The 72,089-nt window shown below is 39.4% G+C and overlaps 1 protein-coding gene and 1 long non-coding RNA gene across 3 annotated transcripts; both read left to right on the top strand.

Annotated features, from left to right (window-relative positions):
• Positions 1-22,435: 22,435 nt before the first annotated feature.
• On the top strand, positions 22,436-42,551 carry LOC104884103 (protein phosphatase 2C 70). 2 transcript variants are annotated; one of them, XM_010668695.3, is made up of 13 exons: positions 22,446-22,747; positions 27,788-27,977; positions 28,724-28,915; positions 29,022-29,197; positions 29,308-29,466; positions 31,383-31,526; positions 31,600-31,661; positions 34,465-34,600; positions 39,923-40,017; positions 40,577-40,692; positions 40,896-41,025; positions 41,394-41,448; positions 41,557-42,551. In XM_010668695.3, exons 1-13 carry the CDS (start codon positions 22,511-22,513, stop codon positions 41,713-41,715), a joined length of 1,851 nt encoding a protein of 616 aa, XP_010666997.2. In that variant the 5' UTR covers positions 22,446-22,510; the 3' UTR covers positions 41,716-42,551. The 2 variants fall into 2 exon arrangements, with proteins under 2 accessions (XP_048493489.1, XP_010666997.2); XM_048637532.2 differs by lacking the exon at positions 40,896-41,025 and having other exon boundaries at positions 22,436-22,747.
• Positions 42,552-63,556: 21,005 nt separating this feature from the next.
• LOC125494045 (uncharacterized) lies at positions 63,557-66,074 on the top strand. Its single transcript, XR_008968561.1, has 2 exons — positions 63,557-63,597; positions 65,342-66,074. It is a non-coding gene; the product is annotated as an uncharacterized LOC125494045 (long non-coding RNA).
• The last annotated feature ends 6,015 nt before the right edge of the window (positions 66,075-72,089 follow it).

A 72,089-nucleotide genomic window follows, 5' to 3' on the forward strand; every position in this document is an offset into this window, starting at 1 on the left:
AGGAAGAAGTCAAGAGAGGATTTCAAAGGCTAAGTAAAGAAGTTTCTATAAGTTGATACTGGAGCAAGCATTGGATCAAGAAGAATAAAAGCAAGGCGTTTTATTTTCTAGTTCCATTGTAAAGGAACAAAGTAAGGATGGTAAGGAACATTGGCAGTTTTATTTGAGAATGAGAGTTTGTTCCTTTCGAAGGAACAAACTAAGTGGCACTAAACGAATCTGTTAAAGGAACTTGGTTTATAAAAGGAACTAGACTTAGGCGTGCAGTAGTATAATGGTACAATTACGAAGTTGAGTAAGTCATGCCTAAATAATAGAAAATCAGTTTTTATCTAAATGAAAATCAGTTTTAATAGAAAATCATTTTAAGGAAAATATCTTATTTTTCGGAAAAAGATAAGAAAATAATTATCCGGTTTTATAAAGAGTTTGTTTAAAAGATAATATTTTCTTAAAGATTAAAAATTTAGTTTTAATAATAAATCTGTTTTTATGTTTAACTGATTTTCGGATAAAACTCAAGAAACTCCTAATCTTTAGGAGTTGTGGCTAAAACATATCCACGTTCAAAATGAGATCATGGGATCATGGGACATGATGAGAAACGTGTTCCTTAGGGGAAGGAACATCATGGGTTAATGGACTTAACATGAACTCGATTTTAACTCCCACGGTCTTTGTGATTGTCACTATAAATATTGAAGTCTAAATAAGTTCCAGAGTGTGTCTGACTAAGTACTTAAGTGAGTTTAACTAACTAAGTGTCAGTGCCTTCATTCTCTCATAATAGCCATTTGTTCTTTGCTTTCTTACTCTAATTCCACTAAGCTTATTTCAATCAATTGTATTTTGGTTTTTGGGTAAGGGAACTTTGAGTGAAGTTCTGTAAGAGAGAAGATGTGAGTAAAGCTTGTAAGAGTGAGAAAACTTCGAGTGAAGTTGAGAGGAACTACTATTAAGGGAACAGTGGCTCAGGAACTTGAGTTTAGGAACTCAAGGTGTGGCTCGAGTTAGAATTAGGTTGTAACAAAGTTGTTTGACCTAATTAGTGAAAGAGTTGAGTTTAAAATCCCTAGTGGTCGAGGTTGTTTCTTCTTGTTGGGCCCAAGAAGTTTTTCCTCGTAAAAATCCTTTGTGTTCCTCTAGCTTGTTTATTCGTTTAAGTTTAAATTTCCGCAAAAAGTTACGTTTATTTCTACACCTACAATTCACCCCCCCTCTTGTAGTGTTCCTAGGGAAATAACAATATGAAGTATGTGATTGCTATGTTTTAAACTAGTTATACTTACATGTTTATTGAATTGTTTGGTAGATATGCAGCTATTCTATAAGTGTTAGTTGAGATTTATCCTCAAACACCCTTATATCTAGTAGAATGGCAGAAAGAAGGAGGAGTCTAAGTTATGTGGTTAGTAGGCTAGTAAAGAGAACTGAAAATATCACTCAAGTGATAGCTAATCAAGAAACCAAGCAGAGTGAGACTGATAGTTTCGGTGAGGTCTTTAAGAGGGTAGCAGTTGTCAAACCTCCAACTTACCATGAGAAAGAGGACCCAGCTAGCTTAGAAAACTGGATCCGAGAATTTGATAAGCTTTTTGATGCCATAATGTGCCCTAAAAACCTTTGAGTTAATAATGTTGTTTATTACTTGAGAGACGAGGCAAAGCTATGGTGGAAACATAGAAATGATGATTTGTTAGAGGATCCGGACTTTGGCTGGAACGAGTCTAAAGATGCCTTAAGGACTAAGTTTTATCCTCCGTACTTAAGGAAGCAAAAGGCTATGAAGCTCACCAATCTGAGGATGGGGATTATATCTGTTAATGAGTATTATAGCAATTTTTTGGATTTAATGAGGTTCGCACCTGAGATAGTACCATTAGACATATTGAAGGCCCAAAGGTTTGTGCAAGGGTTAACTTTAACTCTCCAAAGTAAGTTGGGAGGTGTAACTTTTGATACTCTTGATGAAATTCATGGTAGAGCTGCTCACGTATATGGGACTAAAGGAAGAGAGCTTAAAGGGACCTCCTTTGGGGAAAAGAGGAAGTCTAACAACAATGGGAACCAACAAAGTGGAGATAAGAAGTCTAATCCCAATGGTAGATTTAACCAAACTGAGAAAGGCAATAGGTACCCTAGTCGGAAGCCTAATGGGAACCAAGGAAATGGGAAGAAAGCTGAGAGAACCTTTTTCTGCAAAAGATGTCATAAGAACCACCTGGGAAAGGATTGTGAGGGAAACTTGCTGACATGTCATTATTGTCAGAAATTGGGGCACCGGGAGTATGAGTGCTTTAGAAAAGCTGGTGGAGAACCTACAGTCAAACCTGACCCGAGTAGTAAGGCCCCTCAGAATAATCAACAGATTTTAGCTTCTTCCAATGCTGGTGTTAAACCAGTGATGGGGAATAAGTCTAAAGGCATAGTTTTCGTCATGAACCGTTGTGAGGCTCAGAATGGTTCTGAGAGTAGTTGGAACCTTTTTCATTAATTCCTTATCTGTCATAGTGTTATTTGATTTAGGAGCATCTCATTCATTTATTTCTAGCACCTTAGTAGAAAAGCTCCAGTTAAGTAGTCTAGTGTCTACTTCATTAGAAATTACATTGCCATCAGGGAAGGTGTTTAATTGTACTAAATTGCATAGTCAAGTACCTTAGTGATAGTTGGGGTGAACTTTTCATCTGACTTAGTTGAGTTTGACTTGTTAGACCTCGATGTAGTTTTGGGGATGGCTTAGTTGGGAAGATTCAAGGCTTAGATTGATTGTGAGGCCCAAAAGGTGTCCTTAGTCGGTCCTAAGAAAGGGTGACTTATAGGAAGCTTGGGAAGGAGAAGGGAATGAAGATAGTGTCTGCGCTGAAAATTCAATCTTATATGAAGAAGGGGTGTCCGTTATTCTTATGTGGAGTTTAGAGGATTGAAAAGAAAGACGAGAATAGGGAGATCCCGGTCGTATCTGAGGTTCCTGATGTGTTTCCTGAATAGATACTAGTGTGCCACCGGTTAGGGATCTTGAGTTCACCATAGACTTAATGCCAGGAAGCAGACCTATTTCAAAGGCTCCATATAGGATGGATCCAGCTCAGACGAAAGAGTTAAAAGTTTAGTTGGAGTTGTTGGAAAAAGGGTATATAAGACCTAGTTCATCTCCTTGGGGTGCACCTGTATTGTTCGTGAAAAATAAAGATGGTACTTTAAGGTTTTGCATTGATTACCGAAAGTTGAACAATGTGACGATCAAGAATAAGTATCTGCTTTTGAGAATAGATGATTTATTTGATTAGTTGAAAGGAGAGAGCATTTTCTCGAAGATAGATTTGAGGTCAGGTTATCACCAATTGAGGATTACTGAGGGTGATATTCCTAGGATTGCGTTTAGGATGCGTTATGGTCACTATGAGTTCATAGTGATGTCGTTTGGTCTGACCAATGCACCTGCAGTGTTCATGGATTTATTGCATAGGATTTTCAGGCTATACTTAGATAAATATGTTGTCGTGCTTATAGATGATATTTTGATATATTCGAAGGATATGAGGAGTCATGAGCTGCATTTGAGGGAAGTGTTGTCCACCCTAAGAGAGCCTAAGTTATACGCCAAACTCTCAAAGTGCGAGTTTTAGTTGGATAAGGTTGCATTTTTAGGACATGTTATCTCAAAGGAGGGAGTTTCAGTGAAACCTGCTAAGATTCAAGCAGTGCTTGAGTGGCCAACACTGAAGACGATGTCTGATACAAGGAGTTTTCTTGGGTTAGCTGGTTCCTATCGATTTTTGTGAAGGATTTTCTTGAAGATATCAAGACTAATGACTAGCATGATGAAGAAAGAATGTAAGTTTGTCTAAACTCCAGAGTGCGAGGAAGCTTTTTCAACGTTGAAGGAAAGGTTGACTACCTATTTTGGCTTTACCTGACGAGAACCAGCAGTATGATGTTTACAGTGATGCTTCGAAATTTGGGTTAGGGTGTGTATTGATGCATAATAGGAAGGTCGTTGCTTATGCTTCTAGGCAGTTAAAACCATATGAAGTGAATTATCCAACCCATGATCTTGAATTAGCTGCAATAGTGTTTTCTTTGAAGATATGGCGACAATACTTGTATGGGGTAACGTGTAAGTTGTACACGAATCATAAGAGCTTAAAGTATATTTTCACTCAGAAGGAGTTGAATGTGAGGCAGAAGAGGTGGTTGGAGTTGATAAAGGATTATGAATTGGAAATCCAATATCATGAAGGGAAAGGTAATGTTGTTACTGATGCATTGAGTCGAAAATCGAGTCATTCAACTAATGCAATGGTGTTATTGAGTCAGTTATGTGCAGATTTTGAGAAAGTTTCATTGGAGGTACTGGAAGAAGGAGGTGTTAAAGCATTGTTAGGTTTTTTTGTCAGTTCAACCCTTGATCTATGATGATATTAGGGAGGGTTAATAAAAGGATGAAAAGTTAGAAAATCTTCGAGAGAAGCTATAGGATGGTTAGGTGTTGGATTTCCCGATAGTTGATGATGGAAGTATCAGGTTCAAGGGGAGGTGGTGTATACTAACTAATAGAAGTAGTATTGAAGTGGAACTTAATGGAAGAAGCTCATAGCTCACCTTATTCTATACACCCAGGTGGTGATAAGTTGTATAAGGACATGAATCAAACGTTCTGGTGGCCAAACATGAAGCGAGAGGTGACAGAGTTCGTGGCTAAGTGTCTCACATGCCAAAATGTCAAGTTTAAGCATAAGACGCCGCAAAGGAAGGATCAACCTCTGGATATTCCGAGTTGGAAATGGGATTCTATATCAATGGATTTTTTTGTGTGCATTACCAAGGACTAAGGCTGGAAATGATACAATTTGGTAGTGGTAGATCGTTTAACTAAATCTGAACTTTCATACCTATGAAGAATCTTGGTCATAGATCAATTGGCTAAAGAATATGTGAAGTAGGTGGTGAAATATCATGGTATGCCTAAAGACATTGTTTCTGATAGTGATTCACGGTTCTTGTCCAAATTTTTGTAGAGTTTGCAGAAGGCTTTGGGAACTAATATGATATTGAGTAAAGTTTTTCATCCGGCTACAGATGGGCTAACAGAATGAACGATTCAGACTCTAGAAGATATGTTGCGATCTTGTGTTATGGAGTATCAGGGTTCGTGGGAGGATTTTATTGGATTTGATAGAATTTTCCTTCAACAACAGTCATCATATAAGTATTGATATGGCTCTGTTTGAGGCTTTATATGGTCGAAAGTGTAGAAGTCCAGTCTGCTCGAATGATATTAGTGAAATCGTGGTGCTTGGACCCGAGTTTCTCGAAGAGATGCTGAAGTAAGTGAAAGTGATTCAAGAAAAGATCAAGACAACTCAAAATCGGCAGAAGAGTTATGCTGATTTGAAGCGAAGGGATGAAGAGTTTCAGGTTGGAGAGAAGGTATTGTTGAAAATATCTCCAATGAAAGGGGTGATGCGATTTGGGAAGAAGGAAAGTTAAGCCCAAAGTATATCGGGCCATATAAGGTGTTAAAGATGACCGGGAAAGTGGCATATATGTTGGATTTGCCAAATGATTTAAGTCGAGTCCATGATGTTTTCCATATATCTCAGTTAAGGAAGTATATTCCGTATGTGTCTCATGTGCTGCAACCTGAGACCATTGAATTAAATGATAGTTTGACTTACGAAAAAAGACCTGTAAGAATCCTTGATAGTGAAGTTAGAAGTACTCAGACTAAGGATGTAAGATTAGTCAAAATATAATGGTCAAACCATCATAATGAGGAAGTAACATGGGAAACTGAAGCGGATATCCGCAAGAAATATTCGGCGTTGTTTTCCGAAGTTAGTTGTCGAGTTACAGGGTCGTAAGTTCTTTAGAGGGGGGTAGAATGCGATAGAGTTTCGCGCTTTTACTACAGTTATTGCATTTTAACATATTTTTTGAGTCATCATATGTATTTTAGACATGAGCATTTGAGTCAAAAACTACAATTTTGGATTTTAAATCGGTTTTTGAAAAGTGATTACGACTTTTTGTTTTAAGTTTCGAGATCGAAACTTCTTTTAAGGGGGTAGACTGTAATACCCCATATTTTTTAGTATTTATTCAAGTAAATAAAATATTTATTTTCTAAAATAAATATTTTAAGCAAAGGGTATTTTAGCAATTTCACTTATTTTCAATTATTTTGGCGGGAATATGGTGCCAAAATTGGATTTGTTAAGCTTTTGGCATTAAATCCTAGTTAAAAAATTTCAGAAAACCAAAAAAATTAATTTGGAGGGCCATATTTTACTATGGGATATTATGGTCCTTGGAGGGAGTTTTGTTTTCCTATAACTTCCAAATTTATGATGGAGGTTACAAATCTTGGTTTAATCTCCTAATTTATAGTGAAGGTTACAAAATATTTAATTTTGGAATCCCTATTCTACTCCTATAAATACCCCATACCTTAAGCCATTTTTTTCAAACAAAAACTTTGAAAAATCCGGACTCTCTTACTTCAAAGTTCTTCTTTCTCTTCCTATCTATTCTAGTTTTATATTTCTTATTCAAGTTCCAATTTTCTTTGGTTTAAGAAAAATATTTTACATTTCTTACTCAAAAATGTTATGCTCATGATAGGTCATTCATGTTTAAATTCATGATTAAGTTCATGTGATAAATTACTTATTGGTTGGTTATGACAAAGTTCAAGCATAAAAATTAAAGAGAAGACACTAGTATACTCTTTGTGCAAGATCAAGGTGTGTTATGTAGCTAGATATTTTGAAATGTGGTTTTATGTGATAAAGTTGTTTATTGATTTAATGGTTGGTTTGGTTTAAGAATTTGGTTTAAAATGGTTACAATATATTATTATTCACTCTTGGAAGTGAAAAGAAGGAATGATTTTATCAATCATTTTTATATATAGAACTTTTGTGATCCTTTTTGGAAAATTAAATTATTTTTATGAGGGTTGATTGGTTTTTATTAACTTTGAATATTCAAAAAGTTGTTTTTGAGAAAAGGAGGTGTATTCATGACATACAAGTCATATTATTATTATTTCCGCTTGATTAATATCAAGAGCTTCAAAGTCTACTTGTTGGCAATTATAGTTACCCCTTGATATAGCTCCGTGATGGGATGACTAGTTTAGGGGTTGTGCACGCTCAACAAAATAGAAGGGGAAATATGAAGAGAAATTGTTTTCAAGATTAATTTTAATCCAAGTTGTTTGGAAGGAGTTTGTTCTTAAAAGGTTATCTTGAATTATTATTCAAGTGTTTAGAAAGAGTTTGTTCTTAAAAGGTTATTCTTGAATTATAATTCAAGTGTTTGAAAAGAGTTTGTTCTTAAAAGGTTATTCTTGAATTATTATTAAAGTGTTTGAAAAAAATAGTTCTTAAAGAGTTATTCTTTATTTATTAGTGATGGAGTTTTCTAAATGAAAAATGTTGCGAACTATCAAATGTGTTACTTATCTAGTACATTTCGTACTTAGTTTTATACTGACGCGTGTTCCCTTTTTCCTATTTGCTTTTGCCCTGTTTACCTTTGGTTAGCAGTTTTGCAAGTGAATTTTTGGATGTGCATGAGAGCGTACTAAGAAAGAGATCTTTACCTTAGGGTGTTTTATTTATATGGAGTTTTGAGACAATATATACTTTTATTAATAAAGAAGTATTAATATTTTTGGTTAAAGTCTTCGCTGCAAGTTATTTTGTTAGTTAGTAGTTGGTTGCCGAAAGCGTGTTAGTTACATGGTGGTAATACTCCTAAATTACTCAAATATTATTGCTAAATTATTTATTTACAAGTGAGTAATTTGGGGGTGTTACACCAACTGATCTCCTCAGCTATGCCAGGAGTATTAAGTATCAAGTCAAAATATGACCAAGTAACCAAAATACCCACCTCAGGGTTGCAACCATGGAAGGCTCATCAGCTCCATAGAGGACTCATTACTTTGCCAAAAAACAGATAATTACCTCAACACATAACTCCGAATCCTCAAAGGAAGACTTATTAGCCCCCGAATTGGTGCATCATCCTTCTCGACCTTACCAGCGGGATCATTGGTTAGCCAAAAAATGGCTAAGTACCTCAACACCAACTCGGTGATCCTCATAGGAAGGCTCATTAGCCCTGAGTTGGTGCATCACCTTCCTCGGCCTTTCAGGGGGGCTAATTACTTAGCCAAAAAATGGCTAAGTACCCCAACACCCAGCTCGGGATCCTCATAGGAAAACTCATTAGCCCCCAAGTTGGTGCATCACCCTTCTCGGCCTTGCTAGAGGGCTCATTGCTTAACCAAAAAATGGCTCAGTATCTCAACACCCAACTCGGGATCCTTATAGGAAGGCTCATTTGCCCCCGAGTTGGTGCATCATCCTCCTCGGCCTTGCTAGGGGGGTCATTAGTTTGCCAAAAAATGGCTAAGTATCCTAACACCCAACTTGGAATCCTCATAGGAAGACTCATTATCCCCCAAGTTAGTGCATCACCCTTCTCGACCTTGCTAGGGGGCTCATTGCTTAGCCAAAAAATGGCTAAGTACCTTAGCGCGCAACTTGGGATCCTCATAGGAAAACTCACTAGCCTCCGAGTTTGTGCATCACCATCCTCGGTCTTGCCAGAAGGCTCATTACTTAGCCAAATAAGTACCCCAACACCCAACTCGGGATCGTCAAAAGAAGACTCATTAGCCTTTTAGTTTGGTGCATCACGCTTTTTGGCCTTGCCAGGGGACTCACTACTCGGCAAAAAAAAGGGCTAAGTACCTCGATACCCAACTCGGGATTCTCATAGAAGGGATGATTAACCCCCGAGTTGGTGCTTCATCCTTCTCGGCCTTGCCAGGGGCTCGTTACATTGCTAAAAATGGCTAACTACCTCAACACCCAACTCGGGATCCTCATAGGAAGGGCTCATTGGCCCCCGAGTTGACGAATCATCCTTCTCGGCCTTGCTAGGAGGTTAGTTACTTAGCCAAAAAATGGCTAAGTACCTTACCACCCATTTCGGGATCCTCATAGGAAGGGCTCATTGGCCCCCCGAGTTGATGCATCATCCTTCTAGGCCTTGCCATAGGCTCATTCTTTGAGCCAAACAATGGTTAAGTACTTCAACATCCAACTCGAGATCTTCATAGGAAGGGCTCATTAGCCCCCGAGGTGGTGCATCACCCTTCTAGGTGTAACACCCCCAAAATCCATACACGTCTACTACTACGTCGCATCGATTTTGGGAGTGTTACCGCCGTGATGAAACGCAAGGCATAATAAGAAAGAACGTTAACTCAAAACATTGTCTCGAAAACTGAAATGCAGCGGAAATAAAAATATAACTACAACTCGGGAATCATCAACGACCCCTTTTTTTCAAACCACAAACCACTTACGTAAATCTTTTAGAAATCTAATAGTACTTAATCAAAATGCTTTAAATTCAAATACTAAAGAGTATCCCCTGTATGCTCGATATCATGCAGCAGCACCAGCACACCTAGTATGCTCCCCATTGTAGCATCAATGGTTCATCACACGTCAACAAACACATAATAACACACAATCAGCTATGCTGAGTACAAAATGAACCATTGAATGCATACAAACATAAACAACACAATAATGAACAATCCTAAGCATGATACTACAATACGTTACATCCTTTACTCTTTAGTTAGTTGGCATCAAACGGGCACCGTCATCTTACTAGAATCATACGTGCTACTGAATCCTTGATAGACAACTTGGTCTATTAGATGAAATGCAAATACGGTTTCGTTCCGTCTCACACCCATCACCTTAGTATGCATACCCCTAAGATCGTACGGAACCTTCCGCCTACTTGAGTTATCAAAATTATAAGGACACTACTGTCGTCACAGTAGGCCTGCATAGGAGTGTAGGACAAGTCCCACACTCCCCCCATTGTTGATCACTTGTAGGGAGTCCAACTGCAAGTTATTGCCATAATTCACTTTTTTGATACTGTCCATTCCTTTCATAACAACATAGAATCATTTCACATGTTTTCTTAGTTACGGTATTCAAATATTTTCTCTTGTAACACTCTTGAACCCTGGTATTCTAAGGCACAAGCTCGCAACATGTCCTCTAAGGTCTGAATAGTTCTTTCGGTTTGACCGTCTGTAGCTGGGTAAAAGGTTGTACTCATCAATAGCTCACTACCAAATGCTTCTTGAACCTTTTTCCAGAAATTCGAAAGGAATCGTGAATCTCTATTTGATACTATACTCGTGGGTACTCCATGCAATCGAATGACATTTTTCACATAAGCCTTGGCTAAGGCTTCCATACTCCACGTATCTTCTAGGTATGAACCTTGCTTTTGGTTAGTCTGTCCACTATCACCCATATGGTATTATTGCCCCCCCGACTCCTAGGTAAGGCTACAACGAAGTCCATGGATATCGAATCCCATTTCCATGTCGGAATGTCTAAAGGTTGAATCTTTCCTTGAGGTCTCTTGTTTCACTTTTGACTTTCTGGCACGTTAGACATTTTGAAACAAACTCAGCTACTGCTCTCTTTCATCCCAGGCCACCAAAACATCTTCTTGAGGTCCTTATACAACTTATCTCCCCCTGGGTGGATGGAGTAAGTCGTGTTATGACCCTCACCCATTATCTTTTGTTTCAACTTTCACATTTTGTGGTACACACCACCTACCCTTATATCTTATGCTTCCATCCTCATGGATCGCAAACCCTTCTGCTTTTCCTCCTTAAGCTTTGCTTTGACTCGCTAAGTTCACATCCCCAGGTTGACTCTTTCTTATTTCGTCTAGAAAGTTGGGCTCGATGGTTAGGCACTCAGCAATCTTTCTACCTCCCCTTCATGAACAACTTCTACTGGAGTCTAGAAAATCCTCACAAAGTTTGTCGGCAACCTAAGTATTCAGGCTATGGCTAGACTTGCGACTTAATGCATCAGCAACGACGTTGGCTTTACCCTCATGGTACTGGATGTCTAAGTCATAGTCCTTATGAGCTTAACCATCTGCGTGTCTCATATAAGGTCTTTCTGGGTGAAGATGTATTTGAGCTTTTGTGATCAGTGAAGATTCGACAAGTCACCCGTAAAGGTAGTGTCTCCAGATTTTTAGGGCAAAACTATTGCGGCCAATTCTAGTCGTGTGTTGGGTAATTGACTTCATATGGTTTCAACTGCGGACGCATAAGCTATAGACCTTCCCATTTTGCATAAGAACACAACCCAACCCATTCTTGGAGCATCCTATACACATCATATCCCTCATTCCCTTAGGCAAGGTTAGGACAGGGGCTGATTAACCTCTTCTTGAGCGTTTGAAAGGCTTTCTCACTGTCCTCATTCCAGTTAAACCTACAATCCTTCTTCATCAAAGTGGTCAGGGCTTTGCTATTTTGGAGAAGTCTTTCACAAACTCCTATAGTAACCGGCTAAACCCAAGAAACTTCTTATATCGTTGACATTCTTTGGAGTAGGCCATTCACTACCGCTTTGATCTTTGCAGGATCTATGACACACCCTCCTTGGAGACAAATGACCCAAAATGACACTCTTTCCAACCAAAATTCACACTTCAAAACTTCGCATAAGTTGGTTTCCCTAAGTGTCTGAAAATGACTCTCAAATGACCCTCATGTCCTCCTTGCTCCTAGAATAATCAGTATATCGTCTATAACACAACGACAAATTTATCGAGGTAGGGTCGAAAATCCTATTCATAAGGTCCACGAAAACAGCAGGTGCATTAGTTAACCCCAAACCGTAAACTCATAGTAAACATATCTAGTCCTTAAGGCAGTCTTAGGTATATCGTGATCAACAATCCTCAACTGGTAACCTAACCTTAAGTCTATTTTGGAGAACATCCCGCACCCTGAAGTTGGTCAACAAGTCATCAATCCTAGGAATGGGTACTTGTTTTTCACAGTGACATTGTTCAACTCCGATAGTCTATACACAACCTCAAACTACCATCCTTCTTTTTCACAAATAAGACGGGTGCTCCCCATGGTGACATGCTAGGTTAATATACCCTTTGTCTAGTAGTTCCTCCAACTGGTTTTCAACTCGTTCATTTCTGCTGGAGCCATTCGTATGGGGTTTCGAAATTGGTCCAGTCCCAGGTACTAGGTCAACGTGAACTCTACATCTCTCTTGGCATACCAGGTATTTCTTCAGGAAAAATATCCTGGAACTCTCGGACTATTGGCACATCTTCAGGTCTCAACGGATCATCCTCAACTCTTCTCACCGAACACATAAATAAGGGACATACCTTATCTACGTAGTTCTTAAGTTGTAAGCATTGATCACCTTAATCCGGGTTCTCGAGGTATTCTCCTATATGACATCTTTTTTCCCGAAGGATCCTCAGTTCCACTTTCTGCGCATCGCAATCTATCTTAGCCATGTACTTCCAAGCCAATCCATCCCCAAAATACGTCTAGGTTCGATAAGTTAAACTCTATCAATCAGAAGGAAAGAAACCTCCTCCTATTTTCAGTGGCACTTTTAGAAATCTTTAGAGCAATTAACAGTCTCCAGACGGAATGACTATAGGCATAGAAATCGACTCAGACTCGACAATGTTAAAGTCTAACAGTTGAATGGGCAATAAATGACAATGATGCTCCAGAATCAAACAATACTTTAACAGGAGTGGAGTTGATAGAAAATGTACCCGAGACAACATCTTCGAGCCTCTTCTTCCTAGTCGCATCATATACAGCTTCCCCTTGCCCTTATCTTGGGAATTGGTTGCATTGTTCCCATTAGATGTCTGATTATGGTGTTGGTTAAGGCTTGGAGTATTAGAATTCCCATTGTAAGCACTTCCCCCATTTCCATTCCCGTTTCCATTTTTCCATTCTTTTTGGCCATTGGGGTTGCATTTTTCTTCGAGTACACTCATATGCCTATGTCCCAATTTCCCGCATTCTCGACATTCCACCTTGTTACCCTCACAGTCTCTACCAGGATTTGTTAGGGCACTTTCTACACCTATACACACGCTCAGTCTGCGGTTATTGGTGTTGTTATTGCGGTTATTGTTGTTGGGTTAGAGTTGTTGTTATTGGGTCCCTTACCGAAATTCCTTTGAGGGTTTTGATGGTTTTGGTTCCCATTATCTTCTTTCTCAAACTTCTGGACCTCGGGTTTGGATTATCTTTCGTTTCTCACCCTGCTTACCCCCTTCCTCTCCTTCTTGATGGCATAAAGATGAGCAGCTTTGCCAAACACATGATCTAAAGAGGTGAATGTATCTCCCCCAGTCTTCCTTGCAGGTCAAGGGTAAGTCCTAAGTTCGAAACGTGAGGCTTTAGTTCCTCAGTAGGTGCTATTTCCGGGGAAATCTCATCAGCTCAATGAATTTCCGTAGTACTCCTCAACAGCAGGTCCCTTGTTTAACATCATAAATTCCTGGGCTTTCTGCTTCTTAAGGTAGGAGGGTAATATTTGTCCCTTAAGGCCTTTTTGAAGGTTTTCCACCCAAAACCAGGCTGATTCAGGAGGTTGTCCTTAGCTTGGGTCCACCAGAAATTGGCATCTCCCTGTAGGTAGTAGCTAGCTAAGGGCACAGTTTTCTCATCAGGCAGGATAGGGTGAAGAAAAGTTTATCGAATTCCCCAACCCAATTCTCTAATTCCTCAGGTCCCCCTTTCCCATTCAGTATTGGTGGGTTCCTACGGGCAACCTTTTAGATAAATCCCCTTCAGTTGTGACCTTGGGCTAGGTTGTGTGATTTGCACCAAGTCACGTATCGATTGCTCGATATTCAGAGAGGTTTCAGGTGTGCCTCCCGACTAACCATTCTACGCTGAAAATAACATTATATCTATCTCAGTGACACACACCATCATTTACTTCTTAACCATTACACATTGCACATATACAAGTATTGTTGACGAACAAATATTAAGTCTTATTGACTTGCAACACAAACATCTTACATGAGACGTACAACCAATAAAAGAATAACATAAAGTATCATCAAATGTTTAAAACATAGATTATACATATAGGTATTTAAGACATAAAACGATCGTTTCAAGCAATTAAATAGTTTTGTCGTAAAATAAGGTTTTAGTTCAACACCATTTTTGAAACATCCTTGTGCATCCTCTTAATCTATTCATATTTGAAGATTTCAAGAATCTTCCACAACAATTAAACAAACAATCAACACATACGAGTTCAAGGCACGAAACGAAATCACAATTGAAATCATTCCTATGACTTAATGCACATAAAATAATCTATATGCTCCTATCCGAAACTACCCATTTTAAAATCCTTTAAAAACATCTTTGCAATTAGGAGCTTCTGGCTCTGAATCCAGTTTTGTAACACCCCCAAAATCCATACACGTCTACTACTATGTCATATCGGCTTTGGGAGTGTTACCGCCGCGATGAAACGCAAGGCATAATAAGAAAGAACGTTACACTAGTGGAAAAATGAAGAAGGGCTGCGCTGAAAAAGGCCTGTAGGGCTGCGCTTTTTGACAGCAGCCCTTTCAATAGCAGCCCTTCACTTTTTAATTAGGGATACACTAGACAAGCGTAGCCCTTCACAAGGAAGGGCTGCGCTTTTTAGGTAAAAGCGCAACCCTTAAAGCTTAGAAGGGCAGCGCTTTTTAGGTAAAAGCGCAGCCCTTCCTACCAAAAAAAAAAAAAAAATTTTCGACATTTTTTTACTATTAATCTCACATTTTCTGAATTTTAACATTTAACATTTGAAAAAGCGCAGCCCTTCACTAGTAGGGCTGCGCTTTTAGGAAAAACGCAGCCCTTTCTTTTTTTTCCATAGTGTTAACTTAAAACATTGTCTCGAAAACTGAAATGCAGCGGAAATAAAAATGTAACTACAACTCAGGAATCATCAACGACCCCTTTTTTTCAAACCACAAACCACTTACGTGAATCTTTTAGAAATCTAATAGTACTTAATCAAAATGCTTTAAATTCAAATACTAAAAACTATCCCCCGTATGCTCGATATCATGCAGCAGCACCAGCACACCTAGTCTGCTCCCCATTTTAGCATCAATAGTTCATCACAGGTCAACAAACACATAATAACACACAATCAGCTATGCTGAGTACATAATGAATCATTGAATGCATATAAACATAAACAACGCAATGATGAACAATCCTAAGCATGATACTACAATACGTTACATCCTTTACTCTTTAGTTAGTTGGCATCGAACGAGCACCGTTATCTTACTAGAATTATACGGGCTACTGAATCCTTAATAGACAACTTGATCTATTAGATGAAATGCAAATACGGTTTTGTTCCGTCTCACACCCATCACCTTAGTATGCATACCCCAAGATTGTACGGAGCCTTCCGCCTACTTGAGTTATCAAAATTATAAGGACACTACTGTCGTCACAGTAGGCGTGCATAGGAGTGTAGGACAAGTCCCACACTCCCCCCATTGTTCATCCCTTGTAAGGAGTCCAACTACAAGTTATTGCCATAATTCACTTTTTGATACTGTCCATTCCTTTCATAACAACATAGAATCATTTCACGTGTTTTCTTAGTTACAATATTCAAATCTTTTCTCATGTAACACTCTTGTTACACTATTGATCAGATTAATATAAATACAATGCTCATGTTCATAATACAATAGAATTCCGTATTCCAATGCAACATATCGACTTCCAATCATAAACATGTTATCAAACAATCTCAACAAGCAAAATGTTCTCTATCATGCTTCTAGGCTCCAATAGAATAAATCGCAACCTAATCATGATACTAGTACTTGCAACTAAACTGGTGTTGTTGCTGATTTTTACAGGATGACACAACGACACAGGGACTTTGACGTTAAGGCGCGACAAGAAGAATGTGAGGACCAAGACGTTAGTAGTTCGTAACTGACAACTAAAAAAGGAAGGAGTTTAGCGCGGCATTTATTCAGCCGAGATAACCGTTGATAGGGGTGAAGAAGGAATGAATATTGCGACATTGGAGTGTAATTAGGAAGATCTCCTATAATCAAGGGACCGTTATCTTTGTAATAAACTAGGAATTCATTAGTGCATTCAATTGGAAAAAGCCAAAAGAGAAAAATACGGCCAAGGACATACAAAAGAAAAACGAGTATCATTAGACTAGACTACTTGACATTCTTTGTACTACGAGCAAAAGAGAGCATAAGCTGTAACGATTGTCACAAACTTGTAGCGACAATCAACAATAGTAGATTGGTGGACCCATATCCACCCGCGGTTTTTACCCACCTTCATTGGGGTTTTCCGCGTCACCATCTTTGTGTGTTCATCCCCTTTGATCCCCATTGCATTCATTCCTTGCATTGTCATACTCATAATCTGGTTGAATCGTCCCAAACTTTAATTCTGTCGTAAGAGAAAATTTTTAGCATAAACAACTGGTACGCGTACGTACCTTGTAACGGAGAATTTTCGTTGTATTAACCAAATGTGCCTCTTATGAAATTGGGACCTAAATGATTAAGAAAATACTTTAGTGCTACGTCCTTGATAAAATTATCAACTAATACGTAACTAACTATAATGACTTAGTTATTCGAAATATAAATGATAGCTAAACTCATTGTTCATGAACTTCCTTTCTTTTCTATTCTAATGAGTTTAGCGTCTTTTAGGAGTCAATGTTAGTGAGAAAACTGGTTTTAGTTCGTGTAATAATCCACTACCTTTACCAAATCCAATCAAGTTATACGTACAACCTGGTCTTATGTCCAACCAAGTCTTATGTCCAATCAGGTCTTATGTCCAAAATCAGGTTCGCAATGTAAGATTATACTTCCAACTAATAACAACAACCTAATTTCTTTACTGCCCACCTTTACTTAATTACAAACCTAAACCAGATTCACAACTTAAAACAGCTTAATAAATTAAACTAATTATACAGCTTAAATAGTTACTAATTAACTCGAATTACAAACTAATGAATTACAACTTAACATAATCATATAAAACAGAATATATGATAATAAAACTGATATATAATATTATATATATTAGGTTTTAATACCGCTAAACTCATCGGCGAAATTTACACGCGACGTGATTCCGACGCACCACCCTCGTCGCAGCCCACGCCGCTCGTCACACAGCCTCGCACGACCCCCTCGCACAGGCGCGCACCACGCACAAACCCAACCACGTTGAACTCGACTTCCCTCGTCACAGTTCGTATGCTCGCACACGCCCCCGGATTCGTCGCACAACAAAACTCGCGACTTCGCACAGTCCGCAACCCAGCAGCGACGACTCGTCGCTCGTCGTACCACGTCGCACAACCCTGGAATCTGGATGCTCACACCACAGTCTCACACAACTTATCGCACAACTTATCGCACAAAACCCTCGAACTCGAACCCTTGCTTGCACCGACCTCGATACGACTCGCACACTCGTCACTCGCTCGTCTCGCACACGAGCCTCGCCCTCTCGCACAGCAGCACACATAAAACACCCTCGTCCCTCACCGTCGACGGTCAAAGGCTACAAGAGAAAAGAACAGAAGAGAGGGAGAACAGTGAGATAGAGGAGAGAGAAGAAAGAACGGCTGGGGAGAGGAGCAGAATAGTTAGGGTTTTTTTTCTGATTTTTTTCATTCTATTTCTTGTATTTATAGCATAGCATAACTAGGTCTAACTAAACTCGGTTTAGTCTTTTAAAATTCCGAAATTAACTAAATCGACCCATATTATTATTATTCTATTATTATTATTCTTTGTAAATAATACTAAAATATCTTTTAATTAACTCCAAAAATACGGAGTATTACACTAGGCCTTGTTAGGGGGCTCAACACTTAGCCTAAAAATGGATAAGTACCTCAATACATAACTCGAGGTTCCCGTAGAAAGGCTCATTAGCCCTCGAATTAGCGCGTAACCTTCCTCAGCCTTGCCAGGGGGATCAACACTTAAGCCAAAATTTGGCTAAGTAACCCCATACCCAACTCGGGGTTCCCATAGAAGGGCTCGTTTGCCCCCAAGTTCGGATACCCCTCTTGGGAAGACCATACCCTTCTCGAGATTGCTAGAGGTCGAGTCCCCGACCAACACATCAACTCGAGAAAGATCGGGACTCTCGAGATTACTGGGGGTCAAACCCTTGGGCCAACACATTAACTCGGGGAAGCAAGGTTCTTTCTTCTCAGAATCACCAAGAGCCTAGCCAGTGTACCAACTCGAGGCCCAACACCCTCCGGGTCAGGAGAGCTGGCCATAGGTATGCAGGGCCACGTAGGCGCTCCCGAGTGCATGCCTCGCACCATGGGAACGTCGAGCGCAGCATCGACTAAGTCAGGATTAACAACTTCTTGGCTCCGAGCTTACTTAATATGACGTATCATGTACGTCTAGTGCTCTCGGGGTCCGTCTAGTGTGCCCATCTGCTTTGAGCGCCGATAGTGCGTCCAACCCGTAGTAGTGCGACACGAGTATAACACGAGCATAAACAACATCCCCTAGACGCATCCTTGGTAGGGATTTCGAGGGCATCAACTCGGGTACTTCCCATTCAGCCTATTGAATCCCCTCAGTAAAAAAACAACGCTCCCTTCACCTGATTAATCCCAGCTATGCATAATTGTTTCGCCAATCAACCGCACTTGTGGATCTCACTCCAGTTACTTGGCGTACGACTAATTGTTTGGACCCTTGAGCTGGTCAAATAATATTATATGAAGCCCATCTAAAGGTCAGTATTACATGTTCCTAAAGGTCCCACCTAAAAAGTCAACATGACATGCTCTCAAGAATCCCATCAGCCTTTTTAGGCTAATAAGAACTTTACCATAAAAGAAAGACAACTTTCCTAAAAGCATGGATGTTCCTCAATAGGGTTACCTGTCTAAGAAATCTCCAACATTATAAAAGTAGTGAACCCACTCAGGGAACATGGAGTATTCAATTCTCACCTAACCAAACCAGAGCATCTCTTTCTACAATTACTCACTTTCTGTCTCTAACCCAGCACTGACTTGAGCGTTGGAGGGGCTTTTTCGGGAACACCTCCGGGCCAATTTTTCTTGTTTTGCAGGGCTTTGAGTGGATAGATCACACTCCAACTCGGGATTTTACTCTCACCAACCATGTGGTGATAAATGTAATACGACAGAACAATCATATAATATGTATAGAACAATCAGGCAAGCATAAAAAAATAAAGAAAATAAGGATTAGAATGTACAATAGGACGATCACTTATCAAAGATCTACATTGTAAAATAAATGGTTAGTAACTTCAATATAAAAATAGAGAATTTATTTAAGGACCCTCAAGATTATATTGTGGCTTGGGTCTGCGAGATTGACAACCTTCCGGACGAGCAATCGTGAAGCCTGAAAATCTGAATTTCTGAAAGATTTGAATGTATGAAAATATGTGTTTGAAGTTTTAAAAGTATGAGATTTTTGTAGGGAGGCTTTTGTAGAAAGGTTCATAAATATATTCTTCGTAGAGTTCGAAGTCTTTAAGTGTGAAAATTCCGTTCTAAAATCTATAATGAAATCAGGTATATTTACAGGAAAAACGGAACAGCGCTTCACGCGCCAGCTGCGCTAGGCGTAGGCTAACGTGTCACGCGCAAATCCACGTGTTAGGCGCATATTGACGCACCTGACGTGGCTTATGCCTAGTAGAAAGGTACACGTGTTACACACTTTGAAAAAGACACTAGGGGAAAAAAAGGAAGGGATGCGCAGGAAGGGCTGCAATTTTTTTAAAAAGCGCAGCCTTACATAACAGAAGGGCTGCGCTTTTTAAAAAAAGCGCAGCCCTTCACTTAGTAGGGCTGCGCTTTTAAGAAAAGCGCAACCCTTCTTACACTCAGAAGGGCTGCGCTTGTAGAATGTGCAGCCCTACTAAATGAAGGGCTGCGTTTTTTGGGACACGCGTAGCCCTTCATGGGCTTTTTTTTTTATTTTGAAACAAACGCATATATTAGGGTTTACTACTTTACTCCAACGTGAGCCGTTCCCTCCCTCATTCTCTCAGTCTCTCACAAAATCTCACAACGGCATTCCCTCAATCTCTCTTGTCTCCCAATCTCTCTCGTCTCTCAATCTCCCTTCACGTTTTCTCTCCTCTCATCTTTCTCTTTCCTCCCCGTTCAGACTCACACTTCGTCGGATCATCAATCACAACAACAAGAAGTATTTCGTTCGTCTCCGCTAAACAAGTGGGGCCTTGCAACCACCTCCGTTCGTTTTCTCCGTTTGTCTTCAACCCCGACGAGTGGGGCCTTGCAAAAACAACAACCACCTCCGTTCGTTTTCTCTCTCCTCTCTCGCCGTTCGTCTCCTCACCACCGTTCGTCTCCGTTCGTCGTTGACCTATGCCCCCTTGCCGCGCCGTTCTGTCTTTATCTCATTCGTTTGCCGTTCTCTCGTTGGTCTTCAGATCTATAACTTTAGGGTTTTTTTTATTTTTGTTTATTTTCGTTTATTTTTCTCATTTTTTGTTCATTTTCGTACATTTTTTAGGGTTTTTTCATTTTTTCATTCATTTTCGTTCGCACTTAATTAGCAACTTCAGATCTATAATTTTAGGGTTTTTTTTTTTCATTTTTTTCACTTTCATTTATTTTCGTTTATTTTTTGTTATTTTTTTCGTTTCTTGACAACCCCTAAGCCCCTTCTTCTGATTTTGTAATTCTTTTGTAGTTTTTTGGGATATTTTTCATTTAGGATTTTGTTGAATATTTCGTTGCGGTTAGACCAGTAGTGAGTAATATTTCGTTGGCAGCAACTACTGTAACGTTATTACTTTTCTTTTTTTGTTGTATTTTTCTGTTTTATTTTGATATTTATGTCAATTTTTGCTCAAATGGTGATGGCAGATAACGAATTGTGTTTGTATTCGATGTTTAATGTCAATTTTATGTTGTTTTTAGTAATATTTCTCTATATAAAAAATGCAAAAAAAAAATTTTATTTTTTTTTGGGTCAGAAGGGCTGCGTTTTTTACTAAAAGCGCAGCCCTTCCAAACTTGAAGGGCTGCGCTTTTACCTAAAAAGCGCAGCCCTTCCTTGTGAAGGGTTGCGTTTTTCTAGCGCAGCCCTAATTAAAAAGTGAAGGGCTGCTATTGAAAGGGCTGCTGTCAAAAAGTGCAGCCCTACAGGTCTTTTTCAGCGCAACCCTTCTTCATTTTTCCACTAGTGAGATAAGAAAGAAAAAGATGCGTCTCGTACAAAAAAGTGCGCTTGTCGCGGGACTCTACATGACCCATAAGTCTACGTGACATTTTTGTGCGCGAGGCACACGCTTACGTGGCAAAATTGTGCGCTTAGCATAGTTGGTGAGTCGCTCAGTATATCGCCTTGATTTTAACTTGTTTTGACAGTTTTTTATACAACGTGTTTTAATGATTTTCTTTTATCTTTTGAGTTCAGAAATTCGATTTTACGAGATAAAATCTGATTATGAAAATATCTTTTGAAAATATATTTTATTTAAATAAAACAATCAAGTATTATTAAACAATTAATTGAGCTAATCAAAAGATTAAGCTCAACATGCAATTGATTATCATGAATAATTAATCGGTCTTTAAAACATGACTTTAACACTTTTTTCTAAATAGTTTTGGGATGGCTCTTTGGATTGCTCTCCCCTTGGCCCGAACCAATTAAGACCACGGTCTATTTCATCAGCGAATCCTTAAATGGGGGAGACACGATTATTTGTCTACATATATGAATTTCATCAATTTTAAAAATTAGGTAAGGCTGGTCATTTTTAGGTTGAAAATTTCGACCTTAAACTAACACATTTATCTTTCAGGTTGGGTTCGTGTCTACCCATTTGACTAATCAGATTGAAAATCTCAACCCAAAATCACTATTTTCAGGTTGGGGTTGGTTATCAGGTTGAGTCAGCTTTTATCAAGCCAACCCGAGCCTCGTGCAGTACAGTCCATGCCTATACTGTTCTGTTAAAGGTGATCAAATACATGGGTCGGGCCGAATCAATTTACCCCACATGTCTTGTCGAGTGAAATTGCGAGAAAATTTTTATGCAGAAAACCTACTATTTTGGCCATATATAATCGAGTTTGTGTGTCAAAATCAATATGAAATTAAAAAAATATTTTGAGTTGTGCAAAATCCATTGAAAAAAATCAAAATCATGATGGGCCCGAGAAACTGGGCATTTTCGGGCTGGGTCATACGTGATCAACCATTTCCATAAACAAACAAAATTTCTTTAAAAAAAAAGAGAGAAAAATTATCGTTGAAGGAGGGTAATGCATGTGTCGTCTCGTCCGCAGCATCAGCGAAACCTGAAGCGATGATATCTCATTCTCTCTCCTGATGAATCAGAAGCTGGAGCAAGGACAGAAAATAAAACGTACACATGTATCATGTATGTACGGCCTACGGGAAGAAGACTCTAAGAAAGAGTGTGTGTATTATTCATGTGTGAGTTTTCACTTTTTAGTTTTTAGGTGTTGAAATTGAAAACATGATTTAAATGCGACTATTTCAAAGCAGCGCTCTTCTCGCAACCCCCCCTTCCCCTTCTCCTTCCCCCCCAACCCTCTCCTCTTTCTCTCTCCTCTCTAGAGAGAGAAACCCATATGCTATGGCGATATTCGACATTGTTACCATCATTATCATCATCATGCTTCTCCTCGTCCTCCTCCTCATCCTCCTCGCTTGTAAACCATGGCGATTCTTTTCTCGTTCTCATCAACGTCTATCTTTCAAGGTCAATTCCCTTTTCTCTCTCCTCCTAATTTACTTGTACTTTACAATTCATTGGATTGTTTTTTTTTTATTGCTCTTACTTATCGCGATTGTGTTTGACGATGATGATTGTTGTAAATTTTTCGGATTTCACTCTATCTTGAATGAAGTTGTTGCATTAGGTTAGGGTGATTTTGTTGAGCTGATTGAAAAGACGATGCCGATTTCGGATGATTAATGATTCTATATGTTTTTTTGGATGTCCAACATGTATGTTGATGTTTTTAGTGTTTTATTGATTGCTAGAACGGCGAAATCGTGTATTAATTTCGAGGGGACGGGATAGCCGTCTTCGGGTTTGCGGTAGTTTGGTTTGGCATTTGCTAGATTTGGGGTGCGAACTTTCAATGCGGTTTAATGGATATAACAGTGTCACAAAGAGAATTGAGGTAGCTGATAAGATGAATTAACATTTTGTAAGAGAAGTGCTTATGCGGTTTTTATGAGGGAACTTTGCTTCTTCTTGTTGTTTGAAATTATGATGTAACTGTGCCACCTTCAGACGAGTGGTTGGATTGGCGTTTGCACCCGCCTGTCCTCTTCTTTGACAAGTCCTTTAGAGCACCATTATTCATGATCTTAAACAAAGATCATCTTGTTATCTTTCTAACTTTCTTTCTCTAAAAAATAACATCCACAATCTTTTCTCACCTATTCTCTTAACCATGAACAACAAAAAAAATCATCCCAACTACTTTCTCCCCTCTTTCTCTTACTTTTTGACCCCACCTAACTACTTTTGTTTATCTTACTCTTTACTTTTTATTTTTTTAGAGTCTAAAAATAGAAGATATTTCATATAAAATAAGCAAAACTAGAGAAATCATTAATAGCTAAAAAAAATTATCCAAAATATAACAAAACAGGTCTCTATTTATCGAGCTCGAAAAAATAGAGTCATTGGTATTTTTTAAATTTTTTTTTCATTTTGTATTTTTCAAAATTAAAAATGTTGGAAATTCTACAACAATTAGTATATTCTAAAACCCAGTCAAAAAGTGACACTTGACATCACTCATCCCACAATCTTATTCATGATTTCACTCACCCATACAAAATTTTCATCCCAATCAAACTATTATTTTATTTTCATTCATTGTTGAGGGTTTTTTTTTAAGATTACATGCTTGATCTTATTTCTTGATCATTGATAATGGTGCTTTTAATGTTCTGTTGCACTTGTCCTTTGTGTGCAATTTCATTTCCATGGCATGAATAGATGCATCGTTTGTGACAGTCTTCGGATGTTCATGTGAAACTCAAGTTTGAGCTTTGTCACCGGAACTTTTAGATGTGTAGTTATTTGGTGGGCATTGTTTGCTTGATGGATAAGTTGGATTTGGAGTTTGGCCTCTAGCTTATCATGCACATGTAGAGACTTGCTGCATCATTTCTCTCCACATGTTTCTTGATTATTGAGTTTGTTATGTTCGATTGGGACGTGATTGGGTGCTAAAACTTGAAAGGTAAGTATTAGTTTAAACTAGATTTATCAGGTAATAAATTGCACCTATATGGTAATGAAATGGTTTTCTTAGGGCTATACGCATGTTTGATTTAGTTCTCATATAACCTACCTTATTTAGGCAATCACTAATGGGATATGATTGACCTGCACATTATTGCTATCTCTTTTTTGTGTGTAATAATTTGCTGAAAGGTGTAATGCACTACTTCTCTTTGTCATATTCGATGGGATCTGTGTTTTGGCCTGTTTAACCTGGGATCCTTGAATGCTCTGGTGGGCTTTGGCAAGTTGCTACATTTCTTGTCCGTATTAACCTGGGATGTCCAATATGCCTTTATTGCATATTGATGGCTCCTCCTTTGCTTTGTTTAGAGTGGTAAAGTGTTTGGATGTCCGATGCACTATGTTTACTGCATGTTGCAGGCCCCTCCTTTGCCTTTTATCGAGTTATTCGTTTCCCGGGGTAATTGATCCATATTGCTCGATCGGGGACAAACGGATGTACATATTATGCTGAATATTGAAGGCTCCTCCTTTGCTTTGTACCGAGTGGTATCTTGTTTGGATGTCCAATGCGCTTTTAGTATTGAATTTGGAGGCCCCCCCTGCTTTTGATTGAGTGGCAAATTAATTTTTGAGAAATGATATTCTATTGAGGTCCATACTCCATATTGATCTATTTAGGAATATTTTGGTGTACTTATTACATGCCTTGCTTCCTTAAAGAAAATTCTAGACAGATTGCAACCTGAAACATAACCAAGCAAAGCCATTAGAAATCAATGGTATCATTCTTTTAGACTTCACGGAGTAGGCTTCTTTTGAAAATAAAGTTGAAATCTTTTTTTTCCTTCTTTGTTCTTTTCTTTTGATGAAGATGATCACTAGGAAGGTTCTTGTGCGGCACAGACAAGACAAGCAAGGGAAAGTACTTTCTTCCCATGATTTGCGAATTTATTATGAACATATTTGTATTCTTTTTTCATAGTGATCAACATGGGGAAATTGGAACCTGAAACATGACTGCTAAGTGGCCCTATGTTTTTCAAGAAACTAAATATAGGATATGTTGTATATATTTGATACTACTAAAGATGTGTAATATCTAAAATTTTATATGTAGTCATAGTCAATACGAATCTTTAGGTTATATGTAAAGTAGTCGAGAATTGAGATTACTAATCCTATACTCCCTCAATTCCTTTAAGCTGATTATAGTTACTATCTGCACGTATATTAGGGCAAGAGGTGAGAGATAGTGTTGTGTGAGATAAAGTAAGTAAAAGTGGAGGAGAGAGGTAGTGTTGGGCTATGTATCACGGGTTCCTCACTTGAGACTTATTCTCCTTATAGCGTGCCTTACCTGTTGTTTTAGAATTTCCAGATTTGCTGCTTTTTGTCCCCGTCTTTGTATCCCTTTTTGACCTCGTTCTTGACTCGGTGCAAACTAGGTGTTGTGCGGGTAAAGTAAGGAAAAGTAGATATGAGAAGGTGAGATAGAGTGAGATAGTTTGGATAGTTAGAGTAGAGTAGTAATACAATCTTGCCAAAATTGGCCAAGAGAGAACGTGTATTCATCTTAAACAAACGAACTAAAGTGGAAAGTGTAACCAATTTATAAGAAAGAATGAAGTTAAATCATTTATGATGATTCTGTTAATATGAGTTAGTCGTTGTATTATTGAATGACTACTTACATTTATATTGAAAAACTATTAAAATTATAGTAAAATTTTCACTAATTTTATATTAAATCATAAGTCGTGTATGGCACAGATCACAAGTTTGATCACTAGTGGCGGGGGCTACACGCCTAGTAGCACTAATATAAAGATCTTGTCTAGGCCATTCAAAAGCGTTTTTGAATTTTGGGTACTATTGCAATCACAATTGAGGTTGTTAAATACTACCTCCATTTCATAGTAAGTGAAACACTTCTCTTATTTGCAATAGTCACAATAAGTGCAACCATGCTCTGAATGATAAATAAAGTTCACTCTTATTACAAATATGTCACCAAAAAGCAAGAGGGGACCACAACTGTTTTGTTTCATCACTCTACTTTATTGTGGTGCCAACATTCCTTGGTAACTCCTCACTTTCTCTATGTTTCACTTATTGTGAAATGGAGGAAGTAAATGACAAGTAACAAGCAACTTTATAAATTTTTTTACTATCTTTTGTTATTAAGTGGAAAAAGTAGATTGGCGGAAACTTAACCCATCTAAGATCTTGGGTAGACTAGGCTAATTATTTGATTAAATGAAGAAGGATTGACAAAACACGTCATTCTTTCTTTTATTGGAAGTTATGTGGCATCATTTTTTTTCTGTTTCTCCTTAGAGTATATGAAGCTCTTTTACTCCCACACTTCAACTTGTACTGCAAGTTATCTGTAGTTCATCTCAAAATATATGTATACGATCTGTTCATAATGCAAATAAGTTTTATCTTGCACTGACATGCTCACTATTTGCATTTAACTGAAATTGTGTTAATAAGCTTGTAGGGGTAAGTTAGGAGTATCAATGCAAATTTCTAATACAGCAGTGCATTTATGACAAAATTTGGCTATGTTCTTAATCTTAATGATTTTCTAGCCCTTTTAGATATATTGGCATAGAGGCATTTTAACTTTTATAGTGATTGTTCCTCCTTTGATATTTTATGATGATTGTTCTTTTCTTGTTGATGATGAATCCTCTGATTCTCCGTATTTCGAAAAAATGTTACCCGATCGAGATCAGATGATGCAAGGATCGGATTTGAGAAACTTTCTGGCAATTCGCGCTGCTTATGATTCTCTTTGAACAAATAATCAGGCTGATTAAATGGATGTCAAAGGACCAGTATCAAGACACCATTTTAATTATCATTTATATGTCAATAACTGATATATGAAGGCCATGCCTTGTCAGTATACTTAATTTGTACTCGACACCATTGTTCATTGGTTTTCTTAATGTAGATCAAGCTCAATGGTAAGGCTGCTGCTTCGACACCTGAAAAAGCTTTGCTAGTTTTCTACCTTGAAAAGAAAAGGAAGGGGGGGGGGAATAAGTACTGAGTTTTGGGGTTATTGTACTAGATTGTGCTACTATGATTACCTTAAAAGTAGCACCGTAGTTTTTTTAGCTCCCGATTAGTTTTACTTAATCACTTCTATGATTTAGCTATTTGGGCTGATTTATGGGTGGCCTTCCTTGACTAAACATTGCGATTACAGGTTTCTCATGTCTCTGAGTAAAAGAGACATCACAAGTATCGTGATTGATATTTTAAAACTTGAACAACTTAGAGATTATTCTTCCCAACTCTGGGATCATAAATAAGGGATATAGCTTTAGTTTTAAATAGTTAAGCTCTTCATGAAATCTTTGTCTTTTAATTTAGCTTCGGATCTCCATAATTGCTGTGCTGCCAGTAAATGAGCTATGTAGTTGGTGCTTATAAGTTGTAACCAACGGTATGTCATTTTAGTCCTGCTGCTGTCTGCTGATTGTCATTTTTGTTGATTTTATATATTAAGGATAGGTTGATGACTTAGAGAGGCCTTTGGTGCAAGAAGATTCCGATCAGCTCCCAAGCCAAATAATTGAATCGGTGAAAAATAACCCTTCAGAGGGTTCTTATTTGCAAACTGAAGGGCATTTCGGTTCACCTGGAGCACAAAGCCTTACTTACAAACAGAGGCTGCCCCCTCCTGCACCTCACTTGACACAAGGCATGTTAATTTTCCTAGCTATCCCGGTCTATTATCCTTGTATTAGGAATTATGCTATTGATTGCTCTCGATCTTCAAGTTGTTATTTTAATATGTCCCCGATAAAGTATTATATTGCTGGCGAGTAAATGTATGTGATAATAAGTAAATTTCCATAAATTTGCTCTTGAATTTGAAGTACACTAACCTTTTGTTGGAGCTCTTCGTCAAGTTAGTGCATTGAGTAAAAGTAACATCTGTGGTGCAAGTCTACCACTCTAGATGGAAAATTCTAAAACTTGGAAGATATAATAATGGGACATTTTTGTTATTAACTCCCTACCTATGTTGAATGATAGCTATTTTAATAGAGTTTCATATGTTTTGTATCAGTTTATTTTTTCTCTTCATTTATCATTTCTGTTTGTCTTTCAAGTGAGACGAACTTTTGTATCAGTTTTTTTTCTTCTCCTTATTTATCATGTTGGTTTGTCCATTTAGGGAGGCTTTGATGCTAGAAATAGTACTCATGTAAACTTGATGAGTATTTTGGGGTCAGAAATAGTACTAATTTAAACTTGATGGTAGTTTGGGATCACAAAGTATTATACATATCATAAAGTGATCTAGTTAGGTGGTTAGCATGTAGCTTGCATTCCTTATGTTGTCATAGAGATTTTTGCATTTGTCCGCAAATTTGTATGCTTCTTATCTAATTTCATATCACACTTTAGTGGAGCTAATACTTTCGCCTTCCCATTTTCTAGGTGCTAGCTTAGTTTTAGACATAGGTGATCAGGCAGAAGACCTTTTGGTTGGTCAAACACTGAGGCGTCCCTTGACAAACCGTTACATTCAAGAGCAGAAAAGCACTATAAAGGAAGGCCCATATCGTGACCTAAGGCTTAGGCCAGATGATGTCAAATCTCCGAGTATTTCCACTGGCATTCTACATCAAGGTACTTAGTTCATTGTTCCAACTATACATGTGCAGAACAACTAGTAAGCATTTAATTTCATTTAAGCTGTAAAGCATGTCATTTTGTGTTCTTGTTAGAGGTGCAGGAAGCTGCCTCTCCCTTGAAGTTATTACTGGTCCTGCACGCGGGGTTAGGTGTTCGGTGTTGCCTACAGATGCTTCTAAGCTTCCTCTGACTCTTGGAAGGGTCCCACCAAGTAACTTTTTGCTGAAAGATTCAGAGATTTCTGGAAGGCATGCTATGATAAACTGGAATTCTAATGTAATTCTTTATAGTCTTTAGTTTTATAAGTTTTGACATTACTTTCGCTCTATTTCGTTGCTTGCTTTAGTTTTCTCAGGGGTTACTTCTTGCTTGTTTGTTCGTTTCAGACATTGAAATGGGAGCTAGTGGACATGGGTAGTCTCAATGGAACTCTACTAAATTCAAAGGCTGTACATCATCCTGATTCTGGAAGCAGAACTTGGGGTGAGCCAAAGGAGCTTGTTAGCGGTGATGTAATAACTCTTGGAACCACTTCGCAGATAAGTGTAAGTTCTATAGTTGTGATAAGTAGAAACACCAAAAAAGTGTGAATATTAAAATTATATTATCTTTGTGGCCTTTTATTGGCTCGCTGTTTAAATTTCTTTTATGTGAAATTGCGAATGCATCTTATACTTACCTAAGATAAAAGGTGAAGGGTTGTGGATAAAAGAAAACCAAACATTTATAATAATTTGGTTTTGCATGTAACAAAGTTTTGTTCTATATAGATAGAGTGGAATATACAGTTTAGATAACCTGACAGTATGTTGGAATGAGAGTGACGATTGATTGACAGATAAGTTCTATTGTTCTTTCATTCGAAATTTTCCAATATGGCATATACATCCAATAATCGTGCGACTTTATTAATAAGGTACTCCGGAGATAGATTTCTGCACTACAATGTCCAACAGGAATAAGAGTTAAGTGTGTCATCCTCTTAGTGTTGTAAACATTGCCATTTTATGGAATTGTCTCTTGAGCTTCATTTGTTATAGGTATTTTGTGGAATCAAGTCCTGAATGACTAATGTCTTGGCTACCTTTTAAAGCTATTTACTTATTTCAGAAAAGGATTATAGAGTTTAATACCATATACAGAATCAGTGGGATTTTGTTACTTTCTGTTGAATATCCTCCAGCCTCCTTTCATCCACAGGAAATTGGAAATAATTGAAAAGGCAATCGAAAGTACTTATCAGTCAGACTTCTTGTTGCTTGTGGTATATGCGTGCAATCTATTGAAGCATCTTGACAAGAGCAAAAGAACAGCAACATCAAAAGAGGCATTTTTCCACTTAATTGGACAGGCGACCTAGTTGCTTCTCGCAAATCTGCTTGAGAACTATAACTCTGTAATAGGCTTGTTAAGTTTCATAAGCCTCTGTTTGATTGGACATAAAACATCTTAAGTGGAATGTGATATTTTGTGTGAAATAGAAGGGAAAATATAATTCTACATTAGCTTTTTCTTGGTTCCTTACAGGGAAAGTTAGATAGAAAGGAAAAATGAAAATAGACGAAAGACAATGGTTGGCATGAGAGAAAGGAAAGTAAGAAACTAAGAATTATGCTGGATAATGTGGCATTCCTTCCGTTAAAATGTAATGATTTTCATCCTTGGGAGATATATTTCCCATACTTGGGATTACTAGTTTTCATTATTTACAAACAGAACTCAGGAAAGTAGAAAACCCCTTTTTCCGGAAATATTTCCTTTCAACCAAATGCTCTCTAGATCTCTGTTGAACACTTAATATGCCCTTGTGAGTATCTCTTTTATCATGTCTGTCTTTCTTACCCTTCCAATTGCACTTGGAAATCATGTTACTTAGACACTTCATGTTCTCTTGCCCATATCAAACACTCACACCCTGCCTAAGGTATGAAATTCTTATCCGATGCTTCAATTGGTTGCCCTAGCACATCAAATATAGTGAACCATATATCCATAGAGATAAAATGTATGATAAAATTTAAAGAGAAGAGAAAAGTATGTCATATAAGCTCATAAACGGGCATTAGCTTTATAACATGATAAGAGAAAAGTATGTCAAATGCCATGCCCTGCATCCATGTCCAATTTCTGGACAGTATCTTGTCCAAAATTTTGGTCCTTGATGTGTCTGACTCATGATATATACATGTACCCGGCACTTATACCTGTGTTTTAGTAGCATAGTTTGGAGACGCCAGGCTTCCACCATCGTGCTTTGTAATTGTATTCAGTAGCTTGATCTGAAGTCCTGCAAGCATTGGCCTTTTAGTTTTGCTGATAATAACTGGCATTAGATCTCTTTCCCTATTTGCTGATAGGCTGCTGACTTTTGAAGTAGATTGAAAGAATGAAATCTATTTTTGAATGGGAATTACATGCCAGTGGTCCTTCTTAAAGTCTGACATTTTATACCTCATGCCAGGTGCAAGTTACATCTCTGAGTGAATCAGAGGTCCCATTTGGTATAGGGATGGCATCAGATCCTATGTCTACGCGCCGTGGAGGAAAAAGACTTCCCATGGAAGATGTCTGTTATTACCGATGTCCGCTTCCTGGGGCAGATCAGGTGCACATATACTGTCTGTCATTCCCATTTTTACTTAGTATGCAGTTGATGTAATCTGATGTGTTTTGTACAGTTTGGACTTTTCGGTATATGCGATGGACATGGTGGAGCTGTTGCAGCTCAGTCTGTGAGCAAGTTAGTACTTTTGGCTTTCTTTTAACTTTTTGTTTTATATTATGTGGGAGCTGAATGTAAACGCGTACTAAGATTAAATTAAAATTTTCACATTTGAGATCCATACTAAATTACTAATTATGGTCAAATTGTGAAGTTATTCTTAAGTCCTGCTCATGCAGTCATCCTACTCATGCAGTCACAAATTTAAGTTAATATGCGATACAGCGCTAGTATTCGGCCTTAGAGTGTGTTTGTCAATGCTAATTGCAACTATTAAGTTCGCTGAACTTCTAGGGCGCTTTTACAAAATTGGCTGAGGGCTAAAATTGCCTGAAGACAAAGTTAAATAGATGGGAAAGAGTTGATTGATTTTCAGCAGCTACTTTTGTCATTGGAAAGGGATGAAAAGAGCTGAAGTTGATCTTTTAGCTAAGATGATAAGCTGGTTGAGTTACTTCCTAAGCAGAATTGAAATTGATGCTCTTAACATAAATTCTTAGTTGAGGAAGATTGAGCTAGGTAAGTCCGTAAGTGTTTTGCAAGCATGATCAAGATCTATCAATTTCTAGTTATTTCACCCTGTCTTCCAAGTAGCTGAGTATCTCAGGTAGTGAAATAATTTCACAAAATCAGTGTACTTATCAGCACTTAGGCACCTTTTAATTAATTTCGCAGTATGTAGCTAGTTTTGCCAAACACACTTAATTGTGAACTTGGTTTCAGCTAATTATTCAATTGCAGTCAATTATTCATTCAGCTAGCTTGCCAAATTTGCCACACACACACTTAATTATGAGCTTGATTTTAGCTAACTATTCGATTTCTGCCAAATTTTCCATTCAGCTAGTGCCAAACACACGCTTAATTTTTACAAATTTAGCATGTGGTTTTTAGCAGTGTGTGAGGTGGCAGCACCACAGGTCTGCAGCAGTGCTATCCTCTCTTATGTTTATGCTATGTTTGATTTATCCCACCTCATGAAACTACCACTTAGATGTGCTATATTTTTGGCTCCATTCTGAACTGTGATATTCCACTTCATGAAGCTACCATGATTCCCTTTAAAAAATTTGCAGCATCGCCATTGAGCTTCAGATGAACTCTTAAATTCTCTTTATAATGATGTGATAAGTTGTCAGTTCGTCATTCATCCTTGTAAACTCATGAATTCAAGATATAACTGTTTTCATTGTGTAATAAACTGTTTACTGCGGATATATTCTTTTGTGATAAGTTAGTTCAGATTTTACTTCCAGAACAAATTCTCTATCCACTTTTTTCGTTTTTCGTATTATCTTCATATTAGCATCTTCTCTTTCCCTCTTTTTTGTCATTTGTCTTTCAAAACTTCTTTATTTATATAGTAAGCTTTGATGTACCTTACTGGCTTTTTTTGTTTTATTTAGGTCAAGCTTTTATTACTTTAAATGCGATCAATACTTGAGATGTTGGAAACTGTCGTCACTTGCCTAAAGTGGTGCTACTTGATAATTTTTTGACATTTTGAATTTCTAATTGGAAAAATTATTTTAAATAAGCCAACCTTTGCATGGTCTTCCCTTTTTAAGTTAAACTTTTGATTATTCCTAGTCAAGTCAACATTGTAGCACTATTAACTTTAATTAAGCTGCATGACCGGTAACCGGATAAACTGGTAAATAAAAAAGTTTGACTTCAAAAAAAACCCATTGACCCACCTATCAACCCACCCAAAACTGAAACAAACCCATTGACACCCCATCCCCACCCTCTTCCCCCACCACTGCAAACACCACCCTCCCCGATTTTGATTCCCCATCCCTGTGAACACCCCTCCCCCACTCTCTTCCCCACCCCCTCCATGATTCTAATTTCCCAATCCTCTTCTCCCTCCCCGGCCCCTATCTCGCTGCTACTCTTCTTCCCCCTCTCCCTAAAATCAGTCCTACCCAATCTCTTAAATCACAAGATAACATATTCTCATCACCTCATTGATGGAATAATTCGGTCTTGTAACTCAGTCATTGAAGAAATTGAGAGAAATTAGTGGGTTTTCTTGGATTTTGTGCAGAATTTAAAGGAAATTTATTGGGGTGACGACGGAAAATTGAGGCGAGGAAGAAGATAGACCGTGGTGTTTGATGGTGGAGGCTTCACGGAGGAGAGAGCACTGACAGAGTGGTGGTGTGGTGCTTTCACGGAGGAGAGAGAAGTAAAGCAAAAGGAAGAACAAAATAGTGTGGGTGAGGTTGTGGTTGTGGTGGTGTGGATTAGTGTCGGGTTCAAAGAGGGGTGGTGATTTGGTATTAGCAGCGGTGAAGAGGGGGAGAAGGAGAAAAAAGGGGTGCTGGTGTTTGGAGGTGAAGGGGAAAGGGGAGGACAGAGAAAGATGAGAGAAGCAAAGTGAGTGTTTGGACAGAGAAAGAAGGGGAGGTGAAGGTGCTGGTGTTGGGAGATGAAGGTGCTAGTGTTTGGAGGTGAAGGGGAGGACAGAGAAAAATGAGAGGAGGAGGGAGGAGAGAGAGTAAAAATGAATAAGCAAGCCTGTCATATTGCAACACGTGGCATTTAACCTATTAAAACAGGTCACAAATACAAGATTTTCGGATAAAACTCAAAACAAGACAATGGCCCTACAAGCTTAACCTAATCAGGAATAATCCATAGTTTGACTTATTTTGGGAAGATCACGTAAAGGTTGGCTTATTTAAAACAATTTTTCCTTTCTAATTTTGTGCTAGCGTGTCTTTAAGTGACAGATATGCTTCATATGATGCTCTTTCTTGTTTTTTCTTTCAGATTTAAAATAAATAATTAACTGATGTTTACTATTTGTTTTCAGAATTCTTCCAGAGATAGTGGCAACTATTTTGTTAGATCCTCTAAGAAGGGAAAAGGTTCTATCTCGACAAGATGCTTCGGATGTCCTAAGCGAAGCATTTTCTCAGACAGAAGCATGTTTGAATCACTATTATGAGGTTTTAATCTGGACCATGTCTTTAATATGGATGTGAGGCCTTTTCTTGCATCATTTTTGATTGTTGACATGTGCACTGGCGTAATTCTTATGCGGTCATATTGAATGTGACTACGGAAATGTAACGGTTCATGATGAATATGGAGTCTGGACCCACATTTTTCCATTTTAGATCATTATGAAACACTAGATATTCCGTGGCTGTATTTAATATAACCACCTGAGAATATTTAAAGCATGAGAACATCATAGCTATCTTGCTTGTTCATTTTGACATACTTGTGGACTTCTATAGTTGGAGATTTTTATGTTTTTAACTTTTTATAAGAAAAAATCTAAAGAAACATTGAGCAGAAGGATTCGGTAGAAACAAGAAACTGCAATTGCCAACTTGCGAAAGTTCCTTATTATAATTTTATGTTGACAGAAGGATAGGAGTTAGCTCAAGTGGGTAGAGCGCTCCCTCTTGGCCCTTGAGGTCAGGGGTTCGATCCTTACCCCCAGCATTATGCTGTGGTATTTCCTTATCATGCTATGCATGCCTTACCAGCCAATGTGCTGGTGTTTCCTACAGGCTAGTAGCCTTGTAAGGGTTAGTCCTTGGGTTGACTTAATTTCCTAATAAAAAAAAAAATATTTATGTTGACATAACCACTGTATATATCATATTACCAATGTTATCTAGGGTGTAATTTGGATGGACTAGAGAATTTGCCAAGCCCAAGTCCAGTTCAAATTTTTTTGGACTTGAGAAATTGAGTCCAAGTCCAATCCAAAAAGTTCTTAAGTCCAATCTAGTCTAGTCCAATTTTTTTTTTTTCCTTTAAATCCAGATGTAGTCCAATCTTGTCCAAATTTTCAAATTGTTATTTTTAATTTCGTTTTAGCCCATTTAAACCTTTTTTTATCTGGAAAAAGTAATTTCAATCTGGCACAACTAATCATTTTAAAAGCAGGTAATGGTCGTTGACAAATTCAACCCGTTCATATACCTTTATTAATATAGAGTAGATATCCAAATATACTACAAATAAAAGTTTGGACTCAAAATTGGAATCAGACTGCAAAAGGTTGAGTCCAAGTCCAGTTTGAAATATTTTTGGACTCATAATGTAAGTCCAAATCCAGCCCAGGAAAATTTTACCTGACTGGCTTGCCCAACACTCAATTAGAACCTGCCTGAAACTTTTAGGGTATTCGACCCACTTTTTTTTGCCCCGAAACCTTAAATGACAAGGAAAAGTAACTAAACATTGTTTTGACGAAAAGCGTTGGAAAATCGTCGTGTACTGAGCCTGAATATGCCTGACGCACCAATTTCACAAGCCTATTTGTAATGCCTAAAACCACCCTTATATTGTTATGTGCAGGTTCTAAGCTCAGCATTTGGAATCAAAGTTCACCAGAATCATGACCTGATTTTAACTTGAAATACCTGTAGCACCCTTCTGATAGACTTGTGAACTGGAAAGTATGACCTATGTATGGAAAATAATGACCAAAAAGTATTCTAGTTATGTGAATTGGGAAGTCATCTTTTAATCAAAACAATAGGTCGAGGCTTGTCTGACATGGCAATATAGATATAATATATAAGTTGGTTTTGTGCGTGCACATGCACACAAGGTGATCCACACAAACTGCGAATTTTTTTTTCTGTTTCACTGGAGCAGAGTAGCAGACATGCAATAACCTAAAGCTGAAAGTTTAGCTGCTCGTTCCTCTGTGCTGCTCTTAAGATATGCTGAAGGAAAAAAATGGACTTATTCTCATCATCTGCTTGTATAGTGCTTCTTATTTGCTGTAAAGTTTTTAGCTGGCCCACATTTGCATCATATCCTCATGGTCTACTTTATTGACTACTCTCTCTACCCTAATTAACCACCGCTCACTTTTTGTTGGAAACCTCCCCCTGCCCCCAACATCTTCCTTTATTGTAAACATCTACTGCTCCATAAAAAAACAATTTTTTTTTTTTGGCAATTCAAAATTATTATTGGCTACTAAAAGAATAGGATTACACACCAAAACTCATCTCAAACAAAAGAGAGAGCAGGAAGCCAACCAACCAAGCTCCTAGAAAAGCAACAAAAGTCTATCCCTAGCTTCACATCTAGCAGAGACTTTAAAAATAATACCTTCATTACATGATTAATAGCCATACAAGACCCTCTAAACATCTTGTTGTTGCGTTGCATCCAGACCGCATAAACTGTCTCTGTAAACAACATAACATATAACCTAGGCCTTGACCCTGGTGATTAATATCCATCAACTGAAGAATAGGATGCCAGATACCAACAGCATAATCACACTCAAAAAAGAGATGATTCACTGATTCTTGATCTTTATCACAAAGACAACACATTCTGTTGCACTGAATGTTCCATTGGCTTAACCTTTCTGTAGTGTAGAGTCTGTTTTGGACTGCAAGCCACAAAATGAATTTACTTTTGGGAGATCTTCTCCAATCAACAGAATCTCCAATACCAAGGAGCATGGTGTAGACTTTTATACTAAAGTGATCATTGTGCACCACAGTATCCTTAGGAGCCAAGATGTGTTGTTATTTATAGCAACACTATTCACAGAGCCTCTCTTTATGTAGTAAGCATTAACCCACCTTACCCAGAGTTTGTCACTCTTGAAAGCCAAAGCCGATAGCAGCTTCAAGATGGCAGCCTTATTCGAAGCTTCACATCAACTAGATTCCTACCCCGTGCAGATTTTGGTTATGAAAATCATCCCAAGCTACAGGAGCTTTATGTGAGTCATTAGTAGACCCAGTCCATAGAAACTTTCTACAAATATTTTCGACAACTTTAATAACTTTCTTTGAGAGAGGGAAAATATGCATTGAGAAAAAGTCAATTTTTAAGAGTAAGTGGAACTCCTAATTACTTAAAAGGGAGGTTACCAACTGGTAACTGCCGAATATTTCAGCTTCATCAGGTCTAACCCCTTCTATGTAAATCAACTTTTTTCTATACTTGCTTCTAATCTAAAAGCTTGAGAAAAGGATTGAAAAACTGCCATAATTTTTGTAATAAAGCTCATGTCAGCCCTTGCAAATAACAACAAATCATCAGCAAACATGAGATGTGTAAGGTGAAGTCTCTTACATTTGGGATGGAAGTTAAAGTCATGGTTAAGCCTGCCCAGACACCTACTCAAGTACTCCATGCATGAGGGTAAAGAGAAAGGGAGAGAGAGGATCTCCCTGTCTCAACTCCTTTTTAGCTCTAAAAGCTTTGGTAGGGATACCATTGATCAAAATAGAGTAGGAAACACTCTGAACACATGCCAAAATCCATCTAATACATTGGTTTGGAAACCCCTGTTCATGTAGCATAGCCTCAAGAAATGACCATTCATCTGAGTTATAAGCCTTCCTGATGTCTACCTTGATTACACACCTTGGAGAGATGTGAGCTCTACCATAACCTCTAATTAATTCTGTTGCTAAGTTTATATTATCAGCAATGTGTCTCTCTGGAATAAAGCCAGATTGAGACTGATTAACCACCTCCCCCATAACCTTGTGCAATCTATGAGTGATGATTTTAGATATTATTTTGTAGAGGATAGTGCAACAAGCTATAGGACGATAATACTTAGCATATCTAGCTTCATCTTTCTTAGGCACCACAGTCACAACAGTAATGTTTATAGGCCCTTGCATGTAAGCCTTTTGAAAAAATTCTTGAACTGCATCATAAATGTGTTTCTTAATATGATGCCAACATTTCTTGAAGAAAATGGCATTAAAACCATCAATGGCTGGGCCTTAGAGTCATCAATTGACCATAGAGCATTGTCAATCCCTTGATCAATAATAGGCTGGCTCACCATATCCTTAGCTTCAGTACTCAAAGTGGGACCATCTCTCACAGAAGAGAGATCAATGTCTCACAAGTCCCCAGCAATTTTTCATAGAATCCAACCAATTCCTGCTGAATATTTGCTGTGTTGGTAAGTGGAGTATCATCTTCAGTATACATTAGAACCAATCTATTTCTTGGTTTCCTAATTTTAACAGTTGTGAAGAAAAGTTTTGAGTTGGAATCACCAGATGATAGCCAGTTGATCCTAGCTTTTTGACCTAGCTTTTTGTCTCAAAATATTCTCATCAACTTTTGACCAGAATCTCAACTTGGCATAACACTCTTCTCTTCTTGCTGCATACCTATCTCATCTTGCAATTGGGGCAAAGCTTGCAAAGCAGCTAGTTTCCTTCGAAATTCCTCCATTTTAAGATGAGCATGTTCATAATGCTTGGAATGTAAGCTTTTGAGGGCTATTTAAACCTTCTTAAGCTTCATCCAGACTTTGCTTCATCTTAAATCTATCATTCACTTCGCGGTCCCCATTGTATCTTCAAAAGACTCATGATCACAAAGGATATTGTTGAATTTAAAAAGCCTACCACCCTCATCAACACTAGGCTCCATATTTAACACCAAGGGGGAATGATCACAGATGGCATAAGGAAGATAATTAACTTTCACTTCTGTGTAATGGTCCATCCAAAGAGCATTAACAAAAGCTCTATCTATTCTACTGGCTATTCTGTCATCACCCAATCCTTTATTTGTCCAACAATAAAACAAACCCATGCTTGGAGCTTCAATGACATTTGAAGAAAGAATGAGATTTGCCATATCCTGAGTCTCATTTTGACTAACCACAACACCACTTATTCATCATCAGATTGAAAGATAGAATTAAAATCATCTATCATAAAAAAAAAACATTCAAAGTATGCATTTGAGAATAATTGTATAATTTATTCTCTTCGAAAGCAAAGCATAAATGGAAATGAGGAATATTTCACGGATCAAGGAAGTATTATGGTCTTTTCTTATTGTAGAAGTAGAAGAATAAGTTACTTGAAGAAAGAATCATCTAATTGCACTTTTGAGATAATGGTTCAGAAAAAAAAATGAAGAAATACACAGGATGCCATATAATAAAATTGTTAAATCATTTGAATAGGAGAACAAAATACAAATGTTGATCTATTGATTGGGGAAGTATCTGTTTATGCATTCTCAGTGTGAGAGTAAAATTGCTTCGAGTGTACTTGTAATGAGATTTATGCTTTACTATTGTGTGGTTTTTGACCTATTCAGATCTGATTTTTGTGCATCTTTTTTGCACAACTTTTAGATCTTGAGCTTGATATAATTTTGGTGATTGGAGACTTTTTTTTTTCCAGATGTTGCTTCAACACAAGTTGTTTCTTTTTTTTGTCTTTCTGATTTATGCATTTTGAGTTCAAACTTCAAAGTTTTTTAATTGCTCATAACTCTAATTCTTCCAGGGTTGTACTGCGACATTACTTTTGGTTTGGGGTGATGGTTATGACAGTTTCTTTGCTCAATGTGCCAATGTTGGAGACTCGGCTTGTGTAATGAAGTATGCACTTACGCAATTTCTATTTGATGCTTAACTTCATATCTGTAACTGCCCTCAAATCAGCTTCATTCAACTTCAGTCACATGGAGTATCTGCCCTTTCAAATTTAAAACATAAAACTGCTCTTCAATCAGCATTTTTAACTTTTGTCACATGAAGTTTATGAGAATGCAATTAATTCATAGTGCTCAGCTTTGATTATAACAATAAAATTCCCTAACAAGATTGCTCACAACCCTTTCTGAGTTAGTTCACAAGATTGATCACTTTACCTCTAGCATTTGATTTGCAGAATTGTAACTTGGCATTGAGAATTTGAGATATTAATATCATATGGTAAAAAAGTATATGCAAACTCTAAATTGTCGAGTGTAGATTCTTTCTTTTTTATTAATCAGCAGTTTTCCATAAAGATCATTTAGGATACTGGATGTGAAATGATGGTTATTGTGGTGCTGTTCTTTAAAGTTTGCTATCAATTACTAGTGGAATTTAATGTGCTATCTAGTTTATTATCATGTTTGCTAGAATATGACTATAATTCTTAATCCCTTTGCAGTGTCGTTGAGAAACAGATGAAAATGACTGAAGACCATAGGATAACAAGCTATTCTGAGAGGCAGCGTATCAATGGAAGAGGAGAGCCGTTGAAGGATGGGGACACACGCCTATGCGGTAAACAGAACATTATCTTGTCTCTGATTTATGTGTATTGATTATGATTGTTGAAAACATTATTTACAGACTTACAGTTGCCTTGGGCATCCATAGGAACTTACTACCTCACTGAAACTAAAAGCAAACATCTCTTCTTCCTGATAACCTTTCCAATTTTTATGAAATACTATCTTATTTGCCAATGGTAATATTGGATTCAGGTTTAAACCTTGGGAGAATGCTTGGTGACAAGTTTCTTAAGGAACAGGATGCTCGATTTAGTTCAGAGCCGTATATAAGTCAAGTTGTCCGTGTTGGTCAAGCAAATGAAGACTTTGCAGTATTGGCAAGGTAACATATCTGCCACACTTGACCAGGAGCCTGGCATCCTGCACAGCATGTGCTTTTAGTATCAAATATAAGTCAATAGTCCTAAATCCTAATCAACGCGTAGGAAATCTATTTAACTTGCTACATTATGTTTAGAGATGTGGTGGAACCATTTGCACATATTACATGGACATGCAAATGCCTATTACAATTTATCTCTCGAACTTCTTTTGATAATATGTTAACTAATGAGATCTGTTAGCTCTGTGGAGGATCATTTCCTTGAGATTTCTCTTTTTGAAATGTGTCTGCATCATTCATGTATTATATGGACCTGGAAATGCCTTTTAGATCTTTGAAATGTCTCACCATATTATTTTGTAACACAGTGATGGTTTGTGGGATGTCATCAGTGCAAAGAAGGCGAATCAGCTTGTTCTTCAGGTTAGCTAATTATTCCTGCTAACTTTCTTGTCTTTGTGACTATAGGAGGAAAGGATCATAATAAGCTTTATTTCATCACTGACCTTTGAAATTTTTGATTAAATGCAGGCAAAGGAAAGATATTCTACGGATAGGAAGTGTTCGGCACAGAAGATAGCTGATTATTTGTTAAATGAGGCTAAAAAATTACGTACAAAAGATAACACCTCCATAGTTTATGTAGATTTTGACACCGCTTTGAGGAACTTGTGTAAATATGATCCTTGATATGTAATATCTATAGGCTTTGGTCGATAATCATGTACTAATCTTCAGAAGAGGTTGTTTGGTAACTGGATGGTCATCATCTGTGATGAATGCTGCAGAATAAATCTTCAATCTCTGAACATTGGTGGAAGACGATGCATCAAATTGCTAAGATTTTGGAGTCGACCTATCCTTGCATGGTTTTAACACATACTGATGCAGGCTGGCAAGTCATCCTAGGAATGGTTAGTGATCAGCAATATCCACACTTCATTTCCATGATTAAATCCTTACCAGTTTCAAACGAAAATCACTTGGAAGCTGCTCTCTTCGTCAGAATTCTTGTGATGCTCGATGGATTTTTATTGTTGATATTTAGTATTGAGGAAGCTGTTTTGACTGCAAGGAGCCTGTCGTCAAACTGCATAACAGCTCTTTATGAATGGGTGGAACTTGTGAAGACAACTAGACGGTTTATGTTGGAAAGTTGTGTTCTGTTGATGCCCATGGGATGGGATTATTTTTCCCATTACCAATGAGGCATACTTGTCATTGTAGCTGTATTGTGCATAAATAAAAATTATAGCTGGATTAATTAATTCTTAGACCATGCTTGTATTAATAGTAAGGAATTGAGGGGGTAGTGTAGATCAGTGGAAGAAACTTGAGTTAAAATTTAGTGTGATGTTGGACTAGATGATATAGATACTACATGGAGGGAGAAATGGAAGGGGAAGTTATTACCCTCATGTTTGGTGAGTAATTATTATCCAATAAATTGGGGGTAACGATCCCCCCTATTTACGCAAGTAACACATTATCGCATCTACTATTATATCTTACTTTCATTTTCTTCATTTTTCAGCTTCTATTACCTTTATAATGCATTACCTTCGATCCAATTATGTCTTTAGTAGATTGTCCACAATTTGAATTGCAACTCATTTCCTAACCTTCTACAACTTTTAGACTTTTATTTGTCCCATTTTCTTTTCCTTTGTATTTTGTTTCACTAGTTATCTCTTCCTAAAATAGAGATTCTATTAGACGCTCTTTATGTACCTTTGAAAAAAAAAAATACAACTTTCAAATTGAGTCTTACAGCGTTGGTAAATCTGTCGTAGCATTAAATTTTTAGTATCAAACTTTGATATTTACACAGCAATTAGCAAAGCTTGCGTGAATTAAATAGTGTATCATATCTCACTTGGTTGTTTAACATTTTTAATTGTTATTTTAATTATTTAAATACTAATATTTTAAAGAGTATGCAAGTTGGTTAGTTACCTTTTAGATGGTTGTATTGGAACAATTTTCATTTTAAGTGCGTTTAAATATAGTATTTTCTTTTTTGGTAAAGGTTTTGGGATAATTTACCTCATATGTAAAAAAAATATGGACATTTGGGTTCAATTTGATCCTATCTCCTCATTTCTTAATACTTCTATTCGAGAAAAAGACATTAGTTAATTGTTGAAACTAAACAAGCAAAAGTACTATTATAAATGTTTTTATTTTTCTCATATGTAATACTGGTACTTTCGATTGTTTACAATGATCAATAAGCACTATAATTAATTAATTTTTTACAATGTGGAGAAATTCACTCCAACAGCCTAATAAGCGCTATAATTAATTAATTTCTGCGAAGAAAGCCTTTATCATGTGTTGTTTATAGATTATATTACTCCCCCTCAAGAAAAACAAATACTACTTCCATTACAATGGCATCAGCTTTAGGAAGATTCTAAGCTGCTACCAACCCTATCATATTCTGGTTGGATAATAGTAGGGGGTATATTTAATTTTATCCAAACATATTCTATAATGGGAAAATAATTAGTCTATCCACCAGATAATATACCCAATACTAATAGAGAGTAATGGTAAGTGATGATAGTGATAACATATTTTAATGCTTCTATTAATAGGGTAGATTACCCACCGGATAGATGCAGCAATGTCCTCTACAATGTTGTGTGAAGCCTAAGGACAAACTTGTGAGTTGTTACAGAATTTCACTCAATGTAGGAATTATTTGGATGGAAATATTACAGCATATATTTACGTGTATAATAACAATGAACAATTATTTTCATAAGCTATTGGCAGCTATTTATTGCCACCTATATCAAGAATAACTTTCCTATCATGGAAAATAACAATTCAATATTGAAATCTTTTACAATCATATAATCATGGGAAATTTTATTTATTGCCACCTATATATATCAAGAATAATTCTTCTTATTTACGTGAAGGTCAATGCATGTGCATTAGTTGTAAACTTTCTTATGTTGTAATTTGGGCAACTAATCTACATATGTATAAAATAAGTCACTGTTAATTACAAAATATCTATATCTATACTATTATTTAAAGTAAAATCCTAAATCCTACATGGCAAGCTCACAATCACCGACCAATTCTAGAGCTTCACAAACTAAAACTCTCAAATTCGGTGTCCACATGGCAATTCATAATATTGTGGCCGAAATTTATTTGAAAAATGCAAAAAAAAAAAAAATCGTGATTTATGTTGATTGATTTTTAAGTTAGGTAATTAATATCATGATATCATATGAGATTTTCGAAAATCAAGCATATCCCATTTATATATTAATGTGATTGACGTTAATTATGGTTACAATTACGTAATTAAAATCTCAAATTGATATACTTTTGGCCGAAATTCATAATTTTCATATTGGTTACGTTTCGAAATTTTAAATTCCCAAAAAAATGGCAATGAATTTAAATAATCAATCAATCTTAATTATTGCCAATGTTAATGATAATTTCCAATCAATCACTTAATTTAAATTGATAGTATCCGAAATTTTTAATATTCACCTAAATCATGTGCAAGTTGATCACCTAAATCATTCTTATTTTTATTAGGTTTATATGGCATATTGTTATTAAAAATTAACCATTAATTTATTCCTTAGATGACTACACATCAACATTTATAATCCTCTATATATATATCCATCACATTTAATTTCTAAGTATTAGTTGAAGAACTATGATCATTTTAGTATTCATCAAAAAGCATACGATTCTGAAATAAACCAAACTAATATATTTAGAATTAAGGTTTTATCAATTCAGACAATTTTGTTCAAATAAATTCGATTAAGGTCTAATAATGATTAATAAGTTAAAAAAGGTTGGTTTATTTCAAATGTAATGAAATCGATAATTGTACTATTGAGACATTTAAGAAATCCTATTAATCATACTATATAAGTTAAAACATTTATAAATCCAAAATTGATTTGTAGAATTTTCTTAGATATAATATTTAGATTTACAAAGTTATAATACAACAAGGATTGCAAAAGCTATAAGTGTTAGTTCAACAACAATTAATTGTCACGATTATTTTTTATTTTAGATAACATACACGATGTTCAGTCAATGAATTGTACATCGACATCATACGGGTTGATTGATATACTATATCACAAAAGAGAGGGTTGAGAAAGACTACAAAATTCGGGAGCGGTAATGGTTACATTAACGAGTGCAAGTAATAGTGCAAGTTATCATTTTACCGATCTAAACCTCAACTCTTAATGAAGCAATGAGTTAAGCCAATATCTTTTCATTAGATAGGTTGAACTATAGCGTTAGAGAATCTAATAAATAGTTGGACATATTAACCATAAACTTTTCTCTTCTTGCAGCATTATTTGGAATATTAAATGAGCTACTGTCAAAATAAATATCTTAACGTCATACTAGGAAAAAAGGAAGCTTATATTGACAAAATAACGTGAAACGTTTTCAGATTCCTTTGATAACTAGCAAGGAAGGAAAATTTAAAACATATATGTCAGTTTTCCTACATATATTCTATATGTTTCGTATAATTATAGAGATTGGCGGAAACTATAGATAAAGTAGGAGAGACATAAGGAGATCATTTGGGTAATTTATTTGTATTACATATGATCTCAAAATAATTATTTTGAAGTCATGGTAGAATAATGATAAAACGAATAATTTAATCGGTACATTCTATACGATATTCTATGATATTTATCAATTTTTCATAAATAAAGTATAATAATATTTTGAAATTAGGAGCAAAATTGATAATAAATTGGCCTTTATCCATATGAGGCATTAGGAAAGCATATATCTTCCTACTTATGTGATATCAAACTAAATCGAACAAAAATAATAATTTTAATTATATTATTATACATGCGATCTTGCCTTTTTAGTACCAAAGATTTTATATTATCCAAAATTATGTTATAATTTATATGATGATTGGGACGTAGCATATTAATTAATAATAAATTATACTATAATGTTCGAAAATCAAAATGTACTACTTAATGGGAGAATTCAACTCTGGAAGGATGTGTATACGAAGTTCAATCTATAAGATAAAATGAGTAAAGTCAGGGAAGAATGTATCATCATATAGATTGAACTTCGTTTATTGAACAAAGCCAAGTTCCAAATTATGCAAAAATAAATAAATCATAACTTGCTTATGTAGCTTCCGTCAATCAAGGAAATAATTTGCATATATGATATAATTGACGTATTGCTTATTGAATAAAAAGGAAACAATCAATAAGATAATATAATTTATGTATGTGTTTTAGGTAGTTGGGGTTTACATATCAACATTTATTTTAGAAAATATAACTTTTTTTTGAATGATTCATTTACCGAAATTAAAAAATTATAAGGATCTATCATATATGTTGATACGTGATCACAAGCCATTTTGAAAAAAAAAGACATTTTTCATTCAGCTTGATTTCTTTGCCAATATATTACATGTCAGTTTAACAATATTATTCGGAAACTCTTTGAACCTCAACAAGAGAAAAGATAGGCAACAATTAAGCTAAATAAAATTAGGAGCTAATTAGGTGATCAGTTAAATAAGTATATATTGAGAAAATAATATGAGAGAGTATTATACTTGTTTGGGCCCAATCATTTTTGATGGGCCGCTTAGCTGGTCAAGACTAAACCCTCCTCGCCAGCGTGGAAGCCTCCCAGTGGGGCCCACCTGCCTTAAATTCTGTGTCTACATGGCAGGGAATGTCCTCACACTTTTCAACGCCTATAAATGCTGGGAAGATCCCCATTTATTGCGGTACGCAATCCCATACAATACACTTGGCAACATCAATTAATACAAACCAACTGATTTGATCGCCGGAGGGGCGATCCCGGATCCACCCCCGGGGTAGTCTAACTCTCATTTTGTGCAGGTTTCCAGATAACCTTCGAGTATCATGCCTTCACCAACCCTAATCTCGATCATTCCCATCTAATACAAGTTTTTACCCGAAACAGGTTCGCGCCGTCTGTGGGGATCATCGAGCTAAAAGCCATGGCCATCACTCGGAGAAACCAAAGGAGACGAAGGGCCCCCACACCCTCTAATCACTCGAGAGCGCCATCCCCTGAGGTGGTCGACGAGATAGCAAGTAACCCCCGACAAGCTCCAATTCTCTCAGCCCGCAATGAGCATGTCCTTGAGGAGATCAACCATCGAGAGACAGCAAGTGCGAGGAATACAGGAGCGCCTCGAGAAAGAACCGCCCTGACCCTAAAGGGTCCTCTGCATCTCGAACATACTAGTCCTAACCCAGTCACTCAACAGGACCTTCAGCAGCTGGCTGATCGTCTCAGCGACAATTTCGAGCGAGGTCTTCGAGCTCTGATGCTAAACTTCCAAGTAGGAGGGGAGGGGACTTCAAACAGGGCTCCCCTGCCCCCCATGCCTCGACTAACCATTGGCCATCATCGAACGGCTAATCCGGACCAGCCACAGGTCATCGCCCTCGACCCCCGGGGCTCATCACGGGTGTCTCGACGGGCAGCCCATGCCGCCCCCGGGAAAGGGGACGCCCGACACGTGATCAACGAACGTTACATGAGAAACGGTAATCATGACGCCAGGGAAGTTCTGAATGAAAGAAGGGCTCAGTCTAAGGCGAAGGACGTCAATCCCAGCCCTAACCGAGAATAGAGGGAACCTCGAGAGAGGGAACCTCGAGAGAGGAAACCCCGAGAACAGGAGCACCAGGGGAAGGAACCCCAAGGACAAGGGGAGCCTCGAAGGGAACAAGAGCCCCGGCGTCGGTGGGGTCATAGGCAGCGGTCGTCGAGCTCCGAGTCCAGTCATGAGTCGGGTATTCGAATGGGAAATCTTGGGTTCACCACACTATTTGACGAAAATATTATGAAAGCTTTTACCCCTCGAAAGGTTGAGGTTCCCCCCATCGACCATTATGACGGGACAACTGATCCCATCGATCACCTAGCCGCCTTCAAAGCGCAAATGAGCGTTCAGACCAGCAGCGAGGCAGCATGGTGCAAGTTCTTCCCTACCACTCTGAAGGGCCTGGCCCTAACCTGGTTCACCGAGCTGCCTTACGGAAGCATATCAAGCTTTACCGCCCTCAAAGTAGCATTCAAATAGAATTTTATCGCAGGAAGGAGGCATCGGAAGACCAGTATCCATCTCATGTCAATCAGACAACGGAGGGAGGAAGACTTGGCAGATTACATCAAGAGATTCAATGAGGAATCTCTCAAGGTTTCTGACCTACAGGATAGCATGGCATTCACCGCTCTCTTGTCTGGATTATACCCATCGAGTAGGTTCAAGCTGAAGCTTGTCGAGAGTGAAGCTTCTTCGTTCTCGGAGGCTATGAACCTAGCCCATAATTCATACAGGCCTCCGACATCTGCAAAACATATGAGGAGCCTAGCTCTGGAAAAAGAAAGCACGAATACACATCTCGAGCAGACAACCCAAGCGACGTCCCTCGAAAAGAAAAAGATAGGAAACCTCGGCTGGAAAACCATTGGAACGACCCCCGGTACAACCTAAACCAAAGAGAAATCTACCTTGACATCAAAGGAAAATACCAAAAGAGAGCTTTGGATAATTTGGCTGACGAGGGAAAGCTGAATCGGTATTTGAAGGATCCAAAAGAAAGCAAAGTTGAATCCCGCCCGGAAAAGCAGACTCGAAGTGACGAAACCGCAGGGTATGTCAACGTCATCGCAAGGGGGTTCGCTTCGGGGGGCTTAACCAGCCGCTCTCGTAGAAAGCACCTCTACACCCTAAAACATGGAAGCGACGCAACCTCCTCTGCCATATGCCCGACCATGACTTTCAAGGACAGTCATCGGCTAATACAAACCCCGCACGACGATCCACTAGTTGTCGAAATGAAGATTGCCAATCTTCGGGTGGGTCGAGTTTTGATAGACAGTGGAAGTTCTGCAGATATAATCACTATGGACTGCTTAAGAAAGCTGAAGTATGAAGAGAAAGATCTCACTCCCATCGACCAGCCACTAGTGGCGTTTGGGGGACAGTCAGTCCACCCGCTAGGCTCGGTCAAGCTGCCAACGCGAATGGGGGAGAAGAAGGCAGGCCGAAATGTCATCATCGACTACCTAGTGGTTGATACTAACCTTCCCTATAACGTGATCATTGGGCGGCCGACTCTCAACAAAGTAAAAGCTGTCATCTCAACGTATCAGCTGCTTCTACAGTTCGAAGGGGACGATGGGAAGGTTACTCGTTTGTTTGGAGACCAGAAATCTGCTCGGGAATGTTATGTCAACAGCCTGAAAAACAATACAGAGGAAGCTACTAAAAAGAGAAAATGCCCCGAACCAGGAGAGCCCCTCCCTGTCATGGGACTCTACATGGCTGATAACCCGAAGCGGTACGAGCGACTTCGCCCTGCTGATCGAGATGAAGAAGTATGCTTGACCAAGAACGGGGTCGCATGGTTCGGTTAGGAAAGCAAGACCCCGAAGAGATTAAGTTCCAAATCCTAGACGTCATAAAGGAATTCCAGGACGTCTTTGCTTATACCGTCGATGAGATGACCGGCTGTCGAATCAGCTCAACATCTGAGAAGGGCATCGACTGGTCAAGCAAAAGCTCAGGCACCAAGGGGCCGAGAGAAGTGCAGCAGTCTCCGAAGAGGTACGAAAATCGTTAGCTACAGGGTTTATTCGAGAATGCCAATATACAGAGTGGTTGGCCAATGTGGTCTTGGTCCGGAAACAGACCGGAGCCTGGAGAATGTGTGTCGATTTCACAGACCTGAACAAGGCTTGTCCAAAGGATGATTTCCCCCTTCCTAAGATTGATATGCTCGTCGATTCGACAGCCGGTCACGCATTGTTTAGCTTCATGGACGCAAATGCAGGGTACCATCAAATTCCCATGGCTGAGGAGGACCAAGTCCACACTGCCTTCACTACAAGCTCAGGAGTATATTGCTACAAGGTTATGCCCTTTGGCCTCAAGAATGCAGGAGCCACTTATCAGCGTTTTGTAAACAAGATGTTTGAAAAGCAGATCGGTCGAAACGTCGAAGTTTATGTCGACGATATGATTGTAAAAAGCAGGGAAGAAGCAGGGCATGTCTCTGACCTAAGGGAGACACTTTCCACCCTCCGCGCCCACAATATGAAACTAAATCCGAAGAAGTGCGTCTTCGGCGTAAGGGGAGGGAAGTGTCTGGGCTTACTTGTTGACAAAAGAGGGATCGAGGCTAATCCCGATAAAATCCAGGCCATCATTGAGATGAAGAGCCCTCGAACTGTCAAGGAGGTCCAACGCCTAACCTGCTGTATGGCGACATTGGGGCGCTTCCTCTCTCGATCAGCCAACAAGAGCGTCCATTTCTTCCAAGCTCTAAAACAGCCAACATTCGAATGGGGTGCTTCAGCAGAAAAAGCATTCCAGCAACTCAAGAACCACTTTGCAAGCCTTCCCAAGTTAGTTTCGCCTTTACCAGGGGAAACACTTTTCGTGTATCTCGCGGTGTCATATCACGCTGTAAGTGTAGTTCTCGTGGCCGAACGCGAGAAAAATCAGCATCCGGTATATTTTGTGAGCCACGCCTTTCGAGGCGCAGAATCAAAGTATCCCACAATCGAGAAGATGATCTTCGCCCTAGTCCTAGCCACTCGTAAGCTTAAGCCCTACATCCAAGCTCACCCTATCAGAGTGCTTACAAGCCAGCCCATGCGGAAGGTAGTAGAGGGGAAGAATCGGTCGAGCAGGATTACGGACTGGGCTACCCAAATATCTAATTTTGGTATAGAATTCGAACCCCGGCGCGCCATCAAAGCTCAGGTCCTTGCCGATTTCATAGCAGAGTGTACCTCCCGACCGGAGGCCATCGAAGAAGGGTCTTGGAGTATCTTCGTCGATGGGTCGTCCTCAAAGGTAGGATGTGGGGCTGGCCTCTTGATCCTCGACCCGCAGGCCAACAGAACTGAGTATGCACTCAAGTTCGATTTTGCTGCCTCGAATAATGAAGCTGAGTACGAGGCACTACTCCTTGGCATGCAGTTGTACAAGGCAGCCGGCGCCCGAGAACTCAAAGCCCACTCCGACTCCAAATTAATCGTGGGACAGGTAACAGGGGAGTTCGAGGCTAAGGAAGACAGCATGCGCATGTATCCGAGGAAGGTAAAAGAAGAAATCACCAGTTTATCTTATTTCTCCATAACCCACATCCCCCGATCAGAAAATCAGCAAGCAGACGCCTTATCAAGGCTAGCCAGTTCAGCAGAAGACCTCTCACCTCGGCCTATAATGTGGGAAGTCCTGAAGGCCCCCAGCATCAACAAAGGGTTGATTACCCTCGATAGAAGCCCCACTTGGATGGACAAAATCATAGCTTTTATTCGAGATGGTAATCTTCCTGAAAATGAACTCAAGGCTGAACGCATATAACGGCGGGCGGGATGGTTCGTATATCATGAAGGGATTCTGTATAAGAAGTCTTTTACTCACCCACTCCTTCGTTGTCTCACCCCCCAAGAGGGGGACTATTTCCTTCGAGAGACACATCGAGGATCGTGTGGGAGCCATCAAGGAGCACGAACCATTACTGCAAAAGCACTTCGAGACGGCTATTACTGGCCCACTATGAGGGAGGATGCCTCGGCCATGGTCCGGAAATGCAAAGAGTGCCAGATGCACGCCAACTTACCCCATCAAGCTGCAAGCACCCTTACCTCGTCGCTGTTGATTATTTCAGAAAGTGGGTCGAGGCAGTGCCTCTGGCCTCTATCACTGACAGGCAAGTTCAACAATTCATCTGGCAGCACCTAATCACACGGTTCGGAGTGTCTTGAGTACTCATATCGAACAACGATAGGCAATTCAATAGCGGCCCTACACGTGACTATTGTTCGAGATTCGGGGTTGAGACCAGGTTCTCTGCCGTTAGTCGACCACAGACTAACGGGCAAGCCGAAGTGGCCAACAAAGTGGTTCTGAAGGGACTCAAAACGATGCTCGAAGGAGCAAAAGGCTCATGGATCGACGACCTGCCTGGGATACTTTGGTCTAGCGGGACCACCGTTCGAGAAGCAATGGGACACTCACCCTTCAACCTGGTTTATGGGAGCGAGGCTGTTCTACCTGTCGAATTAGGCATCCCGTCACCTCGTATCACCTTTTACAACTAGGACAACAATGACGAACAAAAGAAGCTTTCCCTCGACCTTCTCCCTGAGACCCGAGGAACGACCCTCCTAAAGGCTATCTCCTACAAACTCAAGCTCACCCGACTATTCAACCGTCGAGTCAAGCAACAACCTTTTCAGATCAATGACTAGGTACTCCGAAAATTTGAGTCCACGGGGCGACAACCTAGCTTGGGAAAGTTACAACCCAACTGGGAAGGGCCATACCGTGTGACCTCGATAGTCCGCCCAGGCACCTATCGCCTCGAAGACCAAGCAGGACGTCCTCTGCCTCGACCATGGAACGCGGACAACCTTCGTAAATTCTATGTTTAAATGGGTTTGTTCCTCGAGTTTAGGGGCATACCACATAGGCACTTCTGACTATGTTGTAAGGCACTGAAAAACGTGTCTCCGCAATTATTTTGTAAGACACTGACAAATGTGTCCCTCAAGTTATTTTCTAAGGCACTGAAAAACGTGTCGATCGATGTAAAATTGCCTTTTCATGCGTCATCTATAACAAAGTTACCTTTTGAAGAAATACTTGGTCTATATAAAAACGACAAAACCCCTCGAGTTTCCTAGGGCTCATTGGCCCCTGAGCGACCTCGAGCGAGGTCTCTGAAGCCCCTCGAATTGCCTGGGGCTCATTGGCCCCTGAGCAACCTCGAGCGAGGTCTCTGAAGCCCCTCGAGTTGCCTGGGGCTCATTGGCCCCTGAGCAACCTCGAGTGAGGTCTATGAAACCGCTCAAGTTGTGCAAATATCAGAAAACTCAAGGAAAAACAAGTAAAAACTCGAAGGACAAACCAATTAGAAAAGCAGAAGTTTTATTCCATTGATTATAATACAAGCTATCGAAGTCGCTACAATACAAGTTTAAAGGAAAACTTAGATCAAACAAGAAAGCCTAAGGGTACAATGTTAACCCTAGTAGGAGACATAAGAAAAAATCGGAGAAAAGACAAGGGAAAAAGAGGGGCAAGAAGATAAGAAGAAGAGCCACGACTCATCCCTCGAGATTGGCCGAACGAGGAGCTTGGTCCTCGACAGGCCCCTCCTCTTGGGAAAGTGCCTTGACACCCTCCTCAACCTCGCTCCAAGGAAGGCTGGGGGCAAGCTTCTCGAGAACCAACCGCACTTTGCGGAGAGCTTCGGTCTGTCAAATCTCAGAGGCCTGCAGGGAGGCATCCTCGAGGAAGGTCCTTTCCTCCTCAGACTCCTTACAGCCAAGGACCAGTGCCTCCCGGCACTCTCGAGCCTTGGCAATGGCCTCCTCAGAGCTCTTTCGAGTTTTCTCGATCATCTCCTTAGCCCTCTTGCAATCCTTGGCTGCAGCCCTATGCCTCTTGCTGGCAGAGTCCCTTTGTTTAAGGGCGATGTCGCGGGCTTTCTCCAATTCTGCCTTCTTCTCCTCGAAGGCTTTCAGAGAATTGGCCATCGACTCTTGGGCCTCAGAGAGCCGTAACTCAGACAAGCGCAGTCGATTGACAAGAGTATTCCTCTCGTCCCATGACATCTCCCCCGAAGCAGTCCCAGGGGATAGTTCGGGGGAAGACCTTCGCGCTAGGGCCAGCACCCTAATCGACAGCTGATAAAAAGAATGTTAACCAAACAGAAGTAATAATGCTAAAATAAATGCATTTGAGAAGATCATCATACCTCGGTTAAGGTCGCCTTGACGGCTTCGACCTCTTGGCCATCGGGCGACAGACATGCCCTCTCATCCAGCTCCGTCACCAAGTGCTCCGAAGCCTTATCGAAGCGCGCAGCCATCTCGGCCCTCGAGAGGGCAGAGAATCGTAGCCTCATGACCTCTTCAAGGAAAGGCCTCTTCTTCGAGGCTGTCGCGACCACGACTGCGCTCGAGGTATCCAAGGGTGAAGGAACAGGAGGGTCCTCGACCTTGATCGAGGCAGGCTCCTTGACTTTTCTCTCTTTCGGCTCCGTCTTAGGAGCCAGAAGGGATGGGGGCTGTTTCCCCCCTTCGATGGGTGGGTCAGCTTCGTTTTCACCACGGGAGATCCCGCGGTCGTCCCCGAGGACGAGGAGGAGCCAAGGCCAGCTTTCGCCAGCCTTCGACGTTTAGCCGCCCGAAGGGCCTCGGCAGTTATCATAGGCGAAGACATCTTAAGTCGAAGATTAGAAGAGAAGGAAGAATCAAGCTTAGAGAGAGAAGAAGAGAAAATGGAGTTGTGAAATCTGCTGGGAAAAATTGTCCGTACTTATAGGCGGTACTGGCTACAAGTCCCCAGAAAGGGCATCAATTGTCCCCCTCTAATGGGCTCCCACGTGGCAAGGCCCAAAAGGAAGACTCGCGTGCCCCATACGCGCACCAGTCAGTGACCCTCGGCACTCCGCCGCGAGGGCCCTCAAGCATCGAGTAACATACCATTTCGAATGACACAAAATAAAGGAGCGAAAGATGAGCAAGAAATGAGCATTCATTTCCATAAAAGAACGGAGTACATCCTAAAAATCACAAGGGCTTAGCTAAAAATGAATATTCATTGCTACCAAAAGATGTAACTTAAGACACCTCACAGGGCGTGACTAAATACAAATGGAATTACATAAATCTAGTCGGAGCTACTCGAGGAGTCGCTCTTGGAGGTCTTAGAGACTGCTTCGACATACTCGCTGTCTGAGGAGTCCTCGTTCGCGGCCGCCTGATCATCCGAGCTCTCTGGGACCACCACCTCCTGAACTCCGGGCTCCACAGAGGCTTGAGGGTCCCCGGCTTGTTGGAGCTCCTCACCCAGGATCTCAGCAACATCAATGGCATCATCCATCTCGAGCACGGTACTGGCCTCATTGCGTTCGTGGAAGGCCGCATCGACAGAGATGTTGTACTTTGCCTCGATCGGAGACCAGCTGGCCTGATCTCGTCTCGTTTACGTTGGACACTGTCTCTTTGGCTTGTCAGGTCCTTGATCCTGTTCTCGAAGGTGGCTTTCTCGCTAGCCCATATTGCCTTCTCATCTTCGAGGCTCTTGCTCAGTACCTCGATCTCCTTGGCCTGTTCCTCGACCAGCTTAGTCTTCTCCTTCAAACCCTCTCGAAGCTTGTGGAAACCGGCAGTATGTCGATGACTCATTACCGCCATACGGATCGAGTGCTAAAGAAAACAAACAATGTTAGGGAAATATTAGTAAAAACAGAACAACCAAGCCCAGAAGAAATTCTAACTCACGTCAATCCAGGACGAGTGAAGTTGCTCGACTTCCCCCTCCTCTAATAGACCCCGGATCAGCTTCAGATCAGGCTTCGAGACGAGCCTCTTGGCCAACGAGTCAAAGAGGTCGACTTTTTCGAGGGTCGACTTCTGTGTGAAGTCCCGAAGGTCCTCCTCGGCCTCCACCGCCTTCCTTTTCTTCGCAAGAGGAAGCGCTTCCCCTTGAGCCAAAGAATCCTCGACCTCCGACGTTGCAGTCGATTTTCCCTTAGATTTCGTGACCTCCCTTGCTCGAGGGATGTCTTCCACATCCACAACTCTCCTCTCGGCATCCCCTCAAGGAGTGATAGCAGACCTCGTTGGAGGGCGGACCTTCAACCTTTTCGAGGGATCCTGAGAAAAAGGAAGATAAGATGAAGCAAACACACTAAGCAAAGGTAATTCAAAACCAGATGTTACCTTCGGGGCTCGGGGGACCTTGACGTCGCCTTTCGACAGCTTCTTCTTAAGCTGCTCCTGAACCCGTTGGTTGGCGGTTAAACGTTTCTGCATCTCCTCGTCGAGTTCTTGGCGAGCTATGACTGCAAAGATAAAGTAAACGGTCAGTACATTTAAAATGAAAAGGAGATCGAGGGCCTTAAGCATACAAAGTCCCTACCCTGGGGATAGGCAAGGCTTAGCCCCGTTGTCGACAAAAAGTGCTCGTTGTTCAGGTCGTCCACGGCAGGGTTCCAGTATTGAGGCACTTGTTTCTTATCACCCTTCTCGAGGACGGTAAGACACTAACAATAGATGGGAACTCGAGCCTCGTCCCTCGACATGGGAGGCACTAATCTATTCATCCATAGGTTGGGGCCCTCGACAAAAGGAACCACTGGGAAATCCCACTGTTCAGCTCGATACACGTACAAGAATTCAATACAGAAGTGTTGTTGGTTCGAAGGCATGGTACCCACAACCTTGTAAGGAAAACGGACTTGGAAGCTCCACCAGCCCTCTCCGTTCGGGCCTGAAGACATGGCCACCAACTTCATCATGTTCCTCCTGAGTATCAATGAAGGCTGGACATCCATCATCTTGCAAATGGCTAGGAACCCAACCATCGAACCCACACTGTTGGGCATAAGTTGACATAGGGCCAGGCCACAGGAATTCAGCACCTCGACTATGAAAGGGTCTAAGGGGAATCTCAGCCCCACCTCGAGGTATGCCTTGTATACCGCTATACAACCCGTTGGAGGAGTACAGATCGTCTCTACGGACTTCAGAATGTAAAGAGCGTAGGGGTGTCTGATGAAGTATGAGCTCTCGAGGAATCGGAGATTGTCCGACAAAAAGTCCATAAACGGTCCTCGATTGTGGAAGTGGGCTATTCCCTTTGGCAGAGTAACTTTTCCCTCACTCTTACCACTTGTACTCGTGGTAAGGCAGCTATTCTCGCTGCTCTCATCCATCACTCGAACAACCTGGTTATCGAGAAGATCATCTAAGTAACTCCTAATGGCTCGGGATCGAGCAATCGTAACAAGATGAGGGGGATTGTCTAACTCCCCCTCCCCACCAAAAAGAACGAATATCCCGTCACTCGAATATGGTAGGGCATCGGGGACCTGAGTAGGGTCCAAGCAATAAAAAGCCGCGGACACCATAAGGATCCCTCCAATGAGTATCCCGTCGAACAAAGTTTCTAGAATGGGAGGAGGGGTCCCCGAGCTAGAAGAAGCTCTCCCCAGGTCCATCGATGGGGGACTCCACTCAGAGCGGTCCATAAGGAAGGGTAATAAAAAGGAAAAGAAAGAGATCGTACCTTGTTAAAGAGCACACCCTCGAAATCCGTCCGCAGCTTGAGAAGAAGCTATCGATCTTTGGGGCTCTCGAGATCGTAAAGAAAGAAGGGAGGAAGATTATAAAAAGGATCAGAGCATAGCACAAATGAGACAAAATAAAAGTACCTGTCTTCACTTATATAGACCGTCTTAAAAGGACAGTTTATCTTCCGACGGACTCCAAACCACTTCAAGACGCCACGTCATTGGGCCTCCTCAAAAGCCCAAAAAGTGCTAACCTCTTAGACCAGTGCCTCCCTGATCCCCAAGGGCTTGACTAGAACCTAGCTCGACCCAACGTAAATCTGATTTTCCTCGCAAAAACCCCTTCGCCGGAGCTCTAACTCCCTGGGCCAATCGCACCCAGATGGAGGCCAAAGTCCCACAACAACAATCCGCGTCTTTAGCGTCTGACCTTCGCGTCCGTCTAACAAAACAGACGATATCCGCGAAAATAGCGTCCGAAATAAAGTCAAACGGTAAATAGCGTCCGATCTAGCGTCCGATATCTTTGCAGACGCAAAATAGCGTCCGCCACGTCCAGTCAGCGTCTGATTTTACGCCAGACGCAAAATAGCGTCCGTCAGGCGGACGGTAAAGGCCAAAGGCGGACGCTATTTGGGCGGATAAACCAAACACTCATCGACCCCTCCCCAGAAATTTTCGACCGCACTTTTCATTTTCGAAAACTGCTTTCTCTCTCTCTTTCATTTTCGCCGGCCACTGCTTTCTCTCTCTCTTCGCCGGCGACTCGCAACTTTGCCGGCGACTCGCGACTTTGCCGGCGACTCGCGACTTTGCCGCCGCACAATCGTACCTCTCTTATAGCGACTTTCTCTCTCTCTTCGCGTGGCTCTCTCTTCACGTGGCGCCGCATCTCTCTTATAGGGCTGATTTGCCGCCGCCGAGCCGCCGCCTCCTTTTCTCTCCCTTCTACAGTTGTTTAAGGTATGGATTTATACTTTAATTTTGTTGATTTTTTGCTTGAATTTCTTGTTGTTAATTAGGGTTTTGGGTATAGTTGTTGTTCATAGTTGTTGTTGATAGTTGTTGTTGTTGTGTGTGATGATTGTTGTTGTTTTTAATTGTATTGTTGTTGTTGTTTAATGAATTTGTTGTTGTTTTTAATTGTATTGTTGTTGTTTAGTGAATTTGTTGTTGTTTTAATTGTATTGTTGTTGTTGTTTAGTGAATTTGTTGTTGATAATTGAACATGTTAAGTGTTGTTGTTGTTGATAATTAAATATGTTAAGTGTTGTTGTTGATAATTGAATATGTTAAGTGTTGTTGATAAAAGAACATGTTTAGTATTGGTGTTGTTCATCAACTTGTTTAATTTATTCATAATAATTAGTGAAGTAATGTTATTAATGTTACATGCTTTAGATAAATTGAGTGATTAGTTTATTACACTTATATTTAGTTGTATCGAATTGAATTGATTGTTTAGTATAATAAACTTAGTGTATATTTAGTATATGTGCACTATATATTTGTGAATTTATTTATTATATATCTTACGTACTTCCATTAACAAGTAGTGAATATAGTGAATTGATACTTGCTAGTTGTATGTAGAGTTTTAAATTATGAAAAGGAAGGAACGTAGCTGGATGTATGAAAGACTTGATGGGCGTGCCCTTAGAACTGAGTATGTGAAAGGAGTTGATAAGTTCATTGAGTTTTGTTTACAACATCCTCATTTAAATGACGGTGATAAGAATAAAATGTCCATGCATGAGGTGTAATAACTTGCGTTATTTGGATGTGGACACGGTCAAAGTACATTTGTACAGTAAGGGTTTTAAACCGAATTACTTTGATGGTTATGTCATGGTGAACGTGCTACGGGGTCCTCCTCATCTTCTGCTCAGTCAAATCCATATGTGGATATGGTTGTGGATGCTTTAGGGAATACTGAAGATCATGCCATGCTTGCCGGTTCAAACTCAGTTGAAGAAGAACCAAATGGTGAAGCAAAGAAGTTTTTTGACCTTCTTAAGGCGGCCGAGAATCCCTTGTATGAAGGGAGCAAGATGTCCTGCTGGAGATGGCTTCTAGAATCAAAGTTTAAAGTGTGAGTATAACCTACCACACAGGTGTGTTGATGGTTTTCTTAGTTTATTGAATGAGGTGATACCCCAGAACAACAACATGGGAAGAACTTTCTACGACACAAGAAAGTTCTAAAGGGTTTTGGGCTTCCTCATGAGAGGATACATGCATGTCCTAAAGGTTGTATGTTGTTTTGGAAGGGCGATGCTCACTTAGATAAATGTAGTGTATGCGGTAGTGATCGGTACAAGAAAACTTCTAAGGGCAAACTTATTCCTGCAAAAGTGTTAATGTACTTTCCAATCACACCGAGGTTGCAGAGGTTTGCAACTAAGAATACTCTGAAAAATGACATGGCATGCCGACAATCCTCGAATGCAGGTACCTTAGCACATCCAAGTGACAGTGAAGCATGGAAACACTTTGATAGAACCTTTCCCGATTTCGCCGCGAGGCTCGAAATGTTAGACTCGGGCTGTGCACCGATGGATTTTCTCCATATGGTAAGTTTGGAGGGCAATATTCATGCTGGCCAGTTATCCTCACACCATACAATTTGCCTCCATCCATGTGCATGAAGAAACCATTCATGTTTCTTTCTTTGCTCGTTCCGGGACCTAAAAATCCCAAAGGAAACTTGGATGTGTTTATGCAGCCTCTAGTTGAAGAGTTGAAGCAGTTGTGGCATATTGGGGCTACGACCTATGATGTTTCAAGGAAGCAAAATTTCAACCTTCGAGCATCGTTGCTTTGGACAATTAGTGACTTTCCTGCGTATGGTATGTTGTCCGGATGGTCTACTGCTGGAAAGAAGGCATGTCCTTATTGCATGGAGAAAAGCAAGGCATTCTGGCTTGAACATGGGGGTAAAGTGACATGGTTCGATTGTCATCGACAATTTCTTCATTCTGACCACCCATTTCGAAGGAATAAGACTGCTTTTTGTAAGAATAAGGTTGAGAATGGCGTAGCTCCTCACATAATGTCTGGAGAGGAACTGTGGCAGTGCGTGAAGGACTTACCTAAAGCAACTGATGGTCCCGAGGCGCTGAACCGATTGAAGAAGGATAAAAAAGGTTGGTTGAAACAGAATATTTTGTGGGAGCTTCCATATTGGAAAGATTTGATTATCCGTCACAACTTAGATGTCATGCATGTTGAGAAGAATTTTTTCGACCAACTCATTAACACTGTGATGGATGTGAAGGGTCAAACTTCAGACACCCTTAGTGCAAGAAAGGATATGGCTAAGTGTTTGCAAACGCCGGGAACTGGAGCTTGTTGATGATGGTGTGGGGAATTTGGCCAAGCCTAAAGCACCTTACACACTCGACAAGGCTCAGAAAAAGGTATTTTGTGAGTGGGTACGTGATTGAAGTTTCCAGATGGCTTTGCATCGAACTTGAGTAGATGCGTGGATCTTAGTTGCAGTAAATTGCAAGGATTGAAGAGCCATGACTGTCATGTATTCATGGAGAGGCTGTTGCCGGTTGGTCTAAAAGAATTGCTTCCTTTGCATGTTTGGAAGGCGATAACCGAAATAAGTCAATTCTTTCGAGACTTGTGTGCGTCCACAATCAAAGTCAGTGAGATGAAGCGCTTAGAGAACAACATCGCTGAGATCTTATGCAAGTTGGAAAAAATCTTTCCTCCATCATTTTTTAATTCAATGGAGCACTTGCCGGTTCACTTGCCTTATGAAGCAAAAGTTGGTGGCCCGTCCAGTATAGATGGATGTACCCTTTCGAAAGGTAATTGAATTTGTTTTAAGTGTCATACAATACTGAATTCATACATAAAATGCTAATCCTCACCTTACTGACAGGTTGCTTAACCATTAAAACGTAAAGTGGGAAACAAAGCACGTGTTGAAGGTTCAATATGCAATGCCTACTAACTGAGGAGATAGCGAACTTCTGCTCCAACTACTTTCAGCCCGGGGTTGACACAAAATCAAGGGACTTAGGAAGAAATGTTAATCCTGATGTCGCTAGCACACATGGTCTTGGTGTCCCCGAGTTGTTCAGGGAAGACTGCGGTCGACCGGGAACAGATGGACGTTTGCGATGGTTGCAAGACAAGGAGTACGATCGAGCACATCTTTACGTACTTGCAAACAGTGGCATCTTAAGTGATTATGAAAGGTAATTTCGTGAGAAGTTGTAGACCCATGTTATACATTCTACTTGTCCTTTGCCTAACGTGTGTGACATTACTTACTCAAGGCGATTCGAGGATTATATTGTCAATTCAAGACCGAACATTGCTAAGGATGATGTGTGGAGCAAATGCGAAGCCGAGTTCCCTAGTTGGTTCAAGACAAATGTGAGTTTCGTACATTATTTGTTATAACCATTGAGATTCCTTCATGAACTAACTTAGTCCTAAAATCAGGTCCTTGGTGCCATGACAAGTGACGATGTCACTCGAGCTCTTGCTATGGGTCCTTCCAGACAAGTGAGAACGTGGAATCAGTTCTTTGTGAATGGATATAACTTTCATACACAGGAATATGGCAAGAATAAGTCAACTATGAACTATGGTGTATGTGTACAAGCTGCTGATAGAGCTGATTACTTTGGCATTTTGGAGGAGGTTATTGAACTGGTGTACCATGGTAATTTGGCTGTTTATAAGACAATTTTGTTCAAGTGCAATTGGATGGACTCGGACAAGGGTATGAACATTCATGAACAATACAAACTTGTGGAAGTCAATCACACCAAGAAATACCCAAAATATGATCCGTTTGTATTGTCGTACCAAGTTAGCCAAGTATACTACGCGCCGTATCCCAGTCTTAGGAGGGATAAACTGCAATGGTGGGCTGTGTTTAAAACGAAGGCAAGGTCCGAAGTTGATGCCCCGGTTGATTTGGATGTTCTCCAGGAGGAAAGAGTTGATACCGCTGCAGTTCTTTGTGCTCCGAATGAGATACCAGATTATGATGCTGGTGACGACAACAATAATGATGAGATCATGGAATTTGAGGCGCCGAATGAACAAGGAGAACCAAGTGATTATGAAAGCAGCGACGAGCTGGTGATTTGAGTGACGAGGATGATGACGAGGATGATTTGTTTGATGACGTTTAGTGTATTTTGTTACCTTATGTAGTTTGCTTTTGTTGTAAGACAATATGTTTGTCATTTTATCGCTAGTGCAGACCTCTATGTGTAAGACATATTATTTATTTTTATTATATGTGTTTTAGTCATTTAATATGTTTTTAATTTGAAGCTTTTTCCAAATTGATTAATTATGTGATTTTCAATATTTTGTACTACGGTTTTATAATATGTTTATGATTAATTTCATAGTTTATTGATTATAATATGTGATTACTTTCAAGCTTTTGCAGATGTCATCAGGTACCGGATCCGGAGGTGGTCCTCGTGATGGGGGTAGTGAGCCTCAGCCTGAGCGTGATGGCGAGTTGAGAGAGGACGAGGATAATCATGAGGCTGGGGTAGGTGACAACAAAAAAGGAGTTGGATCCCAATGGACTTTGGTAAGTTATATTATGAGCGTAATACTTTATTACTTTTAATAGATTTTATTGGTGTTATTCACTTGGTTTTAATTGCTTTTTATCAGGTTTGAAGACAATGGAGTCATTCGCAACATGACTAAATGCTTCAAGCAACATTTCCATCATCCATGGAGGAACTATTCGCAGGTTGATGACGATACAAAAAACCTTTGGTTCTCTATTTTCAAGGTGAAATCATATTTGTTAAGTTTATAATATGTAAAAATATTAACTCGTTGTGCTTAGTTTTCTTATATATGTAAACTAACCCTTTATACTTAAGTTTATAATATGTAAACTAACCCTTTATGATTGGTTTCTTATATGCATGTAGGGCTCATATAAATGGAGGGAGGAACTTCAATCCCAAGTGAGGTCTACATACGACAGGAAAATGGCCAAACGATTGAAAGATAATCACCACTCGATAGTAAAGAAGAAAGGTGGTGTTTGTCCGACATGGTTGTCTCTGAGCATTCACGAGCAGATGATGAAGAATGCTCAAGACAAGGATTTCAAAGCACGATCTCAGAAGGCTAGCAAGAACCGGCGAGGAGGTGACTTGACCAGCAGCGTACCTCCTTCTCATGTCCAGGGTTCTATTTCCTCAGCAGAGCGCGCCAAGAGATTGGTAAGTGTAACTTGTTTGAATACATTTAATACAAAAACTTGATTTAATTAATGTCTTTGAACGTGTAGGCCGCACAGCGTGGAGGGATGCTGCCTTCCGCTGTGGACTTGTTCATGGACACACACATGAGGGATGAGTTTGGAAAGAAGGTTCCGATCAACGACAAAGTCCAAAAAATCAAGGTAAGTGTCTTAAACTTGCTTAGAATCATACAACTAAGTAATAGAAAGTTTAAATGAGTATTCTAGGACTTGCATAAGCAATAAGAACTTGGAATAGGCATTGAGGTAGGATTATAGGAACATGAAACCCAAAAAAGGCTCGAAATGGCTTAGTTTTTCTCATATTGATTGGCTAAGTGTCTTAAACTTGCTTAGAATCATACAACCAAGTAGTAGAAAGTTTAAATAGTATTCTAGGACTTGCATAAGCAATAAGAACTTGAAATAGCATAGAGGTAGGATTATAGGAACATGAAACCCAAAAAAGGGCTCGAAATGGCTTAGTTTCTTCATTTTCATTGGCTAAGTGTATTTAAACTTGCTTAGAATCATACAACCAAGTAGTAGAAAGTTTAAATGAGTATTCTAGGACTTGCATGAGCAATAAGAACTTGAATAGGCATAGAGGTAGGATTATAGGAACATGAAACCCAAAAAAGGGCTCGAAATGGCTTAGTTTTCTCATTTTCATTGGCTAAGTGTATTAAACTTGCTTAGAATCATACAACCAAGTAGTAGAAAGTTTAAATGAGTATTCTAGGACTTGCATGAGCCATTAGAACTTGAAATAGCATAGAGGTAGGATTATAGGAACATGAAACCCAAAAAAGGGCTCGAAATGGCTTAGTTTCTCTCATTTTCATTGGCTAAGTGTATTAAACTTGCTTAGAATCATACAACCAAGTAGTAGAAAGTTTAAATGAGTATTTTAGGACTTGCATGAGCATTAGAACTTGAAATAGACATATCAGTAGGATTATAGGAACATGAAACCCAAAAAAGGGCTCGAAATGGCTTAGTTTCTCTCATTTTCATTGGCTAAGTGTATTAAACTTGCTTAGAATCATACAACCAAGTAGTAGAAAGTTTAAATGAGTATTCTAGGACTTGCATGAGCATTAGAACTTGAAATAGGCATAGAGGTAGGATTATAGGAACATGAAACCCAAAAAAAGGCTCGAAATGGCTTAGTTTTCTCATATTGATTGGCTAAGTGTCTTAAACTTGCTTAGAATCATACAACCAAGTAGTAGAAAGTTTAAATGAGTATTCTAGGACTTGCATAAGCAATAAGAACTTGGAATAGGCATAGAGGTAGGATTATAGGAACATGAAACCCAAAAAAGGCTCGAAATGGCTTAGTTTCTATCATTTTCATTGGCTAAGTGTATTAAACTTGCTTAGAATCATACAACCAAGTAGTAGAAAGTTTAAATGAGTATTCTAGGACTTGCATAAGCAATAAGAACTTGGAATAGGCATAGAGTAGGATTATAGGAACATGAAACCCAAAAAAGGCTCGAAATGGCTTAGTTTTTCTCATTTTCATTGGCTAAGTGTATTAAACTTGCTTAGAATCATACAACCAAGTAGTAGAAAGTTTAAATGAGTATTCTAGGACTTGCATGAGCATTAGAACTTGAAATAGCATAGAGGTAGGATTATAGGAACATGAAACCCAAAAAAGGCTCGAAATGGCTTAGTTTCTTCTCATTTTATTGGCTAAGTGTTTAAACTTGCTTAGAATCATACAACCAAGTAGTAGAAAGTTTAAATGAGTATTCTAGGACTTGCATAGCATAAGAACTTGAAATAGACATAGAGGTAGGATTATAGGAACATGAAACCCAAAAAAGGCTCGAAATGGCTTTGTTTCTCTCATTTTCATGGTAAGTGTTTAAACTTGCTTAATCCATTCTTGCAGGAAAGTTATGACAAAACTCTTGCTCAATGTGAAGAAAGAGGTGAAACCAAGGCCCCGAACCAGATTTTCTTTGAGACTGTTGGTGGCAGAAAGAAAGGGTGGGTTCCTGGTTTGGGGACGAGTGCAGACCTCTATTTTGAGAGGTCTTCGAGGGGAGGAGGTAGTTCGTCCTCCAGTTGCACTCCTTCCATGTATTCTCAGTTGTCTGCGAAGTTTGAGGAAGAGAGAGCCGAGATGCAAAGAGAACGTGAGCGGATGCAGAAGGTGATAGAAGAGGAACGCATCGCCAGGCAAAAGGAGAGAGAGGAGGATCGCAGGGTGTATGATGAGTACCTGACGCAGATGAGGGCCACTATGGAGACATACAGCCAGATGATGAGCCAGTGTGGTGGTTCATTCCCCCTCCCGGGCCTCGAGACCCCCCACCGGCGGTGGTGATGCGTGTGCGACTTAGGATCCTACATTAGCTTGCACTATCTATCTTGTTTATATTTCGGAACGTGAAAACATATAATTTAGTTAAAACCGTTAACTTATTTTTATGTATGTATGAATTTATATTAGTGTATTTATGAATTATATTTAATGCAAACAGGTCATTAGTGCAGAATTTGGCGCATTAGCGGACAGCTTGAGTATATATTTGATTGGAAAACGAAACAGGTTAAAAACTATTAAATTACAATTATTTAAAAAAAAAAAAAAAGGAATTAGCGTCCGCCATTTGGAGATTAACGTCCGCTAAAAGTCATTGGACCTACAGAAAAGGGCGAGGAATTAGCGACCGTCTGGACAACTAGCGTCCGATTATCGACGCCAACTAGCGTCCGTCTGTGGCAGAGGACCAATTACCGTCCGCTGAAGCCGACGCTAACTAGCGTCCGCTTCTAAAAACGGACGCTAAATACCGTCCGCTGCCACAGACGGACGCTAGTTGGCATCAGCTACCAAATCGGACGTTACATGTCGAAAAGCGGTCGCTATAAACGGACGCTAAGCTAGCCATTAGCGACCAGGTGTTTTGCATCAGCTGTTTAGCGTCTGTTATCGGACGCTAATATGTTTAGCGTCCGACTCCGCATTTTTACCGTCCGATTTTTTCGGACGCTAAACCCTAACATTCTTGTTGTGTCCTACTCTTAGGCACCTCACCCCGATCGAGTGAGGGATATCTCGATCGACACAATCAATCGAGATCGGCGCCCATAAAGTGCTACGGCGTCATACCCCTCGAGTGAACCAGGGACGCCTGGGTAACCTCGAGCAAGGCCACTTCCCCGAAGTTGTTCGAGGCTTATCAGCCCCAAACAACATCGAGCGAAGACTCAGAACTCCTTCAAGTTATACAAACCCGGTCGATAGCTTCGAACAAAGTCTCTGAAACCCCTCGAGTTACCTGGGGCTCATTGGCCCCTGAGCAACCTCGAGCGAGGTCGCTAAAGCCCCTCGAGTTGCCTGGGGCTCATTGGCCCCTGAGCAACCCCAAAAAGAGGTCTCTGAAGCCCCTCGAGTTGCCTGGGGCTCATTGGCCCCTGAGCAACCTCGAGCGAGGTATCTAAAGCCCCTCGAGTTGCGTGGGGCTCATTGGCCCCTGAGCAACCTCGAGCGAGGTTTCCGAAGCCCCTCGAGTTGCCTGGGGCTCATTGGCCCCTGAGTAACCTCGAGCGAGGTCTCTGAAGCCCCTCGAGTTGCCTGGGGCTCATTGGCCCCTGAGTAACCTCGAGTGAGGTCCCTGAAGCCCCTTAGAGTTGCCTGGGGCTCATTGGCCCCTAAGCAACCTCGAGCGAGGTCTCTGAAGCCCCTCGAGTTGCTTGGGGCTCATTGGCCCCTTAGCAACCTCGAGCGAGGTCTCCGAAGCCCCTCGAGCTTCCTAGAGCCCATTGATTTCCTCGAAACACATGATGACGACCAGGGCCCCACCATATGTTTCGCGTGGGGCTAATGTTTGGGCCCAATCATTTCTGATGGGCCGCTTAGCTGGTCAAGACTAAACCCTCCTCGCCAGCGTGGAAGCCTCCCAGTGGGGCCCACCTGCCTTAAAATTCGTGCCTACATGGCAGGGAATGTCCTCACACTTTTCAACGCCTATAAATGCTGGGCAGATCCCCATTTATTGAAATACGCAATCCCATACAATACACTTGGCAACATCAATTAATACAAACCAACTGACTTGATCGTCGGAGGGGCGATCCCGGATCCACCCCCAGGGTAGTCTAACTCTCGTTCTGTGCAGGTTTCCAGATAACCTTTGAGTATCAGACCTTCACCAACCCTAATCTCGATCATTCCCATCTAATACAAGTTTTTACCCGAAACAATACTTATTTTTCGAAGTAAGTTATAAGTCAAAATCGTATAACATATTTAGTGGCAGATCTAGGAATTTACAACTGGTGAGTCACCACCGTCCACAACAAAATGTCAATCAATAATCAATGCATGAATTTAAAACTTCATTAAAAGTTTCACTCTAGAAGTAATACTCCGATTCAATATTTCGAGATTTAAACCATATTCATAAAAAAATGTGTTTTCATTTAAAAAATCATAATAAAATTAAAGTCGAACTAATACAAGATACTCAAAACACGAGTTTTCAAATATAAAACTACAAATTAGCTAATTTCAAGCCAATGGTATATTGGTACCACAACTTGAAGTTCTTCACCACACCCATATAAACTTTTCTGTTTTTATCAATTAAAACTCAGTAGAATACATTACCTCCTTACAAATTAACAAAAACCCATAACCAAATTACAAACTAAAATCAACAGAAAAAATTTATGCAAAGTGAATGGGAAAAAGGTAAATGCAGATTATTGCAAACAATGGTGTCCAATGGTTGGCCTAATGCAATGGTGGTGCGAGGCAGCAAGATATGAAGGTGAGAGAGATTGTACGTATAGCGGGAACAAAAGTGGCTCAATGATTGAGTACGAGATATGGTCCAATTGTGTGATCTAATCTATCCTTTAAATGAAGTAGTAGGCCAAGCAAAAAAATCCAATCAATTTTTTTTATAAGATTAATAATGGGTCACGTGATCCACAATGATATTAACTACATCAACTGCTAAACACACGGGTCATAAGACATTTTCAAAGTAAATAAATACATGATTATAAAACTTAAATTTATAAAATTAAAAAAAATCCCCATGCAGTTGCACGGGTATAAAATTAAAATCATGACTAAGTGGACAGCTACCATTAAGTGGCCAAATATGATGCATCGGTGGTGCAAGAAGGTAGAATAAGACTTCCTTAAGTGGTTGCTGTAGCCGGCGTATGGCTGAGTGTTATTGGTGGTGCGAATTGTGATTTAGCCTTAGACTCTATGAGAAGCAATAGACAGAGCAGTTACTATTTTTATCAACTTTTTAAAAAATATATAGGTGGGTCATGTGATCCACCATGACATTAACTACATTAGCCTAAAGACACGGGTTATAAGCTAGTTTCGAAAATAATCTCAATACATGATTATGAAATCTTAAATCACAAGTTAATATTCACCACCATGACTTTAGGACAAACTTCTTAAAATTTTCAATTTATAAGACAAAACGTTTCCTGTGCAGTATGCACGATGCACGGAAGTTACTATTATTTTCGGAAGCAATGTGGGAGAAAAAATATTTGTCCCAAGAATGACACTAATCCCGTCCGACTTCACTGAATTTTCTATTAGATTTCAGAGACGACTATTTCCTTTAATTAATGATATTTTTTACTATGACCAAAAATAAAAGTCAAGGACAAACTCTGTCTCATGTAGGCATGTATTTTTCGATACCTGTTTTCAGCCATGGAGAATCTTATGTTGTCGTTTCCAGAGTTACGAGCAAAAAAGGTCTCAAGATCCTTTTGTTGGATGAAGAACATTGTTTGCGTGCAAATACCCCAAATGTAGTTTATAAGGAAGTGTTTGCAAACATATAAATTGATTTGAAAATTTCATTTGTAATTTTTGTTCATCACCATTCATACTTTATGTTTTATGATTTTCTGTAATATGGGAAGTTAAGTCAATCTTATTATGTAACTTCCTTTAAATATGTAATAAAACAATAAATACTCCCGTGCATAATGCACTCGTCATAATACTAGTTTACACAGCAATTAGCAAGGCTACTTTATATCCACGTTGGTTTTGAGATATTGTTTCAATTGATAACTAGTGTTTTGACTACAAAGATTAGCCAAGAGATAAAATTTTCCTACAGTGTTTGACTACAAAGATTATCCAAGAGATAAATTTTTCCTACTTTCGGACATCTGAATACCTAAATATGTTTAATACTTTTTTCTTGGTGGTTTTTTTACAACGAGAAAACTGGCATTAATTAATAAATAATGTACAGCCTAAAGCTAATAAAATGAAACAGAAAACAAAAGAAACACAGCTAAAGGAGCTTCATTTGCTCTTACATATTCTGTAAAAGAAATACAAACTAGTACAACTCCAGTCCAACTTAAATTATCGCGAGCGACGCAAGGCAGAGTTGGATTAAATGTCTTGAAGAAGACTTGATATGAGAAGGAACCTATTGAGAGACAAAACCAAAACGATCTTCAGGAATGGATTGTCATATCCCATTTAGCAGCCACCAATGTCAGCTAGACAAAAAAAATCCCAAGGTCCTTGAACGTAAATAGATTCCTGGAATTCTACTGATTGAAGTAACAAAGAAGTAATTTTCTTAGTGCTAAGAGACTTAAATAAGCAGTTGACAAATTTAGTGTAAATGGTTAATATTATCGCTTGAATATTATTCATCAATAGGTAGAGTATTTATATAAAACCTAAGGTAACATAAGATAGAAAACAATCTTCTTAAAAGATATATGACCAAAACCATATATTATTCACCAAATAATATTTTAACATAAATAAATCTAAATATATTATTCTCTTAATTATATCAATATGAAAAATATATCATACATATATCTTCCAATACTGATTATATCTCCTATCACTCACACCCTCCCACAATCGTAACACGTTGCAATTGGAAATTTTTTTCTTCGTGGAAGTCGAGATTCACAAATCTAGTGATGTCACCTTCAATTTATTTTTTTTTTTATGATGAGAACGTTCATATTTTTCAAACCCATCAACCACCAATCAAACAGGAACGTCATTCCTTTCGAACCTGCAAATATAACATTATAATAAGCAAAAAATATTAAAAGAGACTGTCTAATTTTAATATAAAAGTAGACCTAGTCACTAAATGGATTAAACTAGTCACCGAGTGAAATTAAATTAGTCACTATTGGGCTAATTCTCTTTGTAATATTGAGCCTATCATTGCCTAATTTTAATTTAAAAGTAGACGGTCTCTTATAAGACAAACTCTATAATGAGAACGTCTCTTCTTCTCGAACTCATTGTATTTTGGTTTTTCTTGAGCAAAACCATGCTCCAATCAAATATAACATTACAACGAGAACATCTCGACGTCTTTTGGTTTTTCCCTGAGCAAAACCGTGCTCTAATCAAATGTATTTTGGTTTTTCCTGAGCAAAACTGTGCTCCAATCAAATGTATTTTGCTTTTTCCTGAGCAAAATCATGCTCCAATCAAATATTAGTTATCTAGAGCAAACCTGTAACACCCCCAAAATCCATACACGTCTACGACTACGTCACATCGACTTTGGGAGTGTTACCACCGCGATGAAACACAAGGCTTATTAAGAAGGAATGTTAACTCAAATAATTGTCTCGAAAACTGAAATGTAGCGGAAAATATAATGGAACTACAACTCGGGAATCATGAACGACCCCTTTAATCAAACCACACACTAATTAAGTAAATCATAATAGTCTTATAATACTTAATGAAAACACTTTAAAGTTCAAAGACTAAGGACTATCCCCCGTATGCTCGGTATCATGCAGCAGCACCGTTACACCTAGTCTGCTCCCCATTGTAGCATCAATGGCTCATCACAAGTCAACAAACACATAATAACACACAATCAGCTATGCTGAGTACATAGTAAACCATTAAATGCATACAAACATAAACAAAGCGATAATGAACATTCCTATACATGATACTACAATAGCATTACATTCTTCACTTTTTATTTAGTTGGCAGCGAACGGGCACCGCCATCTTACTAGAATCATACGGGCTACTTAATCCTTAATAGACAACTTGGTCTATTAAATGAAATGCAGATACGGTTTCGTTCCGTCTCACATCCATCACCTTAGTATGCATACCTTCCGCTTAGAGAGAAAGAGAGAGAAGGTCCGTGGTGAGTGAGGAGAGGAGAGAGAGAGAGGAGGGTCGTGGTGACTGGTGAGTGAGGAGAGGAGAGAGAGGGATTAGAGTTTGAGAGAAATTAGGGTTTGAGTTATTGAAGGGGCAGAAATGGACAGGGTACGCGAGAGATAATGCGCCAGCATTTCCGGTTTTCTTTTAAGAAAAATGACAAAATCTGATGCGGTTTTAAGAACTGCATCAGATTTTCAACAAAACTGCATCCCCTTTTAAATCTGATGCGGTCCACAAGAATACTGCATCAGATTTTTTTTCCCCAACTTTCTTTCCTATTTTTTAATTGATTTTCTGATGCGGTTTTGTAAAAGTGCATCTGTTACTAAGTGACAGATAGGGTTTTTTCCACTAGTGATGAGGTCATGCTACCTACAGAGTTTAAAAAGTCCGAAGATTAATTAGAATTCCAGACCAACACCACATCATGGGCAGATGAAGCTGACAA

This window comes from Beta vulgaris, chromosome 3, assembly GCF_026745355.1.
Source record: "Beta vulgaris subsp. vulgaris cultivar EL10 chromosome 3, EL10.2, whole genome shotgun sequence".
Lineage (NCBI taxonomy): Eukaryota > Viridiplantae > Streptophyta > Magnoliopsida > Caryophyllales > Amaranthaceae > Beta > Beta vulgaris.

Excerpts from the sequence above, each read along its gene's own strand:
- LOC104884103 (XM_010668695.3), top strand. The coding sequence starts at position 22,511 with ATGCGACTATTTCAAAGCAGCGCTCTTCTCGCAACCCCCCCTTCCCCT. Across the intron at positions 31,527-31,599 it reads CGCTTCCTGGGGCAGATCAG|TTTGGACTTTTCGGTATATG; the intron begins GTGCACATATAC and ends TGTTTTGTACAG. Across the intron at positions 41,449-41,556 it reads CGAATCAGCTTGTTCTTCAG|GCAAAGGAAAGATATTCTAC; the intron begins GTTAGCTAATTA and ends GATTAAATGCAG.